Below are 72,089 nucleotides of genomic sequence, written 5' to 3'. Positions count from 1 at the left end.
GATTAATTGAGCATTTAAACATCAATAAATGAGATTTAAATGATAAAAATATATTTCTAACTTAAAGATAAAGATGAATTATTTATTTATTAATAATATCCAAAATTTATAGGTTTTATAGGTTATGGGTAGTTTTGGTGTTGAACATGTTGATTTTGGGTTTGGTTCATGAATTGGATTTAGGTTTGGGTAGTCAAGATAATAAGATTGGTGAAGATCCGGTTGGATCGGGAACATACTGATTCGTTCGATCCAGAATGTGTTAAGTGAGATACTGGATCGAGACTTAAGGGGGATAGGTCTAGTTTAACCCTAATCCAAATCCAAAATATGTATGATGGCTTGATTTACGAGAAGATATTTTGATACCAAATTGATGTAAATCGAGAGGGCTTGATTTACAAAAAACTATGTTATGCTGCTCCTACCGAAATTACACTATGAAATCAGGAACAATGAAAATTCAAGAAAAAGAATGCATAAAACTCAAGAAAATAATAATTCTCATTCACCAACCTTGAACACAGAAATCCAAATAACATATATTTAAAAGGAAACACGATAAACCTTACGTCTATTTTGGATCCAAAATGGATTTGTTGTATAATTAAAAATATCCAAAACTAGATATAACTCAAATAAAAACCATAACGTGAAACTAGATCCAAATGGATCTGTTGGACCCGGATGGTATGCTACTCTGCTCTTGCATCACCACCATTTTCAAATATTTCTCTCTCTGGCATGATCAACCACCCCCTCTATTTCTGTGAGAGGGGGCTGATTGACGCCCCCCCCCCCCCCCCCTTCTCATATTTTTATTCTGTTTTTCTCATGCTATACAAACAAGTTAAAAAAAATATTTGAAAAAGTCATCTTGTCAAAACTTTTTATAGGAAAAATTTTCTTTCTTCCAAACGTGCCCTTAGTTGAGAATCCAATATTAAACTATCATTTGAAAAAGATTTCAATTGGTCAGAATGGCAAAGATAAAATCATGAGAGTAGGCAAATATCTTGGCGTGCTCTTTCTCTCTCTCTCAACCAATGTTATTAAAATTGGTTGAGTAGGTGAATCGGTTTCTCAAAAAACTTCTAAATTGAATAGAACGGGTACTTTTTCACCGTTAGATGACACACATCATTTAAAAATAAAAAAGTATTTAAAATATTAAAAAAATTTAACTCACTTAAAATATTAAAAAACTTCAGTTGAAATGATAGGTGAATGGGCGGCCACCTTTGAATCGGCTAAGGACCAATTCATTTGGAATCGGCTAACAACATTGCTCTCAAGTAGGGGTGTATACAGGTCAGGTTTGGTTCATACCCAAAAGAAACCAGACCTGGCCCCGATTTTCGGGTATGGTATCGGTCCAGACTCGGGTCTAATCTGACCCACCACAAGAGAAACCTTACTCGGACCCAATAAGAACTACTTGAACCAGACCCGGGCCATACCCAGTAAAATAATGTTTTCTTAGCATTTTTACATTGAAAATTTGTGGGTCTTAATCGAAACTCGGGTTGGGCCCCAGTCTAGTATAAAATTTCACAAACTATACTTAGGTCCATGTATTAATCGGGTCTTCAGGTCTTAATCGGGTCTTCTTATTTATCACCATACCCAGACCCTATAGAGTTTGGTATGGGTCGGGTCTGGGTAAACTGGATGACACCCCTACTCTCAACTTAATAAAAATTGATGGACTGCAAAAATTCCACCCCTTGGGATTCTCATAGAATTTTTTTAGGAGAAGTGAAAAAGTCAAAAGGCTGTTGATCACATATTCTGTTAATTCTCAAAATAGACACCTTCTATCGCTAGAATCGGTAGAGGCTCACCACCTGTTCAAGGAGGGAGGGTGGTCATCTCTCTATAAATAAGGACACAATGGTGCTTCTATTCCACGCCCTGCTCCTAATTATCTGCCTGTTGCCTTATTCAAGCAGTAGACAGGCATGGCATCTAAGGCCTTCCACTTCCACATCCTCCTTGTTGCCCTACTCCTCATCTTCTCTCAAGTTATTGCAAAAGAACTTGAGATACAAGGTTGGTTTCTTCTGTTGTTTCTTTCATCTCTACATTTTATTGAGTGCATGTATGGTCATATTGTATATAACTAAATTACTGGTTATATTCCATCTCCATTGCACATCTCATTTGATGGCCTCACTGTGACATGCCCCAACTGAGATGTACCGCTCCCAAGTGAGATAGACGATGAGATTGAATATAGTGTAGACCTTAATTGCTCTTAAACTAAGTCCATTTTTCTATGAAATCTTAAAAAAAAAAGCCTATTTTTTATTACCAAGTTATCAAAACTCTCTTACAGCTTAGAAGCTGTGTGTATATATTGGTCTTGTAATCAATATACATCAATTCCTTACACTGCCCACAAGGGCTTCGCTCATCTGGCAGGGGTAACTTGTGAATGTCACCAAGTTGATGGGACGTCACAAGTTCGAAACCCACAGGTGGTGTCCCTTGCCATAAGGTTAAAGCTGGGTGGTGTGTGGGGGGGGGGGGGGCGCGGAGACCAACCAATGTGTTGTCGGTGATGGGGAGGGTTTTTTCCTTTGATTATATATTCAAAAAAAAAATCCTCATGAGTAGTCACAAATATCGCGATTTTATCATGATATTTTCAAGGGCCAAGTTTCGTCATCCTTGCTTTTTTTTTCAACTCTTTCAGACAAGGAGGACGCGGTCGTGAATGCCTTCGATGAGGCCGAAAGCACCCTGCATAACCAAGCCCAGTCTTCTGTTTTGAGTCATGGTAGGCATCTTGGATTGTTTGGGCGTGGAGGGTTTGGAAGAGGCAGCAGTTCATCTACACGTGGTTGCTTCCTCTGTTCACTCTCGCAATATAAACAGTGCTGCGGTTTCAGATGCTGCTCCCAAGAAGAGTTCAACTTGTATGCCAAGGGCCAACCCCTCCCTTAAGCATCCATGTGGTTTTCATGAAGCACATGGGCTTGATGCTTAAATAAACGCATGTTAATTAGCTAAGTGCACCCAGTTGTTTTGATGGGCAAGCTGGGGTGTAAAATGCTAAATTATGTGTGTTTCTTCTTCACTATTATATAATATAAAATCATTGTTTCCATTTTGATTTTTTGTTTCTTCTTTTTGCTTTTTGGTGTGGGCAAGCTGTACACAACACACCTTGAATCGTTTGGCCAACCAATGATTCAGGTGAATCTGTTGACACCGATTCTCATGAGTCATACCCATATCAATATTGGAGCATCAATTTTATGAGATCCAAGAATCTATTGGTGTTCAAGAAAATAAGATTCATAATCCAAATCCTAAACCCCTTAATCATGGAACCCTTAAACCCACTCAAGTCCATATTCAAAGATCCAAAAAAAATTGTCAACCAACATCGCATCTCAAAGACTATAGCTATTACATGGTTGCTCCCAAACTACAATCAACTAACATGAGAGAGAAGGTTCACAGCACAGATCATGAGTTATCCCAAGTCATATATTATGATCATTTTTTAAAACATCGATATTTTCTAAGTATCATTTTTCAACACTCAGAACCCAAAACATTTTCTCATAACATGAAGTTTCAATGTTAGCGTGATGATATGGCTTTAGAGATTAGGGCATTGAAATAGAACTATACTTGGTCGATTATGAATTTACGTGTAGACAAACACCCTATTTGTTGCAAATGGGCGTACAAAATTAAACATCACTATGATAGATCCATTAAGAGGTATAAAGTTCACCTAGTGGCAAAGGGTTACACTCGGATTGAAAGCGTGGATTATAATGAGACATTTTCCCCCATTGTTAAGTTGGTAACCATATAATGTTTGATAGCCATCGCAATAATAAAATTAACATCTATATCAAATAGACATCAACAATGTCTTTTTTCGTGGGGACCTAAATGAAGAGGTGTATATGAACTTACCATCAGGTTTTTCTATTCAAGGGGAGCGTAAAGTTTGCAGGTTTCATAAGTCATTATACGACCTCAAACAATCCTTTAAAAACTGATTTGCAAGTTGTCAACTCATCTACTTCAAGAACGATTCTCACAATCTCAAACTGATTATTAATTTTTTTTAAAAGCTATAAATAAGGCATACAATTGTTCTAGTTTACGTGAATGATATTATCATTGCAAGAAGTGATGTTGCATACATAGAACAACTTAAGTCCCATATCAATCAACAATTTCGATTGAAGGACTTTGGACAACTCAAATATTTCTTTGACATTAAAGTTGCAAGATCCAAAAGTGAAATTTTCATATTCCAACAAAAATATTCAATCGATATTCTACAGGATATGGGATATATTGGGGTAAAACTGTAAAACCCGAGATTTTTATTAGAAAATATTTCAAATTTTTCAATTTGGGCCTAGATCCACATTACGGATCCAGGACCCATAAAGGGGGTAATTAGGATTGATTTATTTGAAATCTTGATTTAAAGGGTAATAATAGATAAATGAAAATTTTTCTGATTTAAAATTTTAATTTAATTCGAGGATCCACAGTGGATCCATTTGGATCCACTTGTGAACCCATTTTGTTTTGGGGCCGGGTTGCGGGTCCCGGGTTCGGACCCGAGCCCCACCCCAACTAACAGCCCTTTTAAAACAGAAAGGGCAACCCGATAAGGGTTGCCCGATAAACCCTAACAGGAAAGGAAAGGGGGGAAGGGGGTGTTACGTAGGGCGTAACCGACCTCCCCCTCCCATCTCGGCGAGGAAGGAGGGGGCCTGGGGTCGATAAAAGGGGAGTGAAGAGAGGGTTATGCCCTCTTCACTCGGGCCCTCTCTTCCCCATCTTTCCCCATCTCTCTCGCTTGCTCGGTGCGCACACGTCGGAGGAAAGGAGGTCGCTGGAAAGCTGCGACAGCCATCAAAAGCCCTCCAACGAGCTCCTTGTCACGGCAGCAGCAAGGAGCAAACCCAGCCGACCGTGTCTTCGCGTCCCCAGCATCCGATCGCCGGAATACTCTTCAAAAGGTACGGTTCTTCTTCGAACCTGGGTGAGGAATCGAACAGGGGTTCGATTCCATACGTTGATTTGGGGGTTTTTCTTGATAAACCCTAAATACCCAAATCAAATTGATTTGGGGGTTTTCTTAATATGCCCTAAATATTGAAATCGGAAAACTGAAATCGTATATGCTTATGAAAACAATAATCATATATGCTTGAAAAAAAAATGTGTTGTTTCATGTTGCAGGCCAATAGTGCATTGGTAGGGGGCGACAGGCCCAGCCGACCCAGTCAGCTGGGTGCTGTGTTAGCAGGGTCCCAGCCGAACCAGTCGGCTGGGTGCTCTACTTCTTTTGGATTCGGGCCATAGCAGACCCAGTCGGCTGGGTGCTGGCCTGTGACTCGTATGATTCAAAAAAAAAAAAATATGTATGCGGTGTACGTTCAATCCATAGGGGCTGAGTTTATTTTTAATTTAGGTTGAAGGCTTAGATTAAGTTGCTGCATAAAAATTTGGGCATCACGAGCTCTTATGCAAGAATTGTTAGAGGTGCATTGTGCATGTTGTTCTATGAACATGATGGAGTTTCAACAGTAGTACATGGTTTATGCATCCTATTGATTAGATCAAAGCGTGTTTTCTGTATTTCACAAGCTTATTCTTTTCCTTATATTGCGTAGTTTAAATAACTGTTCCCTAGTGGTGTCCTGGAACAATTGCTTTTTGGCTATTACATTCATTTTAAAGGCTGAATCTACTATGCAAATGAAGTTGCGTTTGACAGTATGAAGTCGATGTGTTTTAAATAGTTCTCTGTGCTTTTTTAAAACTTAGCAGGATTAACTTCATTGCAATAATTTACTTATTATGGTAGACTGTCCTGAAGAAGTCCAACTTAGGTTGCCTTCTTGGGTTTTGACACCAGTATATCCTGAACCAGATATCCTTTAGTATAACTGGAACTCTGACCGAGAAAAATACCTGTTAGGTGCCCACCTTCCATGAGCTATTCTAGTGCTGAACAGAAAATAAAATCCCTGTTATAAAACTGTATGTGTGTGCGTGGGTTGTTTTGACGCAGAATTGGTGAGGATAAACAGCTTGAATATGTGTTGGTATACAGGCATTAAGCTAACTATGGTGGTTAAAGTTAGCGTTATCCATAATACTGATTTCATTCATGCATAATAGCTGAAAACATTGCTTATGCTTGAGACTGTTTATGTTCATGCAGCATATGTATATAGCTGGTTTGGTTAATCAGATTCATCATTTAAATTATGAGTGAGTCCCTATGAATGTACCTGTAATCATGGATTCTGAAAAATCAAATTTGCTCATGATAGTCGGTTCTTATATGGTTCCCACATGCTTTCCTTTTGGTATAGATCCTCAGCGGTATGCGAACAAAAATTTGATGAAAGCTTATGTTGTGTCAGCATAAACAGTGGATTTGGTTGGACGACCCAATCGGCTGGGATGGTTGACAGGCTCAGTCGATTGGACTGAATTGACTATTTAGTTAGGAGGATAGGGGTCCGGGATTAGTAAGCCCGACCACCTTCCCTAGCATGTGCAGAAATTTACATTTTGCCCGGTGAATATGTAAAATGTTATATTAGCATCTTATTGTACTGTTTGTGCAATCATGAATGTGATCATAGATCGGTTGTTGATATTTTTGTGAGCACGTATGCTTGATGAGAATGTGTAATGTATGTGCATACTGACACACTCAAAAGAGGTGTGCATTGGTGAACACTCATATGTGATGTATGTAACACACACATATTGAAATTTCATATGAATGAATTATGACATGCATATGTTTGAGTTTATTATTTCATATGTGCATATGCTTTTGGCACTTTGGCTTAGTGTTATAAATAAAACACTACTTTTGTTTTGTGATGTGATGCATTGATGGCCTGGTTGGACCATCATCGGCCTGGAGAGCCGTGGGTTTGGTGCTTTCACATAGGTTTTAAATACACCACTTTTACCACATAAGATGATTTGGCACATTACTACACTGTTCTAATGGTTTATATGGGCTGGAGTCCCGAAATGGGTCCCTGCAAGGAAGGATGCGGGGTTTTCACTTTACTTTTGCATATGTGTGGCAAACTTAAAGAAATGGACTTAATTAAAAATATTATAAGAACAGTGAATATACATTCTGGGATATCTCATCTGGAGTATGAGAATCTTAGTTATCCGGTCTTGGGGAGACTGTGAGGATACAAAAACTCCGTGTGCGTTGTTGTCCCTGAACCCGATATTGAGGTTCTTCTCCTGGCCACGGTTTTAGGGAGAGCCCGCCACTTTACCCGGGAGTGGTGTGTTAGTCACAGCTGTGAGTTTATGGCACCAAGGAAGTGGCACTTGTGGGTGTGGGGTGTCCCTTGTGTCCCCGACATTAGATATGGAGGTTTAATGTTCCGATGGATGGTGTTGTTTCCTGATATCGGTCGAGGGCTAAGTTGGTGTCACGGGCCTATTTCCTTCAATGGGCCAGCGCGGCGCGACGGTCCTTCCTTACCGCCGCAAGCCTACTCGTCAGCTCGCTTGCCGGTCGCGGAAGCTTATGATCAGAGTGCAAGAGAGCAAGAGAGAATAGAGGGAGAGAAGTTGCAATCACAAGAAGCAATCACAACGAGGGTGAACAAAAGAAAGCTCAACGCATTTAATTCATTCACAATTTTGCCCGCAGGCTATTACAGTTCAAGTATACGGGCTGCCCCTTCGGGGTATTAATTCACCTGAACCGGGCAGCTTACATCAGACTCAACAAAAGCAAAACAGACTCTAGCGCAACTGTACACTGTAAGTCGCAATGGAACATGCTCCCCCCTTCAAATCATGCGCCGTCCTCGGCGCCATCTGTTTCATGGTAAGCCCTGACTTCAGCCGGGTAGCGGCTGTTCATTCGAAATGCAGGCTCCCACGTTGGTTCCGCTGTTTCCTCCCACTGCACCAAGTATTTCTTCGCTTGTCCCAAGTAGTTGACCTTGTGACGAAGGATCTGACTGAGGTGTTTCTCGGCCCGTTGTGCTGCCGGGGCCCTCTGCATGATGGGAGCGCGTTGCGGCACATTGCATTTTGGGTCTCCATCATCTGGATGGAACTGCTTGAGGTTGCACACGTGGAACACCGGGTGCACCTTGAAGTCTGGGGGCAACTCCAGCTTATATGCCAGCTTGCCCACCTTCTTTGTGATGGTGAAGGGTCCCTCATACTTTCTGAGTAGTCCGCGGTGCCGCCCGCGGAAGATGCCTGTGCGACCAGGATATAACTTCACCAACACTTGGTCCCCAACTTGGAACCCTGCGGGCCGACGGTGTTTGTCCGCCCACTTCTTCATTCTCTTTGCCGCTTTGTGTAAGAATGCCTTCGCCAACTCATTCTGCTCGTGCCAGTCGCGAACAAACTGATAGGCGAAAGATGGCCTTCCTTTTTCTTGTGCGGCAAGAGTGTGCGGGGTCAGTGGCTGCTGCCCCGTGGCTATCTCAAACGGGCTGTGGCCTGAAGATTCGCTCTTCTGCAGATTATAACAAAACTGTGCCACATCAAGGAGCTTCACCCAATTTTTCTGATTGGCACTAACAAAGTGCCTAAGGTACTGCTCCAGTATCCCGTTGATGCGCTCTGTCTGCCCATCTGTCTGCGGATGGAAGCTTGTTGAAAACAGCAAATCAGAGCCAAGTAACCGAAATACTTCACGCCAGAACTTGCCCGTGAAGCGAGCATCGCGATCGCTCACAATGCTCTTTGGTATGCCCCAGTGCTTCACCACATGCTTTACGAACAACTCTGCAGTCTTCTCTGCAGGGCACTCCTTGGAAGCTGAGATGAAGGTGGCATACTTTGAGAAACGATCCACCACGACTAAAATAGAACTGAGGCCCTCTACCTTTGGCAGACTAACAATGAAGTCCATAGAGATGCTTTCCCAATGACGTTCTGGAATTGGTAGAGGCTCAAGGAGACCGGCAGCCTTCTGGTTTGTCCCCTTATCTTGCTGGCAGATGAGGCATGTCCGCACATACCCCTCAACATCGTCTCTCATCTGCGGCCAATAGTAGCCGCGCTCAAAGAGTGCTAAGGTCCACTCCTGACCAGGATGACCGGCCCATAGTGTATCATGGCACTCCTTGAGTAGCTCTCGGCGAAGGCTTCCCCACCGTGGTACAAAGATGCGTCCCCCTTTTGTTACCAGGAGGCCATCCTGTAGTCAAAATCGTCGAGTCTTCCCTGCCTGCGCCAGAGAAACAAGGTGTTGTGCGGTCGGATCCTGCTGTGTACCCTCGCGGATGCGAATCAGCAATGCACCCTCCAAATGCACTTCAGAAGGCTCTGCGCGCGCAGCAGCTAATTCAGCCCTACGGCTCAAAGCATCCGCCACAACATTGGTTTTTCCAACCTTGTACTCTAAGGCAAAGTCGAACTCAGCCAAAAACATCTGCCATCGAGCTTGCTTGGGCGTCAACTTCTTTTGCGTCTGAAAATAGCTCGTGGCCACATTGTCCGTCTTGACGAGGAACTCGGCACCCAAAAGGTAGTGCCGCCAGGTCCTGAGGCAATACACAATGGCAGTCATCTCACGTTCGTGCACTGTGTACCGCCTCTCTGCATTCTTCAGCTTACGACTCTCATATGCGATCGGATGCCCGTCTTGCATAATAACCCCGCCAATGGCAAAGTCTGAGGCATCAGTGTGGACTTCGAAGGGTCTCGAATGATCAGGCAGTCGCAGCACTGGCTCTCTCACTAAGGCTTTCTTCAAGCCCTCGAAGGCATCTTGGCACGCTCCTGTCCAGAGCCATACCTGATTCTTCTTCAACAAATCTGTGAGGGGCGCAGCAATGAGGGAATAACCTTCGATGAAACGCCGATAATAATTTGTCAAGCCGAGGAATGACCACAATTCTGGCACTTTGCTTGGCGGAACACATTCCTGGATGGCCCTTATCTTCTGCCCATCCATACGCAGCACATCACGCCCCACAACGTGGCCAAGGAAGTTGATCTCCTCCTGCCCGAAGAGACACTTCTCTCGTTTAACACAGAGGTCATTCTCCTTCAGCACCTGAAACACTGTTCGCAAGTGCCCGACATGTTCCTCCATGTTACTGCTGTAGATCACGATATCATCCAGATAGACTACCACAAACTTGTCTAAGTAAGGGTAGAAAATCTGGTTCATTAAAGTTGTGAACGTGGCTGGAGCATTTGTCAACCCGAATGGCATTACTAGAAATTCGTAAGCACCATAGCGGGTGACACAAGTTGTTTTCGGCTCATCACCTTCGGCAATCCTCACCTTCCAGTAACCCGATCGCAGATCTAGCTTGGAAAAGATACGGGCACTGCCTAGCTGATCGAACAAGTCTGCTATCAATGGCAATGGGTACTTGTTCTTCACCGTGACCTTGTTCAAGGCCCGGTAATCCACACATAACTGTTTAGAGCCATCATGTTTCATCTGAAAAAGGACCGGGGCACCAAATGGGGCTTTTGATGGACGAATAATGCCTGCGTCCAACATCTCGTCTAGCTGCCTGCGCAGCTCCTTCAACTCTGCTGGCCCCATACGGTATGGAACCATTGCGGGAGGCTTTGCTCCCGGGGTCAACTCAATCTTGTGGTCGACCTCGCGTCTTGGCGGAAGACGCTTTGGCAATTCCGGAGGCATCACCCCCCGAAACTCCTCCAATAGAGGGGCTAGGGTCGGCGGCACTGCTGCTTCTACCTTCCCTTCATTTGCACGCACTGCAACTAAGAATGTCTGCTCCCCATGCTTGACACCCTTCTTCAGTTGCATTGCTGATAACACTGAAGACTTGCCTTTCTGCGTAAGGCACTGCACTGTGTGGGACAGGTCTGATCCCATGATCGTCAACGTGTTAAACTTTGGCAGCATCATCACATTCTGGCTTCGCAGAAACTCCATACCCAGAATCACCTTGAAATCGTCCAGGGGCACCACAGAGAAGTTGGCTTTGCCGACCCAACTCCCCACTTGAGTAGCCACATCTCTTGCTTCACCAAGAATGGGCTTGGCCTCAGAGTTTACTGTTTTGATAGTCCTCTGCTTTGGCCCTGTTTTCAAGCCCAACCGCTCTGCCTCTTCCCGCAAGACAAAGTTGTGTGTGGCCCCGGAGTCTACCATTGCCGAAGTAGACTTTCCATTCATAATGACTTCTACGTACATAAGTTCCTTACTGACCTGCATGTTCTTAGCTGCGCAACTTCTAGCTGCGTTAATCGATCGCATGGCGCCCATCCTCGGTTGCATGGTCTCAGTGTCACTGCCTTCAGTATCGCTGCATTCTTCCTGTGCAGCATTGGCTTGCCCGTCGTCCTTTACAAGGCGCTTTGGGCATTGCCGGGCGATATGTCTATCACCACAGAACCAATATGTCACAACTGCACCCTTGTTGCTATTGTTATGCTTTGTGTAGTTCTGTTTCTTTTCGGATTGATGGCGTGTCGACGCCTCACCTTTATCGTTGCGCTGCTCATCCTTCTTGCCTCCGTGGTCAGGCTTCTTCCCAACTTTGGTTGATGGGGTGAAAGGTTTGCGCTGAGTATCAACTAACGTATGCATCTTCCAAAATACGGGGGTTGCTCCTTTCCACTTCGGACTGTGCCCATGGTTGAAGTCCCACAATAAACCAGTTGAGCATGTCGTCTTCTGGCATGTTAGGTATCTCCAGCATAAGCTTCTGGAACGTTCGGACATAGTCCTGCAACGAACCAGTATGTTTGAGTTCACGAACCATTCGGTAAGCCTGTCTCTGCGCATTTCTTGGCATGAAGTAGTTGTGCAACTCTACTTTGAAGTCGTCAAAGGTGTCTATCACACATTGACCCCTCTCCATGTCATTGCGCTTCCGCCTCCACCAAGCGATAGCATCACCATCAAGTAAGGCCGGTGCAGCCTTGATCCTCAGATCTTCAAGGGTCACATTTTGGATATCCAAGTAGTCTTCTACGTGGAACAAGAAGTTCTCAATGGCCTTGCTGTCGCGAGAACCATTGAATTTTGCGGGTCTAGGTACATCAATCCTTGATGGTCTCTCACCATTTCCGCCATTCAGGGTCACCGTTCGCTGCAATGTACGGTTCCTCAACTCAAGATCGGTCACTGTAGTCGTCAATGAAGTGACCTGCCCCATTAGTAAGTTCACCTGCTCTTGCAGGCTCGCCACCAGATCATTCAATCCATTGAATGATTCACATGCGCGTGAAATCGCTTTATCATGCGAAGTCACATCTTTCACCAACTTGTTAACAGTTGCAGCCAACTCTTCTTGGCCCCGAGGTGAACCCATCTCCTCAGCTTCGGCAACTGCCTTGCCTCTGGTGTTGCGCAAGTGTTGATAAGGCGCCACGATGTCTTACTCACAAATCGCAGCCTGTCGGCGTGTCTGTCGACACCGACTCCGGAGTCCCTTCCCCAGCACGAGAATGGGCTCTGGTACCACTTGTCACGGGCCTATTTCCTTCAATGGGCCAGCGCGGCGCGACGGTCCTTCCTTACCGCCGCAAGCCTACTCGTCAGCTCGCTTGCCGGTCGCGGAAGCTTATGATCAGAGTGCAAGAGAGCAAGAGAGAATAGAGGGAGAGAAGTTGCAATCACAAGAAGCAATCACAACGAGGGTGAACAAAAGAAAGCTCAACGCATTTAATTCATTCACAATTTTGCCCGCAGGCTATTACAGTTCAAGTATACGGGCTGCCCCTTCGGGGTATTAATTCACCTGAACCGGGCAGCTTACATCAGACTCAACAAAAGCAAAACAGACTCTAGCGCAACTGTACACTGTAAGTCGCAAGGGAACAGTTGGAACCCAGTAATAAAATATAAATTGTGTGTTAAGCTACCCTGGGAACCTACTTGACCTCGGGGTTTGTACCCGTTTGGTGTATCCGCGGGCCACGGTAATTAAAAAGATGAACTTAAAGATGTGTGCATTTAATAGGGCATGCATATGGAAAGATTGAACATAAATGAAAGATAACAGAAGAAATCATGCATTGCACATCATCATGCATTTTTCTGTTATGCATTAGATCATGCATGTTTAAATCATTCTTGATATCATGACATCATTTGGTGGTAGCATACGCTTTACTTTGTGAAATCATGCTGAAAGGTTGGTTATTTAGTTGTTGATATATGACATTGTTTACTGTTATTGATTGGTGAGTAAATGAAATCATTGGTAGTTATAGATATTTAAATGTTGCAAATTTTATATCTGCACTCACTCCAATCACTGCATAAAATCTTATCCATGTTCTTTCTCTCACCTGGTTTCTTTATAAGTAGCTGTGCTCAGAATTTCGGTTCTGACACCCTACTTTGTTGGTTTTTCACAGGAAATGGTGAACAGGGAAGTTGGACATGCATCTGGGGATGGATGAGTTATACTTGGGTTTGTCGGCTTCAGTAGAGGACTTAGTGGCTCTATCTTTTGTCTTTTAGTTCTTTTAATTTCTGAAATTGTTACTTTACTTTCAGTTGAAGAAAACCTTGTCTTTGAAATTTGCTTACTCATTAATAAAAGAGTTTTAGTTGGTTGATATGGATGATAATTGCAACTTCGTTTGTGGTGGATGGGCTATCCAATGGAAAGTGGAACTGTGAGGACCCCAGATCTCTGGGAAGGTTTTCGCAACTCTTAGAAGAAAAAAAAATTATTCCGCATTTTTAAAAGGGTCTGGATTGGGGTCGTTACAAAAACCAAGTCAATTTTTCATGAAACCATATATCAAACTTAATAATGAAGATGGAAATTTGTTCGAAGATCCCAGGTCGTATAGGCGCTTAGTGAGTCGGTTGTTATACCTGACTATAACCTGACCTGATATTGTATTTGTGGTCAACATTTTAAGACAGTTCAGTAGCAAGCCGTGATAGCCTCATATGGATGTTGCCATGAAGGTCTTTCGATATATCAAAAGTTCTCTAGAACAAGGGATTCTGATGTCATCCACCAGTAAGATTCAAGTCGTTGGTTACTGTGATTCAGATTGGGCCTCTTGCTCAATGACTCGTAGATCCACATTCGGTTATTGTGTCATAATTGGGGACAACCTTATTTCTTGGAAAACCAAAAAAAATCTATGGTGTCACGATCATCGATCGAAGCCGAATATCGATTCACGGCTCTAGCATGTTGTGAACTCACATAGATCAAATATATGTTGTTAGACTTTAAAATTGATCATTCCCAACCCATGACATTGCATTGTGACAACCAAGCAGCATTTCATATTGTCGCCAATCCAGTATATCATGAGCATACCAAACATATCGAGATTGATTGTTACCTCGTGCAGTAGAAGATTCAAAGCAGACTCATTTAAACACAATTTGTTCCCACGCATTCACAATATGCAGATTTTTTTACAAAGGCGCTTGGCACTGATCATTTCTCTTGTCTCAAAACCAAGTTGGGCGTACTCAACCCTCACGCTCCAATTTTGAGGGAGAGTAAAAGAAAGAAAATGTTGGTTAACATGTATATTTACCATGTGTTATCTTATCGTACCATTCTTGTTGTATTCGGTTACTAAAATCAAGAAAAAAATGATCAGCTGATATCAAGGACTAAAATCAAGGAAAAGAGGATCACACAATCAAGGAAAATGGTTGGCTGATATCACATGGTTACTCAAATCAAGGAAAGGAGGATTGGTTGGAATCAAGAAAAATTAACTAAAATCAAGGAAAATGGTTTTTCTTTTCAAGATAATTTGTAACAAGATATATGTATTGTTTTCTACTTTTTTTGATCAAGTGAGAATAAAATATTCAATCTCCCATATTCTTGACCCAACCTTTCTTTCACTTCAAGTCAATCCTAATACTTGATCTGATTTGATTGCCGCACTAAACATATGCAGGTGTGGTTGAAGTTTGCTTTCCAAGTTCGTTTATTGTTGAGTGATTTTTCTGTGTTGGACATGAGAAGTCCACTCTGTAATAGAAATTTGCCTAAGAATTTGAAAAATACAAATCGCTATATTGGCCTACCGATGCTCTGATTTTCACATTGAACACATGGAGCTTACTTTGATATCTTTACTGAACTCTTGGGTTGTTTTATTATTTTATTTATTGCAAATTTAACAGTCTCAAGGATTCCCATTGTGGGTAAGCAGGTTCAATGTTAGTTTGTTGCTCTTCTTATTAGTGGGTACATTTAACAGTTTCTGCAATCCCTATGTAATGAAAGCTTCATGAATGTTCAAAAGTTATGATGCCCATGACAGTTTCTGCAATTTTGTGCCAAAAAGCTACATGGTGAAAGTATGTTGTTGAACTTCATATATCCTTACTTTCTCAAGGAAATAAAAGGTTTCAGTTGTTTGTCTTGTACATTGTTTTATGGCATTGTGGTTATTTTGCTTCAATTTGCCTTATCTTTGAATTGCTTCTTATTCATGGCTGCGTGTCAATGGGTTTGCGTTTATGCAATTAAAAATGGATATAGTTCTTCCCTCTATTGACTTGAATATATCATACTTGATCGTATTTGATTTTTTATTGTTATAAGCTAGGAGGAAAATTTTTTCCTGCACAAACAAACAAGCAAAAAATTTCTGTTTCGTTTCCAGCCCATTTTTCTCGTACTACACAAACAAGCGAAAAACTTTCTTTTGAAAAACTTCTCATATAAAAAACTTTAGTAAGCAAAACTTGGTTTTCCTATGAAAGTTTTTATCACTTCCAAACATGCCCTTAATGGCTGTCATGTGAGAAAACCAACGGCATCCTATTCATTTTCTTCTTGGATTTTTGTGTTGAATCAGTTCGGTACTAAGGACGGATCTTGGCCTGAGTATAGAACACCATTGATTAGGGTTGTCAATGGGTCAGGACAAGGCACAAGTCCCCATGCATTTTCGTGGGCCCATAACCTCATGTTGGAAGACATGATTTTCTTTTAGCCAAGAAAGAAGCTCGTATTTCATTGGGAGCCCCTACTTTTCTGCAAAAACAAAGTCCGATGGGGGTGGGTCGGACTTCATTTCCATGGAAAGAACCTCCACATATGATGATGCACGGAGGCTCTTTCTTTGGCATACAAATGTACCTTTAATCGCTGCCATGTGAGAAACTGCATCCTAATTTTCTTCTCCACTAACTTTTCTCCTTGGATTTTTTCTGTTGAATAGGTTTCGTTCTAAGAACGGATCTTTAGGGTATGTTTGATGGCTTGTTCAGGATTGGACGAAATGAACAAAAAAATGAAACAGAACATTGATTTGGTTTGCTCCGTAACAACTATTTCAAGTCCAATGTTTGTTTGGACCGTACTCAAATGTTATGTTCTAAATGTTCGTTGTTTGATGATGATGTGACAAGAACTTGAACAATAATGGGTCGAATTACTTTGTTTTGGATCATATGACCTGATTCATCCACCATTTTACATGTTTTAACAAATTTATTATGGTTTTCCTTTGGTTCTGAAAACCCCCGCTCAATCAATGGAAAGAGAGATGCATTGCCGGGAAACCATACCTTCATGTGGCTTTCCTTTGGTTTCGAAAACCCTTGCTCAATCAGTGGAGAGAGAGACGCATCCAAGGTTGTTAAATGCGATGAGGCGAAGCGAGGCGTTGAGCCTGCGCTTCGCCTCTGAGGCGTACGCCTCAGGTACTGAGGCGTACGCCTCTCACAACTGGTATGAAAGTGAAGCGGTGGGAGGGGAGGCAGGGAGCGGTGGTGGAGCAGCTGGCCGGCACCTGGCGGTGGATCCACCGGCACTTGGGGTTAGCACAGCCGACAAATCGAGCGGAGGAGGAAGACTTGGGGATGAAGGAAGGCTTCAGTAGGTGGATCCACCGGCAATTTGCGCATCACAGCACGCCTCAGTACCTTGAGCGTGCGCCTCGCCTCTGAGGCGTACGCTTCAGGTACTGAGGCGTACGCCTCTCACAACACTGGACGCATCAACGATGCACCCATCAATATTTTTTTTCATCCCCTTCGTTCCTGTTTATTTTGTAACAAGGAGGGGGTGGATCGAAAATTACACTGCTTAATGAACACAGCGGACGTGTGAAATGTCATCCAACGTGTTCAATGTTTGTTAACTATCGGGTTCTTGACGTCTTTTTCATCACATGCGACGCACGGAACGAGCCATCAAACATACTCTTAGGGACTATGGAACACCATTGATTAGGGCTGTCAATGGGTCTGGTCAAGTCCGGGTTAGGGTTGACTTAGACCCGTTCATATAACTAATAATTGGGTCAAATTTTGTTAGGTCACTAAAATAGAATACCAAATCCGGACTCAAGTAATTTTAAATTATTTTTTATTAAAAGTATATAATAGTCAAAACGGGTTGAGTACCTGGCAAAAATCATGACCCAAACCCGGTACGAATATTGCTCGAGTCGGATTCAGGTCGATCCGAATATTAATCTCTTTAGCGTGTGGCAACTGACAAGAAAACCAAAAATGGCGCGGGAGGGAACGCGACCCGAGACCCGCGAGGAAACGCGCCTGTCTATCTTTTGATTAAAAAAATGAAAGAAAAGAAGGGGCACAGCATGTCTATCTCGCCAACGGCCACTTTCTTAAAATCAAGATCAACCGCCTCTCTCTCTCTCTTCATCTCTATAAATTTAAACGCTCTCAACACGGATCGAGAGGATCTCTCTCTCTCTCTCTGAGCACAATCTCTGCGCTTTAAGGAAGAATAGCCTTTCTCTCCAGCACTCTTTTTTCTGTTTTCCTTCCATTGGTTGCAGGAAATCGATCGATCCCAACACACCCCAACGTAAGAATCTCCTCTGCTTCGTGTGCTTTTTCGGAGCCTTTCTTTCTTTTTCCGAATTCCTTTTCTTCTTTTTTCCTGTGATGAATGATGGGTTTTTGCCCATTGTTCAATTTTCTTGAGGATTTTTTTGTTGGGTTTCTCTGTTATTTGGTAGTTGATTGTTCACTTCTGTTTTTTCTGCTTCCTTTTTGTATCTTTTCACCGTTTTTTTGCGGTTTTGATGGTTTTTTGTTTTCTTCTTCTTAAGGAGTTCGTCTCAGTATGTCTGCTTCGCACCCACCACGGCCCTCTATGCCTCTCAGAAGCATTCCTCAGGTACCTTTTTCTCCTTTCCCTTGTGTTTTTTTCTGTGATTTTGCTTTTTACTGATTGTTCCTTCTTTCCGGTTGCTGTGATGAATCAGTATGCCGAAAGGGTTCTTCTTGCCCCTGAGATTGAGGATGACTACTATCTGAATTTGCTCGACTAGAGCAGTACCATCATTGTTGCCATCGCTCCTGGGTGCAGCGTCCAACTCTGGGATGAAACCGATGAATCTTTTCGTTTGCATGCGACCATAGAAGAGGAGGACGGCCCTGTTATGAGTGTCGGTTGGGCATTAGATGGTAGGTATATCGCCATTGGATTGAACAATTCGAATGTTCAGCTCTGGGATGTCGATACCAACAAGCAGGTACTCTCCAGCCTCCAGATCACCTCCTTTTTTGGCACTGGTGTTTTCATAGATTATGATAAATCGGAACATTTGGTTTACTGCATTCACAACATCTAGTGAAGGTGAGATATTGCAACATTCCTGCAATACTCCAATATTCAGTAGGATCATTATATAACTCTTAGTCATTGACACTTAACTGTTGATGTACAGGAATGAGGCTTAAAATGGGATAGACAATCTTTCCTTTTATCAACTTCAACTCCCAAGAAGGATTTCAACCGGCCAAGATCCTTAGTCTTAAAATGTTTTGTTCAGTACTTTACTTTCTGAATATGTTTATTTGAGCTTCCTATAATAATGATGGCATCCACATATATAACCAAACAATCATGTATCCTTTACCTTTGTTAGTGAACAAAGGATCGATTGAAGATATGTAAAAACCATGTCTTTGTATTTTCAGAGAAAAACTCTTGAATCATGACCAAGAGGCTTGTTTTAGCTCATATATTGCCTTCTTAAGCTTGCACACATGCTTGATTGGATCACTTTCACTGTGTTCTCGTGGCTGCTCTATGTAGACTAATGCTTTCAAGTCACCATGTAAGAATGCATTTTTAACATCAAGTTGGTTTAGAGCCCAACCATGATCCACTGCTAGGGATAAGATGATACATTTCTTGAGTAAAGTCTTTTGCAACAAGTCAGGCCTTATACTTAGACTTTGGTGATCTTTTGGAGAAACGCATGCCAAATCAATGATGTGATAATCACACAATCTACGTGATGTGTTTCTTGTCTCCATGTTCTTTATTGTATGCTTCAGAGGCTTAAAATTCATCTTTGGTGTTTCAATGTGTTGCGTTTCTTAACGACCATTCTTGTGTTTTGCTTCTTGGTATTCTCAACTTGCCTGTATTTTGGTAGCTTCAAGTCATACTTTCTTCTGCTGTTGGATTTGTCAGATATAGTTTGTGTTTTAATATACTGAATCCCTTTCATTGTTTCTGTAGTTAAGTATTCTCAGAGGCGGTCATCAATCAAGAGTTGGCTCCCTTGCTTGGAATTCCCATAATTCTCACTACCGGTGGGAGGGATGATCTTGTAATCAACAATGATGCAAGGATTCAGTCTCACGTAGTTGAAATATACAGAGGGCACTAAAAGGAGGTCTGCGGATTAAAATGGTCAAGCTCAGGCCAACAGTTTGTTAGCGGAGGAAATGGTGACATTATTCATGTGTGGGATCCGGTGATGACATCCAATACGAGGGCTGCTTCTCGGTGCCTTCATAGACTCCATGGCCATGTTGTTGCAGTTAAGGCCTTGGCTCGGTGTCCATTCCAGAGCAATTTGCTCGCATCAGGCGGCGGTGGTGCAGATGGTCGTATTAAGTTTTGGGATACATGTAGTGGATGTTGCTTGAAGTCCATTGGCACTGGTTCCCAAGTTTCTTATCTTTTGTGGAGTATGAGTGATACAGAAATCTTAAGTTCCCATGGGTTGCCTCATAAAAAATTGATACTGTGGAAATATCCGTCCATGGTTGAGATGGCAGAACTAGCAGGTCATGCTTCTAGGGTTTTATCCATGGCCCAGGTCTATATGAAAAACAGAACTACAATAAGTTGATTTCTCATCACATACAATACCAAAACATTACATTGCTTCTTATTTGATTTTCTTTTTCTTCGGGGGCACATAGATGTACTGTTGCGTCTGTATCGGGGGATGAAACATTGAGATTTTAGAAAGTTTTCAATACTCAAGCACATAGCAAGCATATAAGCAGGGAAACAACTCCATCTACTGATTTCGGCTGCTCCAGGAAGTAACCCTGCAAGTCAACATGTTTTGTAAATTTTTGCAGTACGGTAAGTATTAGCCTTGTTTCGGGCTAACAGATAAGTTTCTAAGGTTTGTTAATTCTCTTGTTATTTTTGTTGTAAATTCAGTTGCTGCCGTTCTTACTTCTCATTGAACTAGGGTTATTTTTAAATTGATTGTTTTTTTTTAAAGAGGAAAATAAATTCTATTTCTATTTCAGATAGGAAAAATTAGTTATAGATCTTCAGCAAAATTGGTAGAAGGTGATGAGTTAAACTGATTGTTTATTGTTGAATGAGTTGTGCCTGCATGTCTTCACAGAGAGGGAATATCTTGATGAAACTGCAATTTTTCTAGATGTTGTTACCTTGCATTTGAAGTGTTACTAATGCTTTTCTTTACAGAAATATAGGATACACAGGGGTCATACTATGTATATGGTAGATGAAGCTGCAAAGGAACTGACAGCAGCATAGTGGAGCAATGTAGAGGAGCCCCTACTTTAAACTTGGTAGAACTACTGAGTTCTGACATTTGAAATTGATTTTCTAGCTTGTGAAAGCTGTTGTTAGTTTTGTTACATTCATTGGATGTGTGGGCAAAATTATACATTGGATGTGTAGCCTGCAAATTCTTTGTGTCATACTTCTGTTAGCTTATGTACACTTAGGCTTTGTGGTGAATATTTTTGAGCAATGATCTTATAACCGTCTCCAACCCACTCTTTTCCTGGGTGTAAATTCATGAAAAAGGGAAAGGAAAAGTAAAAGGGCCATTCACAATGGCGCCACTTTACACATGCATACAACAAATAAGAAAGATGTGTGTTCATGCTGATGTAATACCTTTCTGATGAATAAAAAGGGCACCAAGTTCTCAATTCACCCTCTTGTAGTACTTGGGCTGCATAGCTAGAGATGAGTTGACTGAGGCAGCCGGGAAGAGGGGTGCAGGATGCTCGTGTTAGCTGCAGCTTGGCTAGCTGTCCTGTATGTTGCAGCCTCTTTAATGTTCTCTGCTGTTGGGAGCGGCGGTGTAGCCAAATCACTCCATTGATAATGGAGTTGGCAGGCCCCACACCACGTTTCAACACCAATCACAAGCGGATGTTTTTGGCAATTTCATCCTTAACACCACATCTTGGCAAAACCACATCCCACTGAAAGGCTTCCAAACAGAGCCTAAATTGCTCATTGTTAATCTATCAATCAATGGTCCTTGAACGTCAGCCTAAAAAAAAAAGAGGAGAGATTAGGCAAGAATGAATAATTTCAATGATACTCACCTGAACAAGTCTCCAGCAGGTGAGAGTTGGACTTGACCCAAGTCTAAAACTGAAAAGCTGAAACTGGAAATGGACTTACACACCCTAAAGGAAATTGAAGGACTTACGCTTCTCAGGTCCTCAATTCTCAGACACTTGGCTTCCAAATGTTTGAGATCAATGGAGGACCCTTATCAATGATCAGAATTCTCGCATTGGTCTGAACTAACATTATTGCAACTGAATTGACAGCAGGCCAAACAGCTGAATCTCAATCATCAATTTTACTTCATAGCAAAATCTTTTTCACCGATCGGATTTAGATTCTGTTCTGCATCAGTGCATAACTATATTTTGCCCAGGCATGATGGCTTTACAAGCTTCCTGGCTGGAATTCAGCCAAAATTACTCACTGCAGTTCTACATTTCCTTCTAAGCTATCAATGTATATGCATGTTATGTCTCCTGAAACAGCATTTGATCTTTAGCAAAAATAAACTAAAACCACAAAGTTCAAGAGGCTTCCTGCTGAAAAGAGTAGGGTGTCCCTTGGCATGTTTCAATAATTTTTTCGTACATCCCTACACTGATAAATTATGACAATAATATCTTTTTAGAAACTGTGCGAATCAAAACTTTGTGAAGGGACACCCTATCATAGATCATAGAGAAACGCAGCCTTGGGCCCTTTATTTTGTCAGATAACAGAATATATTTATCTTTATGTGGTTTAAAACTAAAAGTCTAAATCTTTAAGTGTCAGTAACTAAAGATCAGTACAACTGTTCAGAAGCATACGGACATATATATATATATATATATAGTAGAAGGTAGCTGCATCCTCCCTTTCGTTCCTACTACGAGCGAACAAGGGGTTTCTAGGTTGTTGTTTTACCTTGCATATGCATTTGTCATGGTCAAATTGCTAGGAAAAGACAGACCGTGTTTTTTTTATAAAAACATGCCTTTTAAATCTTGTATATTTATAATATTTATAAATATTTTACATCATCAATTTTCAAACCTTGTTAAAAACCTACCTGCACTTGGAATCAAACGGTACAAGAGTTGATTCTTATAAAATCAAGTACATAGAACGCATCTACACGACCAGGTTTGAGAAAAACATGTAAAGAACCATTCAAAAGGCTCGTAGGGTGCAGTAGGTACTGATCTGTGTAGGCATCTCTCTCTCTCTCTCTCTCTCTCTCTCTATATATATATATATATATATATATAGAGAGAGAGAGAGAGAGATGGGAGTAACACTGGATGGCCTTGCTCGAAATCATAAAAAAACTTGATTTACACTGGATGGCCTTGCTCGAAATCATAAAAAAACTTGATTTAGCGCAGTTTTTGACCACTGCTAAAGACCCATGTTCTGCTCAGGCCTTTAGTGGCAGTCAAGACCCCCGCTAAACCACCTATTTGCATAAAAAAAGAGTGCCTCTGATCGTGTGCATGATCAGTGGCGCTCCTTCATCCATTGTAACAGTGGATGAAAAGCCGTCCACTGTTACTCCCATCCCTATATATATATATATATATATATATATATATATATATATATAGCGAGAGAGAGAGAGAGAGTCACTAGAATATGAACTAGAAATATGAGAATTACCGTGTGAGCCGAGCATTTTCAATGCTTTTGTTGCAAATCCAACCATGTAGATGTGTTCAGCATGGTGAATTTTCTAGGAATCAATTGTAGGATTATGTATTTTTGGTAAAATTTATGATTTTAAGTTTTTTTTTATTAGGGCAATCATTCACCCACAACACATCATATCCCATGAGCTGCGACAAGAAGAGCTTCTATCTTCATCTTCCTTCTACCCACCATTCACTCTCTCTCTCTCTGGTATGGTCAACCACCCCTTCTCTCTCCTATTTTTCTTACATTTCTATTTTGTTTTTCTCATGTTATACAAACAAGTGAAAATTTTTCATTTAAAAAAGTTATCATGTTAAAACTTTTATAGGCAAACTTTTCTTTTCCTAATTTCAATTGGTTGCAATGACAGAAAAAGTCTTGAGAGTAGGCAAATATATTGGTGCTCTATCTCTCTCTCAATCAATGTTGTTAACATCGGTTCAGTAGGTGAATCGGTTTCTCAAAAAAAAACTCTTAAATCAAATAGAATCGGTACTTTTTCACCATTAGATGACACACCTCACTAAAAAATAAAAAAGTTTTTAAAATATTAAAAAAAAATAACTCACTTAAAAAAATTAAAAACTTCAGTTGACATTTCAAATTGATGGTCTGTAAAAATTCCACCCTTGGATTCGCATAGCAGTTTTCTATGAGAAGTGAAAAAGTCAAAAAGGCTGTTGATCATATTCTGTTATTTCTCAAAATAGGCACCTTCTATCGCTAGAATCGGTTTATACCATTTGAAGCTCACCACCTGTTGAAGGAGGGAGGGTGGTCATTTCTCTATAAATAGGGACACAATGGTGCTTCTATTCCACACCCAACCAATTCTCTCCTTGTTGCCTTATCCAAGCAGTAGACAGGCATGGCATCTAAGGCGTTCCACTTCCCCATCCTCCTTGTTGCCCTATTCCTCATCTTCTCTCAAGTTGTTGCAAAAGAACTTGAGATACAAGGTTGGTTTCTTCTGTTGTTTCTTTCATCTCTACATTTTATTGAGTGCATGTATGGTCATATTGTATATAACTAAATTACTGGTTATATTTCATCTCCATTGCACATCTCATTTGATGGCCTCACTGTGACATGCCCCAAGTGAGATGTACGGCTCCCAAGTGAGATGGACTAATAGTGTAGACCTTAATTGCTCTTAAACTAAGTCCATTTTCTATGAAATCTTAAAAAAAAGAGCCTATTTTTTATTACCAAGTTATCAAAACTCTCTTACAGCTTAGAAGCTGTGTGTATATACTGATCTTGTAATCAATATACATCAATTCCTTACACGGCCCACAAGGGCTTCGCTCATCTGGCAGGGGTAACTTGTGAATGTCACCAAGTTGATGGGACAGTCACAAGTTCGAAACCCACAGGTATCGTCCCTTGCGATAAGGTTAAAGCTGGGTGGTGAGTGTGTATGTGTGTGTGTTGGGGGGGGGGGGAGAGAGAGAGAGAGAAGTGGAGACCAGCCAATGCGGTGATGGGGAGGGTTTTTTCCTTCGATTATATATTAAAAAAAAAATCCTGTCATGTACCTACTTACATGCATAGTCACAAATATCGTGATTTTATTTCAAGGGCCAAGTTTCGTCATCCTTGCTTTTTTTTCAACTCTTTCAGACAAGGAGGACGCGGTCGTGAACGCCTTCGAGGCCGAAAGCACCCTGCAGAACCAAGCCCAGTCTTCTGTTTTGAGTCATGGTAGGCATCTTGGATTGTTTGGAAGTGGATGGTTTGGAAGAGGCAGCGGTTCATCTAGACGTGGTTGCTCCCTCTGTTCTCTCTCGCAATATAAACAGTGCTGCGGTTTCAGATGCTGCTCCGAAGAAGAGTTCAACTTGTATGCCAAGGGCCAACCCCTCCCTTAAGCATCCATGTGGTTTTCACGAAGCACGTGGGCTTGATGCTTAAATAAACGCATGTTAAATAGCTAAGTGCACCCAGTTGTTTTGATGGGCAAGCTGGGGTGTGAAATGCTAAATTATGTGTGTTTCTTCTTCACTATTATATAATATAAAATCATTGTTTCAATTTTGATTTTTTCTTTTATCTTTTTGGTACGAGCAAGCTGTAGGACAACCCCGCAATATCTTCAAAAGTTCACTTTGGAAGTGCAAAACAATGTGCCTCTTTCAAGCTTCTAGAACTTTATAAGAAGCCCGCTTCTCACAATATGAAAACCAGTCACCGAAAGCTTCTTGCTGCATGTGAAGCTCATCTCACAAAAAGCTCACTTGGAAAGCGGGAAACTCCTCACTTCTTCGAAAAGGTGGAGAAGCATTGGGAAACCACTTCCAAAATATGGGAAACTCAAATCCCTTTTGGGGGAATTTAGCTTCCTCCTTATTTTCAGATTATATTCCCTTTGGCTTTCTTAATGTGAAGATCCCTCTCCCTGGTCATTTCTCATTCACTTCTCCCTAACTTTCTAAGTTTTTTATATTAAAAAATAAAGAAATTTTATACCAAGCATAAGTGTTGGTTTTATATAGTTTTATATTTGTGTTCATATCATTTTTTTTATTTGCTTTGGCTCACACTTTATATTGCTTTCTATGTGTTTCTTTTTCATTTTCAAAAAATGATTGTACTATCCTTGTATTTTGGTGTCTTTTTGCAAATACCAAGAAATGTGTTAAATTTCTTTGCATATCCAAAATCATTGATTTCGTATTTGTTTAAGACTATTTTACCCTTAGCATTTTATTTGTGCAGACCTACTGACCTTTGCATCAATATCTTGCGAACTTCCTAACCTTCGCACAAATATCTTGCAAACCTCCTCAATACTAGAATCTAACTAAGGAGAATTGCATGATATTATTTGTGGGTCTTAATCGAAACTCGAGTCGGTTTGGGTCTGGTATAAAATTTAACAAATTATACCCGGGTCCATGTATTAATCGAACATTCAGATTCGGACCCAGGTCTTAATCGGGTCTTATTATTTATCACCATACCCGGATGTGTAACACCCCAAATTTTATCAAGTTTTTTTATATTAAAACATTTGCAATAAAGATTGTTCTTGCTTTGAAATCCTTTTTTAATACAAGTTTTTGATCCAGGATCTAAAATGTGTAAGACAATTGCACACTTATGCAAAACATGAAGGTCATTTATTTCATAAAATATAACATAAACAAAATGTTTATCAATATTTACAAAAGTGAACAAAGTTCCCAAAACCACATAAGCAGTCCCAAGTTCACATCCATGAATGTCAAAGAGCTGCTTATGTGTCCTCCATTGCCATATCTGCCTACGGCTAAATACTTGAAAATAGTAATAATTGTAGTGTAAGACAAACCAAAGTCTCAATATAAACCAACTACTCACACAAATTTCACGAGATAGCAGAACAAGATCATATCTATTAAAAAAGATCACTATGCTTAAAAACTCTTTTCCCAAACAGAAAAAAAAAAATGATCCATAGCTCATCAAAAGTTATCCTTATAGAGAACTTTCATTCGAGAGAAGAAACTCAAAGGAGTTGACTCACCCTACCTCAGGGTCGACTCGAGGACTAAAAGAATACACAAAAGGCAGAACTCAAGAAGAGTTGACTCTTTCAACTCAAGGGTCGACCCTCAACTAAAAAGGATGAGTCGACTCAGATATATTCGAGAGTCGACTCTAAAAAGACTGACATAATATGCAACAAGAGGAGGAGTCGACTCTCCATTGCAAGGAGTTGACTCTTAATGCTGAACATAACACCAACAACTAAGAGGTGTCAACCCATCCAACTTAGGAGTTGATTCTCAGAATAGAACATAATATTAAGATCTAGGAGGAGTCAACTCTTCCCATTCAGAGGTCGACCCTTAGGTATGCCCTACCCCGAGCACACAAACTCATGTTGTGCCTGCTTATATGCATGAATATTTTATTAAATATTTTTATTTAGTTATTGGTATATTATATGTTATGCTTCACACATATTTATTAATTTAATTCTGCTTATCCAAATGGGCTCCACTCCCCTGACCACTTGGGCATTACCGGACCATTCAATGAGTGTTCATTCATCTATTTTATTTATAAAACCCATACAGTTATCTTAATAATTGCACTAGAGTCCATAACCCTTCGTCAAGGCATTCCTTTTTCTGGGACCCAGAGTCTGGGACCGTATCCATCTCCATGAAGTAGATGTAGTGCACTACTATGCATACTGCAACATTCCACCTCTGCCTCAAGTATCGAAGTCCAATGTTCACTTAGCCTTGTGGTGGAGAATAGAACTCTTAGATCCAATAACAAGAATTCTTCCCACGAGATTGGTGTGTATTTGTTCACATGTGACAAGCTTGCTCAAGCCAAAAAAAAGACCAAGCGAGCACAAAAATTGTCTAGTGTAGCTTGTTATTGACAATTAATTCATTAAGCATCACAAGTATCATCTTGGTACCATGGGTCAATACCCAAGCATGCTCTTATAACAGTATACCCCTAGGGTCATTACCCTAGGATTCCAACTGCATGTATACTTATCCATTTTTGTTTCTTGATATTACTAGTTTGAAAATACCCATAATTGGAATATGCAAGTTTTCACATCCCAATGCATCACATAACATAAAATATACATCAATGCACAAAATGGGTTCCAATTGGATCACCCATACTCACATCAGTGCCTCACTGACGTAAGTGGCTTCAAAAATAATAAATACAGGTATTGCAACTCATAATAAATTTTAGGCTAATACATCAAACCCCCAGCCTAACAACCCATATTTGAAGTCAAAATTTCAAGAAAAACACATTCAGGTGTCTCAGGAGTCGACTTTTATGTTTAGGGATCAACTCTTTTATAATAGGGGTCGATTGTTTTATAATAGGGGTCAACTCTTCTGTTACAAGGGTCAACTCTTCAATTACGGACAGAATACAGAGGTTTGACCCTCTACCCCCATAACCAACATAACCACTTGAAAAAGATTAAGAGTCAACCATTGATTTTCAAGGGTTGACCCTCAGGGTTAGAGACATGCAAAATGTAAAGGATTTGACTCCAAACTAATAGGAGTCGGCCTTTAACAGGCCAAATCGAAAATCTTCATTTCAAAACAAAACTTTGCAACCATTTTTCATGGATTTTCATTGTAAGATATGATATGAACATTTCTAACATGCATTCGAAAAAGAAAACATGGTCAAAACTACTAGTTTAGGTTGACTCTTTTATAATAGGGGTTGATTGTTTTATAATAGGGGTCAACTCTTCAATTACAGGCAAAATACAGAGGATCGACCCTCTACCCCCATAACCAACATAACCACTTGAAAAAGATTAAGAGTCGGCTCTTGATTTGCAAGGGTCGACCCTCATGGTTAGAGACATGCAAAATGTAAAGGAGTCAACTCCAAACTAGTAGGAGTCGACCTTTAACAGGACAAATAAAAAATCTTCATTTCAAAACAAAACTTTTCAACCATTTTTCATGGATTCTCATTGTAAAATATGATATGAACATTTTTAACATGCATTCGAAGAAGAAAACATGGTCAAAACTGCATTAAACCCCCATTCTCATTGAAACACACACAAGTAAGCTTTTGAAAACACTATTTTCTATTCATGGGTATGTGAAATTATGAAAAACTTAAACTAAAATATAGTTGAACAACTTTATACCATATTCAAACAAATATCATCTACATGCTTACACACCCCTAGAAATCATAGAGTAGGAAGATCACACTTTGTTGATACAAAAAACCAAAAAATCTGCCGACTAAGAGCTATCAATACCTTAAGTTCGAACTGCAACTCAAATGGGATGAGTGAGAGAATCAGGTGAGATTAGAGTGAGAGTGTAGTGTTAGTGAGGGAGATGAAGGAAAGTGAGAAGAGAAAGAAGATGAAAGAAAGGTTATGTGTAAATGGGGAAAATATGGTGGAGGCTAGATTTAAAAACAGCCCTCCTTAAATCTCATTAGTTCATGAGATTTAGGTGGCAATCCCATATCAGTCGGTGGAGGCTGAGTTATAAGATTTAATGATAGCTTCCCCTATCTAAAATTACCAAAATGCCCTCATAAATTTTTAATTCCAATGTTAACCTTTCTTAACCCATTTTACTCTTGTTTGCTAACTTATTTATAAAAATGTCATTGCCTACAAAACTAATATCTTTCAAGCAGTTACCTTTTATATCCCTTGACAATTTAATCCTCCTACTTTTTCAGAAAATTCTTATTTTGCCATTTGTCCATAAATTATGATTCTACCTTTGGATCTAATCGGATTCAATACATACCCTTTTTCAATGATTTTAGGGTCCAATTCTTGCAAAATCTAATATACGATAATATAAATTATGAATTATGCATAAAATTCACTTATATATATTAAAATATAGAAAAATATAGAGTTACAAAAAGTCTTGATTCATTCTATCCCACTAAAAAAAATTTGTTCTCAAAATTTGGTCATACATGGTCAACAAAAATATAGGGGTATCTTTCTTGCATATTGGCTTCGGGTTCTCAAGTGCACTTCTCAAAGTTGTGATGTTGTCATTTGATGTTGACCAATGGCACCACCTTGTTCCTCAACCCCTTCTCGAGACGGTTAACAATCTAAACTGGTTGTTTATCCATAGTTCAATCTTCTCGCACTTGGATATCCTCATATTGAATAATGTATGAAGGATCCTGGATGTACTTTATTAGCATTGTCTTGCTTCATACCAGGCTACCAAAATTTCCTCTCAAGGTCTCTGCACATCTTCGAACTCTCTTGATGGATGAAGTAGCTAGACCAATTTGCATCTACAAGCAATTCTTCCTTGAAAGCCTTATCATCATGAATCCACCACCTTCTCATAAATCTAATAATCCATTTATCATCACAAGTGAACTTAGATCTTGCCTTATGTGTATCCACCAAGTACTTATCATAATCGAGACTCACTTTTGTGATTGGGTGATTCTATCCAAAATCTTTGGCCTCGTAACTATGCTTGAACACTAAATATGTCCAAACTCTCTGACAATCGGTTGTCAATCTATAAAGTTCTTCACTAGAGCCCAACTCTGACCAATCAAATAGGAAACTGATACCTTCTTGCTCAAGGCATATGCAACCACGTTCACCTTTTTAAGGTGATACAAAATAGAAAAATCATAATCCTTTAAAAACTCTAACCACCTTCCTTGCCTTATATTCAACTCTTTCAGGAACAAGATATACTTGAGGCTCTTGTGGTCTGAAAATACTTTAAAGTTTTCTCTATATAAATAATGTCACCAAATCTTTAGAGCGAAGACAACTGCTGTTAATTCTAAATCATGTGTAGGATAATTTTGCTCATGAACTTTCAATTGCCTAAAGGCGTAAGCAATAAATCTTTTGTGATGCATCAACATACAACCCAAACCAGTGTCTGACGCGTCGCTATAAACAATGAAGCCTTATGAACCGCTCGAAAAGGCTAGCACTAGGGCTGAGGTCAATTTCTCCTTCAGCACCCGAAAACTCTCTTCACACTGGGGCATCCAAACATACTTAGCTCTCTTCCTTAAAAGTTTAGTCATCAGAGCCACAATCTTGAAAAAATCTTAAATGAATCGCCGATAGTATCTATAGAGTCCCAAAAAAAATTGAATCTGTGTAATATTCTTGGGTTGCTCCCATGTCATTACAGCTTCAACCTTGGTCGGGTCCACTTTTAACCATTACCAGAAATTACATGCCCCAAAAAAATGATGCAATCAAGCCAGAACTCACACTTTGAGAATTTTGCATAAAGCTTATGTTCTCTTAGTGTTTCTAATATAATTTGAAGATAGTGCACCTTATGTTGCTCCTCATTCTCAGAGTAAATCAAAATATCATCTATGAACACAATCACAAACAGATCTAGAAAACTTCTGAATATATGATTCATCAAATCCATAAAAGCAGTTGGAGCATTCATCAAACCAAATGGCATTACCAAACATTCATAATGCCCATAGTTGGTCCTAAAGGTTGTTTTTTGTACATCGTCAGCCTTGATACGCAGTTGATGGTAGCCAGACCTCAGATCAATCTTCGAGAACACTCTGACTGACTTCAACTGATCAAATAAGTCCTCAATCCTGGGTAGTGGATACTTGTTCTTAATTGTCACTCAATTCAATATACGGTAGTTGATACATATTCTCAACGATTCATCCCTCTTTTTCACAAACAATACTAGAGCTCCCCAGGGTGACACACTGGGTTTGATAAATCCTTGACCCATCAACTCCTGTATTTGTTTCTTCAACTCAGCCAGCTCTGTTGGGGCCATTCGATATGGTGCCTTAAAAATAGAATAGTTTTACGTACTAGGTTGATGACAAACTCTATCTCTATTGGGAGGCAAATCGGTCCTTTCTTTTGGGAATACATCTTTAAAATTGTGAACTACTTACAACTCTCTTATTACCATCAACTCACAATTCAATGTTGCAACACTTGGAAGGAATATCTGACTTTCCTATTAGTGTGACCTCCAGTTCAGAGATCAATCTTCTATCTATAGAAGAGCTTATCACACTAAACTCGATCAAAGTATGATCAGGTCTCTCTAATACGACCTTAATACTATGATATTTCAAACTCGTGAAATGTTTGTAAATTCAATCCATACCAAGGATAACGTTGTATCCTGACATCTATAAGAGAATAAGATTGGCTGGGAACATTTGTACCCATATTCGCTACCTCAATACTCAGAAGGTACAAAATACAATTTGACTTCACTTCCAAAGAAGTAACTACCTTGCAATACATGTCTAACTTCCTTGTCAGCAGATCGAGAAGTTTAGCAAAATCGAAGGACACGAAGTAATGAGTGGCACCAGAGTCAAATAATACACAAGCAGAAAAATCCACAATAGATAAAATACCTTAGATGGCCTTGGCCTTACTGCTTAGGCCTGCCTCCTCCGCGGTAGCCATGTATACTCGTCCAACTGGCCTCCTCTCTTGTGGGTTCTATGGAGGTGGTTGATGTTGTGGTTGTTGTTATTGGTGTTGTTGTCCCTGAAATTATGGAATTGTTATCCTATTCGAACACAACTTAATGAAGTGTCATATCTCTCTACATCCCAAGAAAGCGCCAGTCTCCACAGGGCACGGATGGCCACTATGTTATCTACAACACCTCAAGCAAACCTTGGTTGTGGTCTGCCTCTGTTTATGACCTTCTGACTGAGTATGTGGCCTCTTATATGGTCTTATTTTGCCTTTGTTTTTCAAGAATGGCCTCCTATCATCCCTACTTGATCCTAATGCCTCTTAGCACTTTTGGGATTTCCTCAAAGAAATTCAATCTTCCTCTATAATTGTGGTTGCTTTAATGTTTTTACTCAATATCTGGGGACCACGGGTCAACACCTTTGTTTTGAGACCATCAATAAATTTTTGCATGAATTTCATTACTCGAGTGCATTTGATCGTATAAACATTCGAACAATAGCGCTCAAGGTGTCGAAATTGACTAACATACTCTAACAGTGTTAACTCATTTTGTCGTAGCTCTAGAAATTCATGTATCTTATATTCTCGAACATGCACTGGGAAGAAGGCATTAAAAAATACCTCCTTGAAGTCTTCCAAATTGATTTCCGCAACTCCAGCGAACCTGACAACTCAGTTGGTCTCCCACCACCTCTCTGCATCCTTCTTGAGTTGGTATGACCTAAAGAGTGACTTCTTTTCTTTGAGAACATCTAAGATCTCAAAAATACGTTTGGTCTCTCTAACCCAATACTCTGCCTTCTCAGGGACTGACCTCCCTATGAATGCAAATGGACGTAAATCCATAAACTGCCAGTATGATACACCTTGCTTTTATGTATGTTATGTCTGAACGGTCTTAGTCAGTGTGTTAGATCTCCCATTATGAAGTCTCTCTGCTCATTCCATTGATGAGGCTAACGAGCCTTCCACTGATACCAGTGCAAAAATGTGTGAGACATCTATTGATTAAAAGAAAAAACTAAACATAAATCTTCAATTCAGCTAAATTTGCTAGCAATCAAGTCAACTCATACACTTAAACATTATGGGTTAATTATCTTAGGTCAATCATAAACCTTACTCACAGATGGTAGAACATGGAGCTTGGACTTCTAGACTGGTTTTGGACTTGCTCTGATAAAAAAATTGTAACACCATAAACCTTATCAAGTTTTTTTTATTAAAACATTTTTAATAAAATGCTCTTTTACCAATGCATCACAAAAGAATGTTCTTCATTTGAAATCCTTTTTTAATACAAGTTTCCAATCGAGGATCCAAAATATATAAGACGATTGCACACTTATGCAAAATATGAAGGTAATTCATTTCATAAAATATAACTTGAATAAAATATTTATTAATATTTACAAAAGTGAACAAAGTTCCCAAAAACTACATAAGCAGTCTCATATGCATGCCCACGAATGTCCAAGAGGTGCTCATATGTCCTTCATTTTCATATCTCCCTACTACTGAGTACCTAAAAAATAGTAATAATTGTGGGGTAAAACAAACCACAGTCTCAGTGTAAACCAACTACTCACACAAACGTCATGAGATAGTAGCATGAGACCAAGTCCATTCAAAAAGATCACTATGCTTAAAAACCCATTTCCCAGACAAAAAAAATTGATCCACAACTCATCAAAAGTGATCTTCTAAGAAAACTTTCATTTGATAGAAGAAACTCAAAGTTGTCGACTTACCCCACCTGAGGGTCGACTCGAGAACTAAAAGAACACACAAAAGGAATAACTCAAGAGGAGTTGACTCTTTCAACTCAAGGGTCGACCCTCAACTGACAAGGAAGAGTCGACTCAAATACATTCGGGAGTCGACTCTCAAAAAACGGACATAATATACAACAAAAGGAGGAGTCGGCTCTCCATTCCATAGAGTCAACTCTTAATGCTGAACATAACACCACAATCAACCAAGAGGTGTCGACCCATCTAACTCAGGGGCCAACTCTCATAGTAGAACATAATATAAAAACCTAGGAAGAGTCGACTCTTTTCATTCAGGGGTCGACCCTCAGGTATGCCATACACCGAGCACACAAACTCATGCCATGCTTGCTTATATTCATGAATATTTTATTAAATCTTTTTATTTAGTTACTATTGCATTACATATTATGCACCACACACATTTATTAATTTAATCTCACTTATCCAAAGAGGCACCACTCCCCTGGTCACTTGGGCATCATCGGATCATTCAATGGATGTTCATTCATCTATTTTATTTATAAAACCCATATTATTACCTTGATGCTTAGACTAGACTCCAGAACCCTTCAACACAGCATTCTTTTTCTGGAACCTAGAGTTTGGGACCTTATCATTCTCCCTAAAGTCGATGTAGTGCACTTCAAGGCATACTACAAAAGCTTTACCTCAGTCTCGAGTATCGGAGTCTAGTGTTCCCTAAGCCTTATGGTGAGAAACGGATCTCTTAGATCCAATAACAAGAATTTTTCTCATGAGGTTGATGCGTGCTTGTTCAATCTGACAAGCTAGCTCAAGCCAAAAAGAAGACCAATCGAGCATAGAAATCTTTCAGTATAGCTTGTTATTGACAATTAATTCATTATGTGTCATAAGTATCCCCTAGGGTTATTACCCTAGGATTCCAACTGCGTGCATACATATCTTTTTCTGTTTCTTGATATTACCAGTCTGAAAATACTCATAACTGAAATATGCAGGTTTTCACATCCCAATGCATCACACAACATGAAATATACATCAATGCACAAAATGGGTTCTAATTGGATTACTCATACTCACATTAATGCCTCACTAACGAAAGTAGCTCCAAAAAATACTAAATATAGGTATTGCAACTCAAACACAATAAACTTTAGGCATATATATCGAACCCTCAACCTAACATCCCATACATGAATTCAAAATTTCAAGAAAAATACATTCGAGTATCTTAGGAATCAAATCTTGTGTTCAGAGATCGATTTTCTGTATGTAAAAGTTGACTCTTTAATCCCAAGGGTCGACTTTTCTCTTATAAGGGTCGACAATTCAATTACAATGGTTGACTTTTTATAAAAAGAGTTGACTCATAAAATAGATGGGGTCGACCATCTACCCTTAGAAACAACATAACCACATGAAAAAGGTTATGGGTTAACCCTCGTGGTTAGAATAACATGCAAGTTGTAAAGAAGTCAACTCCAAACAAGTAGGAGTCGACCCTTAACAGGCCAAACCAAAAATCCTTATTTCAAAATAGAACTTTTCAATAATTTTTTATGAATTCTCATTCTAAAATATGATGTGAATATTTCTAACATGCATTCGAACAAGAAAACATGATCAAAATTGCATTAAACCCCATACTTATTGAAACACACACAAGTAAGCCTTTGAAAACACTATTTTCTAATACAACATTCATGGGTATGTAAAATTATGAAAAACTTAAACTTAAATATAGTTGAGCAACTTTATAGCATATTTAAACAAACATCATCTACATGCTTACATGCCTCTAGAGATCATGAAGTAGGAAGACCACACCTTGTTGACACAAAAAACCAGAAAATCTGCCAACTAAGAGCTATCAATACCTTAAGTTTGAACTACAACTTAAATGGGATGAGTGAGAGAATCAGAGTGAGAGTGTAGTACAGGTGAGGAAGACGAAGGAGAGTGAGAAGAGAAAGAAGATGAAAGAAAGGTTATGTGTAAATGGGGAAAATATGGTGGAGGATAGATTTTAAAAAAGCATGCCTTAAATCTGATGATTACATTAGATTTAGGTGGCAATCTCAAATCAGTCGGTGGGGGTTGAGTTATAAGTTTTAATGACAGCTTCCCCTACCTAAACTAATCAAAATACCTTTATAAATTTTTAATTCCAATGTTAATCTTTGTCAACCCATTTTACCCCTTTTGCTAACCTATTTACAAGAATGCCATTGCCTACAAAACCAATATCTTTCAAGCAATTACCTTATATATTCCTTGACAATTTAATCCTCCTCTTTTTTCAAAAATTCTAATTTTGCCATTTATTCATAAATTGTAATTTTGCCCCTAGATCCAATACAAACCCTTTTTCAACAATTTTAATGTCTAATTCTTGCAAAATCTAATATACTACAATATAAATTATGAATTATGCATAAAATTCACTTATATATATTAAAATATGAAAAATATCGAGTTACAAAAAGTCTGAATATTTTAGTTTGGCTCAGGTCAGGTCCGGGTAAACCTAGCCTTGTTGACACCCATAGGAACACCCCTATACGGTTGCAAACTTGTGACATTTCATCAACTTCATGAATTTCACAAGTCGTCCTTACTTAGATGAGGAGAGCCATTTCTTTGTAAATTTTTAAAGTTGAAATATTAGTACAAATTTCTAAAATTTCAAATATGAGCCAAACTTTTCTTGAAAACTGACAAATAGGGACCTCATGTCAACACCCATCATATTGGAAAACATAAGTTCTTTTTGGTTTCTTGTATTGTCCTTTGAAAACAGAAAAGTATTTATCATAAAAAAAAGTAAATAGTGTGAACTTTTAACTATGACGGTTACTGTTGTTATTTCACTTATGATTTAATCTGGGTTAAATGATAATAATAAATGCATACTCTTGTTTGATAGTTTTTCAAGAAAAGTTTGGTTCATATTTGAAATTTCAGAAAATTGTGGCTTATATTTAGAATTTTTGGAATTAGGGGCAAAAGATTGTCCCTTAAATGAAAATTTCTCTTATTTTTAAGATAAAAAGTTATTTTTACTTTTTAAAATAAATTTATAAAGTATTACTCATTAACCTTTAAAATTGGAAAAAATTTACCACATCCTTCAAGTTAATTATGTAATTTTACATTATTGATGTTTCTATTACTTTATTAGAGAGTTAATATAAAATTCTTAAACGTGTTTTCCTCTAATTAACCAAAACCTCATAATCTCAACATAAAATCCATTTTTCTCTTTTAGGGCATGTTTGTGTGTGCCATAAAAAGTGGGGATTTCGTAGAAATGCACGAGGCCCCATGCATTTATGTGGGCCCAACAACCTCATTCAAATGCAGAATTCTCTTTCAGCGAAGAAAGAAGCTCGTGTTTGAATGGGAGCCTCCCCACTTTTATGCGAAAATAAAGTCCTATGGGGTGGGTTGGACGATCGGACTTCATTGCGTGGAGGCCCTTTCTTTAACATACAAATGTGCAGACACGTGAGAAAATGAACGGCTTCTTAATTTTCTTCTCCACTCATTTTCTCCTAGGATCTTTGTGTTGATTTGGTTCGGTTCTAACGACGAATCTTGGCCCAACTATAGGACACCATTGATTAGGGTTGTCAATGGGTCAGGTCAGGTCGGGGTTAGGGTTGAAAGAGACCTATTATATAACTAATAACTGGGTTCAGATTTTGTTGGGTCACGAAAATAGAATACCAAACCCAGACTCAAGTAATTTTAAATTTTTTATTAAAAATATATAATTGTCATGACGGGTTGAGTATGACCCAAACCTGGCCCGAATATTGCTCTAGTCGGGTTCGGGTCGATCCGAATATTATTCTCTTTTGTGTGTGGCAACTGAGAAGAAAACCAAAAACGGCGCAGGAAGGAACTTGACCCAAGACCCGTGAAGAAACACGCTTATCGATCTTTTAATTCAAAAATAAGAAAGAAAAAAAGAAAGTGAATGGGAACAAATCCACCGACATGTCTATCTCACCAACTGCCACTTTTCCAAAATGAAGATCAATTCTCTCTCTCTCTCTCTCTCTCTCTCTCTCTCTCTCTCTCTCTCTCAGCACAATATCTGCGGTTTAGGGACAGCAGTGAACCGGGTGAAAATGGGGCCCCGCCTCGCCCCGTATGGATCGGGATGAAGGGCATGAAATGGGGATGGAGGCAGAGATGAAAGTCAAAATTCATCCCCATGCGGGGATGGACTTACACTTTCCCCCGCCCCGCCCCACCCCTCCCCATCCCTGCCATGCCACGCCCCTCCTCGCCTTGTCCATGTTAATAATATTACTAAAATACTTAAACCTAACTAATAAAATTACAAAAAAAAATACAATAATATATACTAACTTACTAACCCTAAATCGTGCAGCACCACGTTCTTTGGCCCTCAGCCCTCTCTCTCTCTGTCCACCATCGGCGACCATCATCGTCGGTGCCAGATTTATCCACCAATGGCGATGAAGGTTCTCCATCACCGTTGGTGACCATCATTGTCGGTCCTCTCTTCATCCACCATCGGTGCCAAACACCTCCATCGCACCCGTCTCCAAGAATAGGTTGGGATCATCCCTCTCTCTATCCACCGTAGCCGTTAGTTGATCAGGATCATCCTTTTACATAACGGTTCTAATACTTAGGGTTGTCGTAGCCTCATTTTATTCTCTTTTATTCTATGTTTTGATGGTTACTTGGCCAGGTTTTATTTCATTTATTGAATCCTCACTTTTGTCCTTTAGGAATGTGTGGTTTCTTTAAAATTCGTAGTCATTTTCGGTTTTATCTTTTAAAGACATGTAGTTTTTTTAAAATCTATACCCCTCTTTTGAAAATTGCTTGAATCATGAGTTTTGTCCTTTAGAGATGCATAGTTTGTTTGAAATCCATGTGCATCTCTTATCGATTATTGCCTAAAGCCTCTGATTTTGTCACTATGAATAGTTTGCTAGCCATCTGTTTTGGAAGATTTCAGAATGTGCCTGTATTATGTTTCTCATGGTAGCCACTAGTTTCAATTGAATTTTTGATCCATGGTTCATGAAAAATTGTCCTGTTTTTTTTGGCAGGCACTCCTCCAAACCAGCAGCGTCTTATTTTTACTGGGAAGCAGCTTGAAGATGGTTGCATCCTAGCTGACTACAATATTCAAAAAGGTAAGCACATTTGGTTTTGTATCTAGAGTATTTGTTATTGTCCTTGTTTTCCTGGTTGCCTTTGTTGACTTGTGTACTTGCATAATCAACATTGCATCTTGTTCTGAGGCTTTGCAGTGGGATTATAGAGCCTTCTTTGATGGCTTTGGCTAGAAAATACAATAAGGAAAAGAGGATATGCAAAAAGTAAGTTTTCCATTTGTTATTGTACCATTCAAAAATGTAGACAATGTATTGGGTTACTGTATGAAGACTACGAGCAACTGTGCAAGTTCACAAAATATTATACTATTGGATGGTAACGTCTATGTTGGAGTTCTTCATGATTTGTTAAAGAAGCCTGATGATGAATTTACAATGGTTTTAATCTTGTCTTGGAGCCGGTTTATTAAAGAAACCTAAGAAACAGAGTTCTTATTCATTTTTTTTCCATCTTCAAGGTTCAGAAAATGCAGTCTTTGATTTAATTTTTCATTTAATTAGATTTCAGTTTCTTCGTGTTGTAAATAAATATTTTTTTTTTTTAAGATGCACTAAAATTGTACAAAAACTTAATGGTCTATGATGCACTAAAATTGTAAAAAAATCACTAGCCAGCGCCGAGGATGGGGCAGGGCGGAGACGGGGATGGAAATAATTAGTTTGAGACGGGGCGGGGGTGGAGGTCCAAAGTCCCCCGCCACGGGGATGGACGGGGGTGGAGGTTAACTTTTTGAGATGGGGCGGGGGTGGAGACCTTGTCCCACGCCCCTGCCCCGCCCGGGTCCACTGCCATCCCTACTGCGGTTAAGGATTTTTTTTGTTGGGTTTCTCGGTTATTTGATAGTTGATTGTTCACTGTCTTTTCTGCTTCCTTTTTATTTTTGTTCTTCGTTTTTCACTGTTTTCATGGCTTTTTTTATTTTCTTTTTCTTAGGCAGTTCATCTCAGTATGTCTGCTTCGCACCCACCACGACCCTTTATGCCTCTCGGACGCATTCCTCAGATGCCTTTTTCTCCTCAATTTCTTTCTTATATATTGTATGATCCTGTTTTCTGTTATCGTGTTTTCGACCATCCTAGAACGATGGGTCTTCTTCTTCTTCTTTGTTCTTTTCCTTGTGCTTGTTTCTGTGGTTTTGCTTTTTACTGATAGTTCCTTCTTTCCGGTTGCTGTGATGATTCAGTATGCCGAAAGGGTTCTTCTTGCCCCTGAGATTGAGGATGACTGCTATCTGAATTTGCTCGACTGGAGTAGTACCAGCATTGTTGCCATCGCTCTCGGGTGCAGCGTCCATCTCTGGGATGCAACCTATGGATCTCTTCGTTTGCTTGCGACTATAGAAGAGGAAGACAGCCCTGTTATGAGCGTCGGTTGGGCGTCAGATGGTAGGCATATCGCCATTGGATTGAACAATTTGGATGTTCAGTTGTGTGATGTCGATACCAACAAGCAGGTAATCTCCAGCCTGCAGATCATTTCTTTTTTTTTTTGCATTGGTGTTTTCATATATTATGATATATGACTTAGGTAATCTTTTGGAGAAACGTACGCCAAATCAATGATGTGATAATCACGTAATCTACGAGTTGTGTTTCGTCTCCATGCTCTTTATTGTATGCTTCAGAGGCCTAAAGTGCATCTTTGGTGTTTCAATGTGCTGCGTTTCTTAATGACCATTCTTGTGTTTTGCTTCTTGGTATTCTCGACTTGCCTGTATTTTGGTAGCTTCAAGTCATACTTTCTTCTGCTGTTTGATTTGTCAGATATAGTTTTGTGTTAGTATATTGAATCTCTTTCATTGTTTCTGTTGTTAAGTACTCTGAGAGTCGGTCATCAATCAAGAGTTGGCTCCCTTGATTGGAATTCCCATATTCTCACTACCGGTGGGAGGGATGGTCTTGTAATCAATAATGATGCAAGGATTCAATCTCACATAGTTGAAATATACAGAGGACACCAGAAGGAGGTCTGCGGATTAAAATGGTCAAGCTCAGGCCAACACTTAGCTAGCGAAGGAAATGATGACATTATTCATTTGTGGGATCGGGCGATGCCGTTCAATACGAGGGCTGCTTCTCAGTGGCTTCACAGACTCCATGGCCATGTCGCTGCAGTTAAGGCCTTGGCTTGGTGTCCATTCCAGGGCAATGTGCTCTCATCAGGTGACGGTGGTTCAGATGGCTGTATTAAGTTTTGGGATACATGTAATGGTTGTTGCTTGAAGTCCATTGGCATTCGTTCCCAAGTTTCTGCACTTTTGTGGAGTATGAGTGATACAGAAATCTTAAGTTCTCATGGGTTGCCTCATAACAAATTGATACTGGAAATGGACTCTAACTCATTTCATGAAGAATTGAAGCAAAGAATTGGAGTCCTTGCCATTTCAATTTCAGGAATTAAGTTCCTGGTATTGAATTCCCCCCAATCTGTAACTGCGAACTCACCCTAAAGGAAATTGAAGGACTTACGTTTCTCTCAGGTCCTCAATTCTCAAACACTTGGCTTCCAAATGTTTGAGATCAATGGAGGACCCTTATCAATGATCAGAATTCTCACATTGATCTGAACAGCATTATTGCAACTGAATTGACAGTAGGCCAAACGGTTGAATCTCAATCATCAAATTTACTTCATAGATGTAAAGCCTGGGATTTTTGGACCCTTTTTAAAAAAAAGGAGGTTTATTTAATATTATACGAGCCACTGCATTGGGATTTGTGTTTTATATTGATGAATAAGTGTTTCTCATTGAAAACGGATTGAAAAACGATTGAAATTGGGTTTGGATAAGGCTCGTTTGGATTTAGAGGCATAGTCATTATTTCTGAAATTGTTTATGGCTTTTTGGGCAAGGTACGTGCTTCAAATTTTCAGAAATGGTGGAGGATTAAAAATATGTTGGTTTTAATGGGAGGTGGTAGTATGGTAAATACATTAACAAAAAAGGGCAAAAATGGTAGAGGGGTGAAATGGAAAATTAAATAGGCTACAAGGGTGATTTGGTAATTGTAATAGGGCAAGCTATCATGAAAAAGGACGCACCCATTTTTTATTTTGACAAGTGTTGAGGGGGATGTGATTAGGGGTTAAAGGATTTTATTAAACCTAAATCTCTTTTTCATTTACACATAACCCTCTCTCTTCTCCTCGTTCTTCTTATCATTTCTCTCACCAACCTGCTGTCCTTTTGATTTCACCCATACTCTCACAACCATCAAATTTTGGTTGAGGTAGAGAAGTTGCACCAGAAGATTCGGATTTGGGATCTCTCATTATAGGAATATTTGTCTCGTGGGTGTTTGATTTCTCACGGGTGAGAAGCTATTTTTGGTGGAAGACGTCTCTGTTGAACTTCGATAGAGTTGCAGTTTGAACTTGGGTGTTGATAGCTTGTAGTTGGTGGATTTTTCTGATTTTTCTTGCGAATAACAAGTGATCCTCTTACACTATGAAACTCTAAGGGCATGTAAGCATGTAGATAAAGTTTGGCATGTTTGAGATATGGTTTTGTGTATACATCATGAATGTTTCTGCTAAAAAAATTATGGTAAGCTATGAAGTCATTCAACTATGTTCAATTTGAGTTTTTTCGAAAATTTTACATGTTCATGATTGGTGTATGTTTAAAAAATGGGTTTTTTTAAAAGCATACATATGTGTTTTAAGTAGATCTGAGTTTTAAATGCCAAATGGTTTACCTCATGTCTATGACAAGAAATCACTTATTTTTGTTGAAAAGTTATTTTTTTATTTTGGGATTTTCAATTTGGCCCTGTTTAGAGTCAACTTTTGTTGGTCAGGAGTAGACCCTTTTATTGTCATGCCTCTGCTTTGTCCCTAAGAGTCGACCCTTGTTGATTAGGGTTGACTCACCTCAGTCTGATTAGGGTTGACTCACCTCAGTTTCAAAACTCTGTAATGGGTTTTGGAGACAAAGAGTTAACTCCGTGTATTCATAGAGTTGACTCAGAAACATGATGAGTTGAGTCCTAAACAGATGAGACGACTCTTGAGTATTGTTGAGTCAACTCATATTGTTTTATGAGTCGACCCTTACAGTGGAGAGATGACTAATGTTGTTTGGAGAGTCAAGTCTTGCAGTCGATTCATGTTGTTTGATGAGTCGACTCTTGAGTGGTCTGAGTCGACTCTAATGCTTGTAAGTGGGATTATTTTGATGTTTTGCATGCGGATTGATATGGTTGAGCTTGGAATTTGAGGGATCTAACCCAAGATGATGTGGTGTGGTCTGTGGGACCCTACTTGGTTGATGTTGGAGATTCTATGTATGGGTTTTACCTACGTATTTGGTATTTTTGGCTGAGGGTCGACTCATAAAGGTTAGGGCTTGACTCCTCTATATTGTAAATAGACTCTTGCAGGTTGCAAGTCGACTCCTGCAGTGGAGAGTTGATTCCTTTATGTGTTTTGGTTTTATTTGAGATTTGTTGATTCCTGGGATCAAGAGAGATGACTCTTGAGTTAACTGAATGTGTTTTTCTTGGTGATTTGCCTTTGAGTATGGTTGTTAAGCTTGGGATTCGATGAATCAAGCCTGAAATAACTGTGTATGGATAGGCAATATCAATAGTTATTATTTTTTAGCAATCTTTGTGCAATACGGAATGTGACTTCAGGTGGTCCAAGAGGAACCTATTTTGTGTATAGATGCATATTATATGTTATGTGATGCATTGGGATATGAGGTTTCATTATTCCAGTTATGAGGATTACAAAGATGGTAATAACAATAAGAAGAAAAGGGTATGTATACTTACAATTGCAATCATAATATCATGACCCTAGGGGTATCTCGTTACAAGAACATGTTTAGATGTCGATCTGTGGTACCGAGTGGGTATCTTAAGTTGTCCTTTATGTTGACCACCATTGTGTGTGCTATGTCTTAGCCCAGACCCAAGTACCGAAATGGTATTGTGTGGTATTTGTTATCCATACTTGTGTGTACATGGACTTTGGATGTTTGGTCCTTGTTGTTCGTGCCAGAGGGGTACTGTGAGTGTTTGCCTTGGGTGCCAGTACCTAGAGAATAAATTTGTTTTATTAGTTGTATATCATTTTCATGGTGGTAGTTGTGTCTTGGCCAAGATACTGGTACTGTGATGGTACGATACGTGAAGTGTTGGCTCAAGTTGTTTTAACTATTAGAGTATAATACAATGATACATGTTATGTTATAATTGTAAGCTTATGGCTATTGGTTTGCACCATCAGATATTAATGAGCCATCTTATCAAATGTGTTATACTCGTTGAGTTTTCTTACAGTTTGAGCAAACTTATCAAATATGTTATACTTGCTTGGTTTTCTTGTGGTTTTAGTCAGCTTGTCAGATGTATTATGCTCACCTGATTTTCTTATGGTGTGAGTCAACTTGTCAAATATGGTATGCTTGCTTGTTTTTCTTGTAGTTTGAGTCAACTTGTCATATGTGAACAATAGTGACAAATATTGCGAGATTTATGAAAATCTTGCGATAATATTGCAAGAAATTACCTGAAAGTTTAAAATGGCAATTTCTCGCAAGATTTTCAAAATATCATGAGATTTATGAAAAAAACATAAATACCATGATTTAAATGCGATATTTATGTTTTAAATGGCTATTTATCACAAAAAAATCATGTATTTTTATTTTTAAATAATTTTTATTAATCTTTTCTTATCAAAATTATTTTTTATATTTTTAGATTATTTTTTTTATTGTCAAGATTTTGTTGGAAAAAAATGCAAGATTTATGAATTTTTTTCAATTTCTCATGAGTTTTTGAAAAATGAGAAATTATCGATAAAAATGTTTGTCACTATGATGTGAACAATCACGAACCAACCTTGTTGAAGAATTTTTGGGACAATTGAGCAAGCTCATGTCATTTGGATCTAAGGGATTTGTCCCCCGCCATGGGGCTTAAGGAACACTAGACTTTGATACTCGAAGCGGAAGTAAAGATGTTACAGTATGCCTAGTAGTGCACTACGTTAACTTCAGGATGAGGGATAAGGTTCTAGACTCTCGGTGCTAGAGAGAGGGATGCCTTGACGAAGAATCTCGGACTCTAGTGCAAGCATCACGGTGACTATCCAAAATTTTATAAATGAAATGGATGAATGAACATCCCTTGAATGGCCTAGTGATGCCCAACTTTTCAGGAAGTAGTGTCCTGTTAGATGTAATCATGATCATAATAATAAATGTGTGTGAGCATAGCATGTAATGCAACAATAATTAAAGGAAAATATTTAATAAAATATGCATGCATGTAGGTAAACATGGCATGAGTTCATAGGCTTGGTGCATGGGCACCAGATGTAAAACTCAAAAAAAATCTGAAATATTTTAATAGGAAAATTTTGGTCATTATAAATTATTGAATACTGGCTTTTTTTACCTGTGTGTTTGAATTGATTTTTTCTAGCTTTAATTCTTAGTGCAGTTGACCTTATGGGTCATCCGGCAATTAAATCAACAATTTTGGATAATTTTGAATGGCGATTAAATTAGTTAATTAATTAAATTAATGGCTAATTAAATTGGTGTCTAACTGACAATGTTGGTGATTGAGTGGTTATGTACGATAATTAGGGTTTATTAGCTTTTGGTTGTTAGACATTTTGCATTTATTCACTAATTATGATTAAATAGTAATTTGTTTGCTAATTAACAAGTATAGAATATAAATTATGCTGAGGTATTAAGTGAATTTTTAATTTTGATTTATGAACATAATTATTTTAGAAATGTGAGCTAAGATGTAGATGATTAACAAAAAAAATATATTAATATCCTTCTGGGTTTGGACCCACATCGGTTTTTTGTTTTTGACCAAAACAGTTTGAGATCTAAATATATGAGCCATGGAATTTCAAATTTTGGTATAGAGGGTGGGGCCCACTTGATTGGGACATCCCCTCTCTTTTGTAGCACAAAAGCCTAAGCTTGTGTATGTTTCCAAGAATTTTTTAAAATAGACACACCAAGCGTTTCCTACCTTTTTGTCTTCCTTTCCTTTTATATACAACATTTGGAAAAGGAGAAGAGGGTCCTTGGGATAGAGTGAAGGAGCTTGTAGGGACTAAGCTCCACCCTCCATCTCCATGATTTAATCATGGCCACACATCTCTAAAACCCTCTCAAAACACTAATTTAAATCTATAAATAAGTGAAAAATGAAGAGAAGTTTGTTATATCTTCTCTTACTCTCTCTCTCTCTCCTCTCCACCAAATTCTACAAGGGTGCATTTGAGCTTGGAGTTGATATTCTTCCCTACTCTCAAAAGTGTAGAGTGAGGTATCAAGAGGGACTTCACCCTACACTAATTATAGAGAAGAGATTATTTAAGTTCTTTGATTCTTCGTAAGGTTCTATTGTTCAAAGAAAGGTAAGGAAAACCCACTCAATGTTCTTTTTGTACATTCTATGGCATTCATCACTCATGTTTGCATGCATTCTATAAATGCATGTAGGTATTATAGGGATATACAAAAAAAAATATCCATGGTATTGTTTTAAAAGCTTTCATTTAATAGATGAATCTCATGGTTGGTTTAACCATGTTTATGTTTTTTAAACTTTCTTTAGTATTCATAGTTGAATTTCATTCATGTTGATATTTTAATGGTAGAGTTTTAATTTTTAGGCTTGTTCATGGTTGAATCTCATTGATTTTGATATTTTAATGGTAGTGTTTCATTTTTTAGGCATGTTCACAATTGAATCTCATTCATTTTGATTTTTTAGGAAAGAGTTTTATATGTGAATAATATTCATGGTCAAATATAGTACTACGAACTTTTTTCAAAGGTAGTTTCCCATCTTTAACTTATGTTTAGGGATTTACCTTGTGGATCTTAAGTTTTTGTGCTTGTCATCCATATTTGACTCATGTTCATGTGTAGATCTCATTCATTTTAAGTTTCAATGGTAGGTTTACATTTTTAAGTCAACATTCATAGTTAGTTCTTAAGTGCTTGATTTTTCAATAATGATTGTCTATTTTTAAATCTATGACTTATAGTTAATCTTCAATTACTTTGTATTTTAATGGTAGTCTCTCATGTAGATGCATGTTGATACAAGTTAATCATCATGCATACACATGTATTAATTAAAAAAAAAATTATAGTGTATGTGAATATGCAATACACATATACCCAGATCCAAGGATGAACTAAGCATGGGTTTCAAATGTGGAACTGCATAATAAGTTCTAGGACCCAATGCTTAAGTAATGGACTAGTTCCAAAGAAAAAAAATACACATTTGATGCTTTCCTAAATGAATTTTTACACATTTTTGAATTAATAGACATGTATTTGGAAAAAATACTATTCAGTTTGGTATTTTCTTGAACTGAATTGTCTGAAAGTAAAATCTGTATGTCTCAATTTTGGATGGATAAAAATCTGAATTTTTACCCTATTATTCTACACATCTAGATGAAGATTTGGAACTACAAATGAGGTTCATTTGATGTGGGAATTAGGAGATATGATCTATACAATTTGCTTCAGAATTTCAGGCCTGACAAAAATTCTGAACAGATAGTAGTCTGATCTATGATTTTTAATTTTAGAAATCTGTAAAGAAGGTGTGCCAAAAACTTTTTTTGGTAACTGTTAACATATATGTAAGCTTATGAAAAAATTTTGGGGTTCATTACTTTTGGGATTTGGGCTGGATAGTTCATACAAAAATCAAATAGGAGTTGAGTTTCTACCGAATAGACCCAGTCCTTTTGCAAAAACAAGTATCAGTGTAGATTTTCTCTAGCCCTGTAGTCACAAAATTTTTCAGTGCTTTTTTTCTGGGCTGAAAGCATACAAATCCAAGAACAAATCTTAAAAATTCTATGATCATGGAAATACCTGTTTTAGCCTACGCAAAATCAGGTTTGGATTGTGAGTCCTAAAATCTGCAGAATATAGAATTAGAAAACCGTATGGGTTCCAGATTTTTCTTTGGATCATTGGATTTGAGTTTAAGCCTGTGATTTTACCAAGACTTAACTGACATATGTAGGGATACATAGAAAATTTTTGGAGTCTAATGTTTTTAATTTGAATTACTGATGAATGTTATATGAGGCAGTAGAATTCTACTGCAATTGTTTTGTAAAAAAAAACTCAGTTGTGGGTTTTTATAAAATACCATCCATATGTAATTATTTCAATTATAATTGTTATCTTAAAGCATGGATATCATCACAATGTATGCAGCATGTCAATGTATTTTTATATATGGTCATGTCATGAAAGATGTCATGTATGTAGCATGTTGATGAAATGATGCATGCAATTATTGTTATAAAAAATATCATGATATGATGTAAATGCATGCAATGAAATATTGTATAATCCAGATACATGAATTATAGCGACAATAAGATCGAATGTGAAGCATGTTATCATGAGGTTCCGTGATTGTTTAAGTAATGCTTGCACTATGATTTGCCTATATTGGAGTGTATGGTTTGAGAAACCTTTGTCGTATCAATAGATACATTTGTGTGGATGCTTTTAATGTTGAACTTGCTATATGTTTCATGTGAGCATTGTTTTATACATCATTAGCTCATGAGCGAGTTGGGGTCTATTAAGAACCTGTGCAGTGTCATGATAAGTAAATAAATTCACACTTAGATATAAGTCGCCTATGTTGGCAAAGTGCTCTAATGGGCTAAAATTGCCTAAGCATACGTGGAAATTGGTTGGGTATACATAGTGTTGTGATTGTACCCTAAGGGGGTACCTGGGCTTATGAGTTTTGTTTGGCCTCATGAAATGAGGTGCAAGATATGATAAATGTTAATTACACACTTAACCTTAATTCTGGGTTTTCGAGGATTCCCTGAAAAGGGTCTATGCTACTAGATTTTGGAATTCTGGGTATTTCCTGAAAGGGGTTTATGTTACCAGTTTTTCTCACAGATCTACTTAGAGAGGTAGATGGTACAACCTCGAGTAACATTGGGCATGTAGGTTCACCTGTGGTGCCACTTTGTTTTGGGAGAGAGGCATCACATTAGTCTTCAGTCACTCAAAGTTAGTAAGGTTAAGGTTTTCAATGTGTCCTAGGTGACTACCTCATCTACTATATTAGTGTTAGATGCATCCACTTTTAGTTGTGGTTGCCATTACGTAATTTCTCTTGGCCATAAGCTGTCCATTTGGAACCCCTAATCAAGTTGACTATTCAAGAAAATAATACATACCCGAAGTAACATTGTTGATTCAGTGAGGACTCGAGTACTATGAGTCAAGTAATTAAGATAAAACAAAATTTTATTTATATAGTTGAGAATTGTTATCATTCGTTGATATTTTATCTTGTGTAAATTGTATCACGGATAGTTATTTGATGAATTGTAATATTTATGTATAATGATGCACTATTATCATATTATGGATAAGTTGTTCAATAAACATGTTTATATGAATGCTTTAGAATATACATGCTTTGTGTGGTATTGCATCTTACCAGCTCGAAAGAGACTGACCCCGTTTTTGGGGAATGTAGGTGAGGAATGTTGATAGAGCAATGGTGTTATGCAGGACCAAGGCTGGTGAACCATGATACTATTAGTAGTCATTCTTAGGGTTATTTTGGGGTTCCAATATGTTAGGAACCATTTTGATAATATACATTGATGAAAAATTTTGTTGTTAAATTAATTATAATTTTATTTTGATAGATGAATATTAATATTAAATGTATGAAATCACTTAGTTTTGGACCATAATCCAAGTCCTAAGGAGAAATGGATTTAGTCCTGTGTAGTTATATTTTTATTATAACCTGCCAGAAATTGTTTACTCGTATTCAAATATTTCTTCTATTTTGAAAGGTTTATATTTATAAAAAAAAAAACCTAAATTTTGAAGTTGGAAGTTTTGGGGTGTTACACCTTAGGGTCGACTTGTCCTAAGTTGGGAAGTCGATACCTCGAAGTTTTTTCTCGTGTGTGTGGTGGTTGCTCGGATCGAATGTCGACACCTTTGTGAGAGGTTGATTCTCAGTATTTTTTGTTTGGCAGGAGGGTTGACCTATGAGTTAGGTGATCCTTCTTCTATTCAGTTGGTGGTTCTGTTGGGTCGAGGGTCGACTCTCGAGTTGAGAAAGTAGACTCCTCTTTATATTAGTTAGTGGTTCAGTTAGACTGAGGGTTGACTTTTAAATTGGGAGGGTTGATTCTTGTTTTATGATATATTATGTTATGTTCTGAAGGTCAACTCCTGAATTAAGAGAGTTGACTCATCTTTGGTTTTAGCATTATATTATGCTTTGAGAGTCGACCCATGAGTTTGGTTTGTCGATTTTCCTTTATTTATGCTTGGTATTATGTTCTACTCTGAAAGTCGGTCCCTATGTTGGGTAAGTTGACTCATCTTCATTTGGATTTGATGTTTTGTTCTAAGAGTTGATACCTGAGTTGGGTGGGTTGACTCCTCTTAGTTTATGTTGAGTATTATATTCTAAAGTTAAGGTGTCACCCATGTGTTGGGTGAGTTGAATTATTAGTTGTTTATGATGAATGATTTTATTGAGTTGAGAGTCAACCCCTAGGTTAGGAGAGTTGATTCCTCTTTTAGTTATGGATAATATGTCTGATTTTGAGAGTCGACTCCTCCTTATTCTTTTATAATCAATTCGTTCAATTGAGGGTTGACTCCTTTTGAGTCTCTTTTCCAATGTGAGTTCTCCTCAAGGTCGACACTTGATGAGTTGAGAGTTGACTCTTTCTGTTTTGGGAAATGAATTTTTGATAAATTGACTTTTCGAACTTACTTGATCTCTTGCTACTACCTCGTGATGTTTGTGTTAAGTAATTTGATTACACTAAGACAGTGGTTTGTCGCACCCCACTACTTGAATTATTCTTCAGGTGATATTTTAATGGAATGGATCGGCGAGAAGCATTAAAATCGACGAACTTTTTGACGTGGACCTAGGACTACTTCTGTAGGTTTTAGAACTTTGTACATGGATGTAAATAATGATAAATATTGTGTATAAGATACATTTTGTGCAATGAATGACTCAAGTTTTGCATAAGTGTGCAAATTATCTTGTGAATTTTGGATCCTAGTTTGGGAACTCATGTTTCGAAAAAGGGTTTTAAAACGTTTAAGTCTTCTGCCGTCTTGGCCTTTCGAAAAAGGGAATTTCAAAATAGTGTTTATAAAAGAAAAAAATTTGGGGGCTTACAATATCCAAATCTTTTTCACCGATCGGATTTAGATTATGTTCTGCATCAGTGCATAACTGTATTTTGCCCAAGCATGATGGCTTTACAAGCTTACTGGCTGGAATTCAGCCAAAGTTATTCACTGCGGTTCTACATTTCATTCTAAGCTATCAATGTATGCGCATGGCATCTGTCTTCTGAGCATTTTATCTTTAGCAAAAATAAACTAAAACCACAAAGTTCATGAGGCTTCCTGCTGAAAAGAGTATGGTGTTCCTTGGCATGTTTCAATAATTCTTTCGTACATCCCTAAACTCATAAATTAGGACAATAATATCTTATTAGAAACAGTGCGAATCAAAACTTTGTGAAGGGACACCCTATCATAGATCATAGAGAAACATAGCCTTGGGCCCTTTATTTTGGCACATTACAGCTTAACAAAATTATATTCATCTTTATGTGGTTTAAAAGTCTAAATCTTTAAGTGTCACTAACCAAATTCAGTACAACTGTGAAGAAACACACACACACACACATATATATATATATATATAGTAGAAGGTAGCTGCATATTCCCTTCCCTGCCAACTATGAAAGACCAAGGGGTTTTTAGGTTGTTTTTTACCTTGCATATGCATTTGATTGTCAAATTGCTAGCAAAAGACACATAGATTGTGTTTTTTTTATAAGAACATGCCTTTTAAACCTTGTATATTTATAATATTTATAAATATTTTACATCATCAATTTTCAAACCTCGTTAAAAACCTACCCATGTTGGAATCAAATGGTACAAGAGTTGATTCTTATAAAATCAAGTGCATAGAATGCATCTACACGACCAGGCTTGAGACAAACATGAAAAAGAACCCTTCAAAAGGCTCGTAAGCTGGAGTAGGTACTAATTAGTGTAGGGAGCTATATATAGAGAGAGAGTAATGGGTAGGTGCAAAAATGATACGTGCTAAATGTGTTTTTTAGGGGGTTTTATTTTATTTTTAAATGCCGACTGTACAGATGTGATCTATCTACTTGATTTTATAGGGATCAACTCTGGAAGAGTTCGATTCTAACACATGGGTGGGTTTTTATAAGGTTTGAAAAATCAACGTCCAAAATCTTTATAATTTTTTGAGGCTACAAGTATCATATTTTCATCAAAAATACATGATTCATATGTGAATTCCTCGCAACACATTTATGGGGTTGAAAATGTTAAAAAAATACCTAAAGATCTGAAAAACCTATTTAGCAGGTATCAAGTTAGCTAGTACCCGTTTCTATATATAAATATATATTTATAGAGAGAGGAAGATGGGAGTAAGACCGGATGGCCTTTCATCAAACAATCATCGAACGCTCCTTGCGCATCTGGTTTTGCTCAAAATTATTTTAAAAAACAGGATTTAGCAGCAGTCAAGACTGCCGCTAAATCACCTATTTACATAAAAAAAAAGACTGCATCTAATCCTGTGGATGATCAGCGGATGGAAAACCATCCACTTACTCCCATCTCTCTCTCTCTCTCTCTCTCTCTCTCTATATATATATATATATATGGAGAGAGAGAGAGAGAGAGAGAGTCACTGGAATATGAACTAGAAATATGAGAACTACCATGTGAGCTGACCATTTTCAGTGCTTTTGTTGCAAATCCAACTATGTAGATGTGTTCGGCATGGTGAATTTTCTAGGAATCTATTTTAGGATGATTTTTGGATACTTGAATAATTATGAATATTATGAGTGCTTAATTTTAAAGTATCTCATTTATGCATCATAATTGAATGATTCAAGAATTGATCCTTATAAAAACTGACAACTTTTCCAACCATTCTAAACGAGAGAATTTTTTTTATTAAAAAAACTTTTTTATTAAGGCAATTATTCACCCACAAAACATCTCATCTCATCTCATGGGCTGCAACAAGAAGAGCTTCTTCTATCTTCATCTTCCTTTTACCCGCCTCTCTCTCTCTCTCTCTCTCTCTCTGGTATGGTCAACCACCCCTCTATTTCTTTGAGAGGGGGCTGATCGACCCCCTTCTCTTTCTCTCATATTTTTCTCACATTTTTATTCTGTTTTTCTCATGCTATACAAACAGGTGAAAATTTTTCAGTTAGAAAAGTTGTCATGTTAAAACTTTTTATAGGCAAAATTTTCTTTTCCTATGAATTTTTTTTTTGCTTCCAAAGGTGCTCTTAATTGAGAACCCAATATTAAACCCATCATTCTAAAAAGATTTCAATAGGTTGCAATGACAAAGAAAAAGTCTCGACGGCCTGTCTAGCAGCCAAGGCCTCACCCCACTATGCCAACCCCCCTTGGAGCTTTAAACTAACATACTTAATTTTAATAAAACTGCATATGAGAAAAATTACCTTGAACCAAATTCTATGGCAAAAAAAATGCTTACTATGCTAATGATTGATTTTCTTCTTCACTTAAAAGACAGCTTACTAATAAAAGAAGGTTTGCAGAGTATTTGTAACGCGTGATTCATAAAAGATTTCACATAATATGCAGCGCTGCTGCATGGTGGGCCTACAATAAGAATGTGGTGCTCATCTCGAGAAATGTTGGGATGGATGGTCATCAACAGTTGAACAGCATGCATGATAAGCACGCAGCGCTACGTTATAAAAAATGATCTTTTCATAAAATACTAAAAATTGGTGAAATTTATTGTGATACTATTTTTCTTTTAAGGCAAGATGGGGTTAGCCAGGCCCCTACCAGTTATACAACTGCACCATTGGGTTTTGAACCTGCAACTTCCCAACACAGGGTGACGTGCACTAGCTGCTCCTACCAGACAACCGGAGCCCACGTTGGTATTGTGATACTATTTGGTAAAACAAAAGAAAGTTAAAATTTTACAGATAAAGGAATGCGAAATTCAGGTGGTTATAAATTAAATCTTACTAAGTATACCATCCTATATAACTTCGAATAGTAAATATGGAACGTATGTATAAAAGAAGAAGAGGAAACTAGTTTGTCCAAAACAGATATTTCAGATTGTCACGTAATACTTTTTATTTTGGAGAGAGACAGACAGAGATTTCAGATTGTCACGTAATACTTTTTATTTTGGAGAAGAATATACACATGCCCAAACAAATATATACTGAAATTCTCAAAACATATATCAAAAATGTCATTTTAAAGAAAACATAAAAAAATCAAATTTTTAGCGTTATGTTAGCTACCCCTTTCATGTTACTTAGAATAAGATAAGATTAGTATTAACATGGTAAAAGCATCTTATTCGTAGGACTCTTTATAGTTATCGATACTTGGTAAGGTTCGTGACGACGACTCTCGGTCCCACAGCTTTCGGCAGCTCTCTCTCTCTCCTCCTTCCTTTTTGTTGGGCGACACATGACACGCTCAATGCCCCACAGAGGGACCGATCGACTGGATGAAAGCAGCAAAAAGATCCCAACTTTCACCAAAAAAGGCCAAACTTTTCTTCCTTGCTCAGGAAGGAGTCTCGATTCAAAAGCAAAGAGAAGAAGCCAATAAATAATCATCCCCAGAGGGATTGCTACGTCAACGCCCCAAGAAGAAGAAGACGAAACGAGACCACCCAACTCTGTTGGTCACCGGCATAAGAAAGACTTGCTGAAACGGCGAACAACCAGGACCTATAACTCACTACATCGAAACAAGAATCGAAAACCCATCACCATAATCTGTTTTACTCGCAACCATGAGCAGCTCCGACTCGAAGGTGGAGACCATCTCCAGGCTGGCGCAGTGGAAGGTGGATTGCTTCTCTCCTTTCAACTACAGGCGCTCCGACGCCTTCAAGGTCGGCCTCTGGAACTGGTACGCCCCTACCATCCTTCTTCTTTCGAGATTTTTTCTCTTCCTTTTCCCTTACTCCTGTTTTTCCTGTGTTTGGTTAAATGGTTGGTTGGTGTTTGGTTTGTTGGTTGATGGTGTTGGGAATGGGAAGGAAAAAGGCAAATTCTGCATCTTCAGAAGCTGATTTTTTTATGCAATCGATGTGGTTCTCTGTTTCTGTAATCCAGGCATTTGGCGATCGAGAGGAATCGGAGTATATGCATCCGTTTGTTCCCGGAACCGGGCAGAAAAGAGCCGCCTCCCGTTGCAAGTTTCTTTCTCCGGGTGTCGATGCCCGGGGTCAATCGACGCTCTTATCTCACTCCAGGTACTCTTTTCTTGCTTCTTTGTGGTGTTATCTTCTTTGTCAAGTGTAAGTCTGCTGATTAATGCGCATTCAACCAACGAACAGTCTTTCGAGATCTGCATTCTGTTCCTAATTGCTTTCGTTATCTGTTCTTGGTTTTAAAATCTCTAAATGTGATCAACACAACACATCCTTTTTATGTCGATGATTTTTTGTTTTGCGGCTCACTGAGTTCTCTATTTTGATTAACTGGCAATCGTCTATAGAATGACAGGGGCTGATAGGTATTTCTTATTGATAGTTCCACATATCATCAGTTAGTTTGTTTGCGGGATCTTGTTTCGGTGAAGAACTAGCGTGAAGCATAATTCATTCTTTAAGTAAATCTTGGTAACCGATGGTCTATTGCTGTTTGTGATTTTTTAAAGGCTATTGTTTTTTTCTCCGACCCTACTTAGTTTGGTACCAGCTCAGTTTCTAGTCATTATTTAAGCTTCAGTGTTTGTGGAATTCTGATAGCTAGCATCCAAAAACCCATGCACTAGCTTGATAATTGCTGATGGAACTAAAGAAATTATAAAATGTAATTTTTCACTCTAGATGTTCATACTCAGGCAAGCAGATGGATCTGATCCTTCATTAGTTGAGGTAGCGGCTATGTCACATGGGTGCGGGTGCGGGTGCGGGTGCGGGGATTCGGCACTTCCAAAAAAACCGGGTACGGGGGTGCGGCAGGGGCAAAAATGTACATATATGTATATATATATATACCGTAGGTTCCCCCAACGCGGGTCAGGGGTCCAGTTTTTTTTTGCTGGTATTTGTTTGAAGACTTGTTACCCACGTTCTGCTTGTTGTGTACTTTGGCGCAACGGGACAAAATTGATGAACCGAAAGGATTGGCAGTCTGATCGACCTAGCCTGCTGCGTTCTGCTGACTGTCATGATTCAATCATGTCTGAAACTCCCTGGTCTTTCACGAAAAAAAAATATTAGCAAAGGTTTGATGTGGTTTGTTGGAGAGAGTCTTCACGAGGCCTACAGCTCCATCGCCACTGCCTAGGGTTCTTCAAATTTCATTTTATATACAGTTGCACACAGATGACAGCTAAAAGAAATTTATTGGATTTGACATGTGGAAAAGAGAGGTCTACACAAGGCTACGGCTAGAGCACCCATCTCGTCAGGAGAAAAGTGAATACTAATAGCCACCAAGGCTACCACCACTATTATCATTTATTATGGAGAGAGAAAATCCTTGACGAAGAAGGATCTGGATCATTGAAGCCTTGAAGGATAAAGACTTCAAAAGGCTCTTGAATTTTGGTTTTAATTTTTGAGGAAGATGGATCATCATTTCCAAGTTAACAGTATGTTTTCCAACGCTGCGAATTAATTGTTTGGAGGCAGGAATAGCATGGGATGCCAACAAAGCTCGTCAGATGTTGTGGACACAAGTGCCCCTTTATAAAACAAGAGCAACAGCAAGCAGCTGTCAGCAGTTTTTTTTTTTTAATTTTGCAGCCCATTTCGTAGGGCATTTTTTTTTTTTTTAAAATCCAAAAAAATGGACCGAAATGACCCTGGGTGCGGTCAACGCACCCAGGATCGGGTTGACCGCACCCGGTGCCGCACCTGCACCCGCGTCGAGTCGCGTCGACGTGGGTGCGGCACCCTGCTAGCCGAATCCCTGTGACATAGGGTAGCGGAAATGAGTACCTATGTCATAACGGATACGGATGCAGGGGAACATGATGCAGATAAACTTGATACGACACAATAATTCTGAAAAATTAGGACACTGGACACAACTGCTATACTTGTTAACCTAAAGCAATAAAACATGATTATTATCTCAACTACAAGCTTTTGAACATCAATTCTAGATCACTATAATTAAAACCATCAAATAATAAAACTAGTTGAAATGTAATGTAATTGATGACAAATTTAGGACCAAAAAAAAAGAAAACAAGTGAATACAAGATAGGTAATCAAGATGATAAAAGGAAATAGATAAAGTTGATGGCATAATGTTGATTGTGTCCAAAACTTGTTTAATTGTGCCCATGAAGTGCCTTGGTGTGTCCAAGTGTCATGTTGTGTCAACACAGGATACACATGTTAAGGGAAGTGCTTGTGTGACATAGACAAGTAGGAAGTAGAAAAGGTAAGCAGATCTGCCCTGCCCTCTTAGCCTAGAGGGATTAGCTATATATGACTGAGAATCATTGAGGAAGTCATATTTGAAATTATGTGAAATAGGGTTAAGTTGATGGGGTTAAGAAGATAACATTTAACAAATGAAGATTATAGTTGATAACTTGATAACTATATCATCCTATTAGAAATGTTTACATCACTTCCTTAAGAGAATAATACATTTAGCAAAAGTACAAAACATTCAAAAATAATTTTATAAGCTTACTTTGGATGACAAACTTGAAATAACCATATGTGCTCCATGTTGACACACTAATATATAACTTATTATACTAAATGCTACCACAACTATGTGAATATATGCTAATGATCGGAATCAGGATTGGCAATCACTTTCACTTTCTGCTTTCTGGGAGTCAGTATTCCTACTTGCTCTAAGCGCTTCCAGTAACTGTGGTCTTCCCTGCATTTTTCATTTGGAAGACAGCTAGGCTTTCCTAGTTGATAGTGCAAAGAGCTTAAGTCAAGGACAAGAGAGGTGAGAATGATTTTGATCAAGAATCCTAGAAGTGTTAGAACAAAAATTTTCAATTTGTCTGGTTTCCTAAAGTTGGTATGCAATTTAGGGGTTCCATATAGGCGAATCTTGGATGTATGCCAAGAACCCTTTGCATTCTTAGGTTTATCCTAAGGTGGAAGCGAATAATTGCCTAAAAAAAGAAAAAGTAGAATCTATCATGCCTCCATGCTGCAAAATTACAGAGAGAAGCTTATCTGATCTTTTAGAGCTATTCTGTATTGTTAACAGCAATTTTTGATGAAAATATTGATATGATGCATGAGACATGAGTCCTAAATCAGCACTAGGATTTAAGTCTTGGTTCAAACATTTCCCAGTATAATTTGGTTGTAGAGGTCACATCTCCCTTATATAATGTTGGACTTGGGCGATTCTTTAATCATTGAAAATCTAGCACTTGGGGCTACATTTTCTCCTCTTATGCTAAGGTGTTATTTGGCCTATTTTTGGGTTAAAATGGATGATAGTTGTTGGTTACAGAATACCAGGATAAACTTGAAATTTTCATTATTTGATAGAAAATTTGTTGTTTTGATTTTAGGCTAGATTGGCCAAATTTATATGTTGTGTGTGCGTCAGTGGCTTGGTTCTTAGTATCGTACTATCTGATAGAAAGTCAGAGTAGCAGTATTATCTACTTAAAAGCACCATAAAGGTGTGTGTTTTCACTTATTTTTTTATAGGAAATTTACTCTAGATCGACTTCTTCAATATAAAAATTGTGGGCCATTGATTTTTAATTGTTATTAGAAAATATTATAAAAAATGTCCATGGAAATTGCATTTTTGGGGTCTGATCCATGTCTTGAGAAAACCAATGGGTCTGCTACATAGCATGGTACTATCATTGCACCCTCCATGACCCCATGCGGATGACACAAGGCAAAACCTAGGTTTATGGCTATATATATATATATATAGAGAGAGAGAGAGATGGGTAGGTGCCTGATGCTTTTTTGTGCCTACCGAGCTTTGGAAAGATTGTTTCTATTTTTTCTAAAATCTGACCATACAGATGTGATCTACATGCTTGATTTTGTGGGATTCGACTTTTGGATTGTCTGATTCCAACACCAAGTTAAGCTTTTATAAGATTCAGAATCAACGGTCCACAATTTAAAAAATTATTTAATGCTTAAAAATATATTTTTTCTCAAAAAAAACATGATCCAAGTGTGATTTTTTAGCAAATCGATCATGCAAAATACATCTGTAGGGTCAGATTTTTGAAAAACAACCTGAAAACCCCTATCCAAGCTCGGTAGGCACGCGGTAGGCACAAAAAGCATCAGCCACCTACCCATTTCTGTATATATATAAATATATATATGTGAGAAATGTGTTCAAACCAGTCTCCTGTAGACCATCCGTCGTAGTTGATTAAACAGTCCACAGTGTTTTTATTTCAAAAAGGAGCTGAAAGTCATGAGCCCAAAAAAAATCCCACCATTTGTCATTTCTTTGTACGAGGAGCTCCCTGACATACAACATTTACAAGGACATCTCTCTCTCTCTCTCTCTCTCTCTCTCTCTCTCTCTCTCTCTCTCTCTCTCTCTTCCCTGTTGAGGGAAACTTCGTCGATCCCTCTCTCCTTCCTCTATTGCCGACCCAGGGTTATCGGAAGTGCCATAGGACACGGGGAAGCGTGTTTCCCCGAAACGCGTTTCAGAAGCACGAAACGTGCTGGAAAGCGCAAAAAAAACTTGGGATGCACGCTTCCCATTTAGGGAAAGCTCGCTTCCCCTTCTTTTTTTCATTTTTTTTGTTTTTCATTTTTGTTTTTCTTTCTTTTTTCGCTTCTCCTTTGCTTCTTAGGTCGCTTCCGATTCGCTTTTCTTCTTGCTTCTGAGACGATTCCTGATTCGCTTCTAAGTCGTCTCGTGCTTCTTGCTTCCTTAAATTTTGGAAGTGTCTCGCTTTCCACTTTCCCGACTGGCAACTCTGTGCCGACCTCTACTTGTGCACAACCACCACCAGTATTAGTTGCCCTGTGCCTCATCACCACTCCACCCCGTGTCCCCTAGGTCTACTGCAACCACCACCACAGTACCACTGCTATTGCCGGTCCCTCCCCCCCCCCCCCCCCCTTGAAGCTTGCTCTTACTCTTTCTGGCTGGGGTCCACTCTACCCTCTGCTGCTAATGGCCTGCTCATTTTGGCACCCTGCAACACCACCACCTCCAGATACTTGCTACTTCACCAGTTGCCCCTGCCTGAGCATTGTTCCATCATCTACTTTTGAATGCATTTCTCCTTCCCTTCTTTGCATCGGGTGATCCCCCTTACCAAACCACTAGCTGATCGACACCATGGGACCCCTGCCTATGCACAATCCCTACCATCGATGCTCGTACTCCTCTGGTCTCCATTTTGTGCAACCACCATCACCACAAAATGCCTGTGCAAAAGCCCCACCACCTGAGCATCGCTGCCCATTGCCTGAGTGCTCTACTCCTCTAGGCATTGTGCACAACCATGACTAAGTTGTCGCTAGTCCACTGGCCACCACGGAAGTCCTGATGGAAAATTCAGTATGAAGTTAAAAATGCCAAGAAACTTGTGCAAGTCCGTAAATTATTACACCAAAAAATTTATGTAGATCTAAACTGCATGATTTCCTTGGACTATGATGTGGGTTTGGTTTTCCTTTTCGTTTCTTAGGGTTTCTTGTGTTTTTTAGTTTTCCTTTTTGTGTAATTTTAGTTTTTGCTGCCTCATCTGGGAAATTACAAAAAAAAAAATCTTAGAACTTCAATTCCTTGAGTAAATAACAGAACTATGTCATAAAATATGAAGTTTTTATGTGAAATTGTGTGCAGTGTTAAGGTATGTTTGGCAATTGTTCTTCCTCTTGTTATACGTGTTTTCTTCTTTGAATTGATCGCAAATATCTTAATTTGCTTTCCCTTATTGTTTGTTTGGGTGCTTTAATCTGTTTGTTTTGGTTTCTTTTCAATAACTTAGCAGAGACCCTTTGGACCTGTGGATAATTGATGGAAAAAAAATTAATTTACGGCTATTAATGATAATATTTCTGTTATATATTAGTTCCTTGATCATACTAAAGAGATGGGTAAACAAGCTGAACAAACCGTAAAGAGGGCGTTCAAGCTCAGATCACTTTTGCAACGGGCCTAGCTGAGCTCAAGTTCATGGCAAACTAGAGTTAAACGAGTCAAGTTCGGGCTTGCTTGTTTACAAAAAATATTCTTTTCAAAGTTGGAAATATAAAAATTTGGCCTTCTAAACCATGTAGCATACTTTTCAGTTTTATCTTTGGCTCATCTTCCAACAAAATATGTTTTCCATGATACCTGAGACAGACATCATGAATGTATGAGACCATCTAGGATAGTTGGTTTCATCCAGTTTGACCGATAATCCATACGAAAAGGGGTTTGCAAAGGCTTTATAATCAGCCACTGTTTCAGACTTCATATCCGACTTCTGTATTTCAGCCATGGGATAAAATAATGGGTTTGTTCCAAAACGCAGGTACAACCACACACATACACAACCTGTTGAAAGTCCAGATCTGATGCACACCAACAACCAACTATGAAACCAACTATATCAGTTTTTTTTTTAATTTCACTAATGAAATCTGAGATACACGACCATCGACTGTAATACAACGACTAGTTAGATCCAAACCTTGCAAATATAACTTTTGAATGAAACTTTACCTAAACCATTCACCTCAACAAAGGACTGCGACAGGCTGCATACCACGACCACACACCCAACCGAAGTTGTAGGCTTGCTCGACGTCCACTCGACCACCATTGACACGATCTGAAATCAGATCCAAAACAGTTGGATCACCATATGGGGGACGAGATCCAGACTCTAGTTGGGTCGGTCGTTTGATAAACAAAAACTTTTCTCTGCTCCTACCACGCACAACTAACTCAGCTTCCACACGTACACCAGTCGTTATGGACATTGCCAATGATCACCATCCGATCTGCGTTTCTCCTGGAGAAGAAAGACGTCAGATCAGACTTTGTACATGTTGGCTTCAGATCTGGGTTTCTGTTGTACACGCCCGACCCAAGGAGGAAGACGTCAGATCAGATCAGACGTTGTACACGCTGGAACCGATCCACAAGTGGGTCGATTAAGTCAGATGCCCAGAACAACGTCCGGCTCTGATACCATGTTGAAGATGACTAGGGCTTTACACAAATCAGAAAAGAGAAAGAGGGAGAGAGAGAATCGTATATCTTCTTTATAATTAGGTTTAATCTCACTTAAATAGAGAGATTAGACACACCTTATTTACAATAATGCCCCTATCGCATATGAGTAGTTACTAAACTACTCATGTGCGACGACTACTTCTTAACAAGTATAAGCAAGTAAATTTAAGGAAGAGGTTGAGGATAGAAACAGCCTTTTAGTGATGGTATTTTTTATGTATCTGACAATCCGTAAAACGACACTCATATGCACAGTTGTAGTTACGTGCTAAAACTGGCTATCAGAGTGAACAACATGTGCAATGTCTAGTCTGGTAATAGTCAGATATGTGAGAAAACCAATAAGTTGTTTGTAGGGTGTGGGATCTTCTAAAAGAACTCCATCCTCCAGTCTTAATTTAGCATTGATCACTTCAGGAGTCTTCACCTTCTTGTCATCTAAAATCACAGATTTGGAACATATATCTACAGCATGCAGCAAGCTTCATTTGCGAAAGTATATAACCTCTTGGAGAGTATGCAACTTTAATGCCTAAGAAATATCTTAGGAATCTTAAATCAGACATATCAAAGTTATCTTTTAACATATTTTTAACATTGCAAATACTAAGTTGATCATTTCCTGTAATAATCATATCATCAACATACAGTAAAAGCACAATGATACTAGATCTTGCATTTTTAACAAAGAGAGCAGTGTCAGTGTAGCATGAGTGAAAGCTTAGATTAATCATGACATTATTAAATCTATCATACCAAGCCTTGGGAGCTTGCTTAAGACCATATAATACTTTTAAGAGTTTGACCTTGTCCGACATTATATCCTGGCGGAGGATCTATATAAACTTCTTCATTTAGTTTTTCATTAAGGAAGACATTTTTAACATCTAATTGATATATAGGTCATTTTTTTGTTGATGCTATAACTATTAATGTTTTAATACTAGTCATTCTAGCTACGGGGGCAAAGGTTTCCTCATAGTCAATACCATATTCTTGTGAATATACCTTAGCTATTAATCTTGTCTTATATCGTTCTAAGGAACTGTCACTTTTAGTCTTAACTTTAAAAACCCACCGACATCCAATAGGTTTTTTGTTTGACGGAAGATCGACTATTTTTTAAGTGTTAGCCCTTTTGAGAGCATCTAGTTCTATTTTCATGGCTTCAATTCAATGTAGAACATTTTTTGCTTGATTATAATGGGTTGGTTCATGATATGAGTGGAAAGTTATGAGACAAGGCCTATAGTTGGGTGTAAGTGATTCATATGACACAAACCTATTGGGTGGAATGAATTCTCTAGTAGATCGCCTAAGAGGGGTTTCTTTCGAAGATTCATTAATTTGAGAAAAAAAATTCAAAGCACTAATAGGTCTTTCTTGTTCACGCCAGGTCTAAACATGGAGATCTTTGACAATGATATCACCATTAGTTGGTGATGTTTCAATATTCGATACATCATGTGTATCATCTATTACTTTAAAATGATTCAAGGAATCATCATGCATATTTTCCATTGGAGCAAGATCATATAAAAACATATAGTCAATTTCATTATATTTGTCTAGGTTTTCAAATTCATTCTCATCTTCTAAAAGGTTTTGAAAGATATAGTTTATTGTTTTTGTAATCAAAACACTTATAGCCTTTTTTATTCTTGTCATAACCAAGAAAAACACATTCAATTGCCTTTTGAGTCAACTTATCTCTTTTATGTAAAAGAACAAGGCATTTGCAACAAAAAACACGAAGGCAATTGAAATCGGGTGTTATTTTAAAAAGTTTATCATAAGAAGAGATATTCTTTAAATTTGAAAATGGTATTTGATTGATCAAATAAGTGAAAGTTAAGACGGCTTCGACCCAAAAAAAATTAGGAATATTTTTATAAATAATCCTAAATTTTGGAGTAGTTCGGAACGCGAGGGATAAGGTATATAAGGAGGTTTATGATAAGTTGGATACCAAAGAGGGCGAGAAGGATATTTATAGGCTTGCAAAGATGAGAGATAGGAAATCGAGGGATCTGGGTATGGTTAAATGTATCAAAGATGAAACGCAAAGGGTTTTAGTCAAAGATGAGGAGATTAAGGAGAGATGGAAAGATTATTTTGATAAGCTATTTAATGAAAGGCATGCTCAGGATCTTGGAGACTTGTCCATTCCTTTTCATGAGATGAATCGTGACTTCATGCGCAAGATTCAAAAGAAAGAAATTGCAGAGGCTTTGAAGAAAATGAAATCAAGAAGGGCAGTTGGCCCAGATGGTATACCTATCGAGGCTTGGAAATGCTTGGGAGAGAAAGGTTTAGAATGGTTGACAAATCTTTTTAACAAGATTTGGCGAACAAATAAGATGCCTAATGAGTGGAGGAAGAGTACTTTGGTGCCTCTATATAAGAATAAAGGTGATATACAAGATTGCACAAACTATCGTGGTATAAAACTCATGAGTCATACTATGAAACTTTGGAAGAGGGTGATTGAGTCTAGGTTGAGGAAGGTTGTCATGATATCGGAAAATCAATTTGGTTTTATGCCTGGAAGATCAACTATGAAAGCTATACATCTTCTTAGACAACTTATTGAGAGAAATAGAGAGAGGAACAAAGATTTGCATATGGTTTTTATTGATTTGGAGAAGGCATACGATAGAGTTCCTAGGGACGTTCTCTGGTGGACAATGATGAAGAAAGGTGTTTCTCTTAAGTACATTAGTATAATTAAAGATATGTATGAAGGAGTAGTAACCAATGTCCGCACTTGTGGAGGGGTAACAACCAATTTTCCTATAACGGTTGGGTTACATCATGGATCTGCTTTAAGCCCTTTCGTATTTGCTATATTGATGGATGAGCTTACGAGATCAATTCAAGAAAATGTGTCGTGGTGTATGTTGTTTGCTGATGATATTGTTTTGATTGATGAGTCTAGAGTTGGGGTTAATGCTAAGTTAGACTTATGGAGACAGACATTGGAAGCAAGAGGTTTTAAGTTGAGTAAGAGTAAGACAGAATACATGGAATGTCGGTTTAGTAAGCAACGAAATAGTGATGGGAGTGTAGTGAAGCTTGGTGAGCAAGAAATACCGGTGGATGATTGTTTCAAATATTTGGGATCTATCATTCAAAAGTATGGAGAAATTGATGGAGATGTAAATCATAGGATAAAGGTTGGGTGGATGAAATGGAAAAGTGCAACTGGAGTGTTGTGCGATCGTAGAATACCATTGCGGTTGAAGGGAAAGTTTTATAGGACGACTATTAGGTCCGCTTTAATATATGGTACGGAATGTTGGGCTGCCAAGAGACATCATATTCAAAAAATGAGTGTAGCTGAGATGTGTATGCTTAGATGGATGTGTGGAAATACAATAAAAGATAAGATTCGGAACGAGGAGATACGTAAGAAGGTAGGCGTTGCACCCATTGAAAATAAGATGAGAGAGAATCGTTTACGGTGGTTTGGACATATTCGGCGAAGGCCTAATGATGCTCCAGTTAGAAGGATGGAGAAATGGGAAAATATATTAGTTAAAAGAGGTCGGGGTAGGCCTAGGAAGACATGGATGGAGGTGATAGGAAAGGATATGAATGCTTTGAACCTCACCCAGGACATGGCATTGGATAGAAATGATTGGAGGAGAAGGATTCATGTGGAAGACCCAAAATGATTTTCTTTTTTGGTTCATATCGCCGACCCCAATTGTTTTGGGATGAAGGCGTAGTTGTTGTTGTTGTTGTATTTTTAAAAATAAGCTATGTTCTAGCGGTTTCTATAATATGCCTATGTTTTATCTTCGCCAATCTATTTTGTTGTGGAGTTTTAGGACATGATCTTTGATGGAAAATTCCATTTTGCTTTAAATAATTTTGAAATTCATTAGATAAGTATTCTCCTCCGGAATCGGATCTAAGAATGGATATGTTACTTTGAAATTGATTCTGAATTTTCATACAAATTTCTTTAAAAGAAGAAAAAACTTTCTATTTAAGATTAAGAAAATAAATCCATATATATCTAGTATAGTCATCAATGAAAGTTACGTAGTATGAGTAACCACCTTTAGATATAACCGGAGATGGACCCCAAACATCCTATTGCACCAATTCAAAAGGTCTTGTCGAGAGAAAGGTTCTAGTTGAAAATGAAATAGACTTCATTTTTCCAAAAAAACAATCTTTGCAATTTATATTTTTTTCTTTACAAAATTTGTTTCCAAAAGAAAAAAGATACATTTTAGAGTAACTTGGATGCCCAAGTCTTTTATGCCAAGTTTTAATATTTTTATCTTGGACATAAGTACAAAAAGAGTTTGTAGGAACAGTCAAATGATCCATATAGTAGAGGTGTCCCTTCCTATGGCATTACCCAATCCGCTTCTCGGACTGGAGATCTTGCACAAAGCAACCATTAGATGAGAAAGATATTTCACATCCATAGTCGGCAATTTGGGAAACCGAAAAAAGGTTTAGGTTTAGTTTTGTAACCACTCTTAATTTTTAGAACAAAAAAAGTTTAGGAGTTTTTAGAATCTAGTGTTCCTAAACCTTTTATTTTTAGAAAAGTTCCATCGACCGTAGAAACACAAGACATTTTTGAATTGGTGTACACATCGGTTAAAGCATTTTCATGAGGAGCCATATGAAAGGATGCTCTAGAATATAAAATCCAAGAATATCTAATGGATGGTGAAGTAGAGAATGGTTGCACCCGATGTAGAGGAGGTAGCCTTGAGAATTTATTGAAGAGCCATGGATATTTGTCCAAGAGTGTCTTTGAGATCTCCGCTCTTGCCTTCATCTCCTTTTTTGGTGGTGGATTCTTCAACGGAAGCTACCTTGGGTTTGAAGGTTATACTTAATTTTGGACAAGCGGGTTTAATATGACATACAATCATTTTTCTACCTCCATTATAGTTTCCTTGTTTTTCAAAATGAGGTGGCTTGTAGGTTTTAATATTGTTGTCGGGTTTTGATACGTCCAGCACTTCATCTATACTTTTACTCATGTCAAGCCTAGTTTCTTCTTGAGTAATTTCGGCAATGGCATCCTCCAAAGGAGGAAGAGTGGATCTATGAAGGAGTGAAGACCTTACTTGTTCAAATTCGGGACGAAGCCCAAACAAAAATTGAAACAATCTTTCTTGCTCCATTTGTTTTTGTCTAAGTTCAACATCCTCCATAGCCACCTATTTAGGCTCTAAAAGAGCCAACTCATCCCATAGTGGATTTAAGGCACTATAGTAATCTTGAATGTTTAAATCACCTTGTTTGGTGGTTCTAACTTTTTCTTGCAAGAACTATGCTCTTGCAAGATCTTTTTGAGTATGCATACCCTTCATAAAAAACCAAGCTTTATTAGCTCGGCAAAATTTAGCTATATTTGCACATACCTTGAGTTCAACGTTATTCATGTACCAAGCAAGGATTTTTGCGTGATTGCTCTCCCAATCTTTCACCTTCTTTTGATGATCTTCAATTTCTTTGAGGCGAGCATCTCCCTCAAGAGCTTTTTCTTGACCTCCTTCGATCTTGGTGAGTTTTAATTTAGGTTCTGAAATAGAACTCATTACATAACCCCAAAGTTTCTTACCTTTGAGATTATTCTCCATCGCGGATGCCCACATCATGTAGTTCTTTCCATTGAGCTTGAAGGATAGGTCGATTTTGGATTTCATCGTGTCAATGTGTGATAGAAAGAATGGAGAGGAATGTCACACAACTTTCAAGGATATAAAGAATGCTTAATGCATTCACAATGTGTGATAGAAAGAATGGAGAAGAATGTCACACAACTTTCAAGGATATAAAGAATGCTTAATGCATTCACAATGTCGTACAATAGACAAGTACAAGAGAGAGATATAAGAGAGAAGTCTGCTATGGATCTATACAAACAAGCCTTCAAGAAGGCAACAACTAAAAATAATAATGCTCTTATTGAAATGGAGCTCAAGAGCTTAAAGAATACATGGGGAAAGACCCCTATTTATACAAGTGAGGAGGGGCCAAAAAGGAGAGCCATTGGGAGCTCCCCATAGGGACGTTGGGAGGCCCCAACGGTCATAAATATGACTGTTGGGGTCCCAACGTCCTTATGTGGGACCCCCAGTGGTAGCTAAAAAGAAATAAAAGGAAAAAGAAAAAAATGATAAATTAAAACAGGTATTTGACAAGAAATAGTTGTTTCTAAAACAACTATGTAAAAAGATGAAAATACCCCTATCAGGTATTTCACATATATATATATATATATATATATATGTGTGTGTGTGTGTGTATGTGTGTGTGTGTGATTACATATATTTTAACGTGTAAAACAAAACCCTAAGCCCCTTTCGGTTTTGTGTTTTCATGGGTTTTTTCAAAAATGTTCATTTTGCCCTTATTAAATGTTTTCTTTAAACTTTTTGTTCTTCACGTGTTAATTTTTTTTTTAAAAAAGGGCAAACTTGTCTATCGCTTTTTTTTACGTGTTAAGCGTCCGAAACGCGTCCCCCTTTAAAGGGGTGCGCATTTTCCTTTGAAGGGAAACGTGTTTCCCTTTAAAGGGGGGGACGTGTACCCCTTTAAAGGGGGTTGCGCTTCCTAAATTGAACATGTGCTTCCCCACGAGTTTCGGAAGCGCCGCGTTTCGCGCTTCCGAAGCACGCTTCCCCTACTCCATAGGCGTTTCTGGTAACTCTGGTTCAACCGCTCCAAAACAGGAGTTAGTTGAATGCATTTCTTATATATAGATAGGGAAGGGGGACCATCCAAGGCCTCAACAGTACAAACCGTTCAGCTCAATCTGCACTGCTCAATTGGGTGGTCCACATTGAATTGGACCTCTCTCTCTCTCCAACAAACCCACCCCTCATCCCCACCTCCACCAGCCGACCACAGGCGGTGGCATCCCCTTCTCGCCCCCTCCTGCCACCCTTCTGTCTCCAACCCCCCCCCCCCTGCAGCCTTTTTTTTGTGCTTATTCCTCTGTATAGTACATCACCACCCTAACCTGTCTTCCTCTACCTCTGCTGGTTGGCTGCCGAATGAACTGACCACCGGTGGCAGTCATCCTCTTTCCACCTCTCCCTTCTGCCTTCCTAACTGGCTGTTGGTGTCGGGTTTTTCCCCCTATTTTTTTGTTTGAGGGTGGCTGGCCTCCCAAGATGACACTGGTAGGCCACGGTGTAAGATGAGCTGCCGAGAATCTATTTGCTGCCAATATTTGCATTTATTTTCAAAATGCCATGTCTCAGTAAATTCTCATATGAAGATGGCCATTAGCTGATGGTTTCAAGTTTTAAACATGTTATGCTATAATCTTGCTGGGACAGCTTACATTGACCTGAAACTGGTTTGTGTCATTATATTTTTGTTGATTGATGAGGATATTCTACATGCAAGTGTAGGAAAGTTAACCTTTTTCTTTCCTTTTTTTTTAATGTTGCATATCTAGGCATACTTTTGCATTTGGAATCTTTATTTGTTGCAGGTGTGCAACTTTTTTTTACAATATGTGGTAGATCGATATTTTAAGTTAAATTGGATTCATTTTGATTAAAAGGAAATATAATGTGCTGCAATTTCATGTTGCATGTTTTACAGATTATTCCATGTTCAAAGTTCAAACTGGACCACAAGTGGTATTTGTTGATTACAAGGCTCCAATCAATTGGAACTTATAGATGTCTCTTGAATGAAAATTCCTGACTGCTTTTACAGTTTCCGAAACTCCTGATGTTGATTCCTAAAAACAAGGAAGTTTAGACTCCTATGCTTCTATTCACCAATACAATTTTTCATGAACAAAGTCCATTTTAGCATTGTGGCTATGTTTAAGAAAGCTGTTGCAAGTATTGGATGCCATTGATTTGCATTCTTGCAGTTATCGAAGACAAATTGTTCCGAACTGGTGAAGACTATTTATGGCCCATTGATACTGCGATGTATGGGAGATACACCATCGATGTTGAATTTTTGGAACTCAAGATTTCTCAAACTGTGAGGACCTTTGCTCATTTACTAGATTAGCGAAACCACAAATCCATTCTTACTGTAAATAATGTCTTCTCAGTTACATAAAGAAATTGAAACTGCCTTCTTGCACTTGCCTGTTCACACTCACAGGGTGGTGAGGCTACTTCAGTATGGTCTGTAGAAGGATCAATGCAGACTGTTTTGAATAAAAGCACTCTCCGCTGTTTGTCACGAATGCTTCACGAAGGAATTCATGCTGATGTAACCATCAACACATCGAACGGCATTCTTAAAGCACATAAGGCTGTCTTATCAGCAAGCACTCCAGTTTTTGAGAGCATGTTTCTGCACAACTTGAAAGAGAAAGAATCTTCTGTAATAGACATAGATGACATGTCTGTGGAATCGTGCTCGGCCTTCCTTAGTTACATGTACGGGGTGATCAAACAGAGTGAGTTTTTGAAGCACCGGTTGCAGTTACTAGCTGCTGCTGACAAATATGACATAATCGATCTTAAGGAGTCTTGCGAAGAGAGCTTATTGGAGGACATAAATTCATCCAACGTTCTTGGGCGACTGAATGATGCTTGGCTCTACCATCTCAGTAAGCTTAAGAAGGGGTGCATGACATTTTTGTTCGAGTTTGGAAAGATTTATGATTTAAAAGATGAGATCGAATCATTTTTCAAGTATGCAGACAGGGAGTTAATGATCGAAATGTTTCAGGAGGGTTTAAACGTCTGGAGAAGTGATTGATATTAAATTTGTAATCTACTGTTGGCTGTTGGTTTACTGAGAAAACCATCTTTAAATGTACAGGCTTTAATCCATTAGAAGAAAGATCTGTTATTAAGCTACTTAGTTGTACTCCTGTAAAGCAATTTCATGTGATTGAAATCTGTAGGGCCAGGTCGTCTTGGTACATTCAACATGGCATACACATGCATGCCAGCCGTATTATGGTATTCTCATTTGCATGTTTTGCATATAAGGTTGCCGAAGGAATACAGATCTCGGCCTAAAATCAATTATTTGAGCCTCCTTTTTCTTCACACATGCATAGTTATCTTTTTTGAAAAGCCACTCGCTTCTTCACTAAGCTCACTTCCTGTGAACAGAAAGCTTGCTTTTTTCAATACTATACTTCTCATGTTAGAATATTTGTATTTTTTTTTTCTTAAATTAGGTCTTCAATTATAAAATCTGCATATACAATTGGTGTGTACCTTTTTGCTTGCTTTGGTTCCCACTTATAGCTTCTTTGTGCTCCCTAATTACTTCATGCTTCATGCATTAAGGGGATGTTTGTTTAAATCTGGTGAGATTCATTCTCTCACTTACCCAAATGAGAGTGATTCTCACCGGCTCCATTCTCTCGCATCAAAGGAAAAGTGAGAAAGGAATATGAGTGTAGTTTTCTCATTTCTGCCAAAAATGGAATCGCATGGGTGCCCTGGTGATTTTGAATCAGACGGTCGTTTCTAGCAGGGCAATGCAAACATGCCCTAGTTCAGGTGGTGAGGCTAGGGTTATCATTTCACTTTGTGTGCATTGCCCTTTTTTGGTTTATATTTATTGATGGTGGTTAAAACCATAGTTACCAGGAAAAAAAAATAATAAAAATTGTCTTTTCAATCATCTTTCAATCAAAAATTGTGTGATAAGCAACCTCACTGGATCACTTAATGGGCCTGCCCCCTGCTAGGTAAA

At 38.5% G+C, this 72,089-nt stretch overlaps 2 protein-coding genes and 1 pseudogene across 2 annotated transcripts; all 3 read left to right on the top strand.

Annotated features, from left to right (window-relative positions):
• Positions 1-1,961: 1,961 nt before the first annotated feature.
• LOC149847289 (cell division cycle 20.2, cofactor of APC complex-like) lies at positions 1,962-20,204 on the top strand (annotated as a pseudogene).
• Positions 20,205-24,072: 3,868 nt separating this feature from the next.
• On the top strand, positions 24,073-41,544 carry LOC149847288 (cell division cycle 20.2, cofactor of APC complex-like). Its single transcript, XM_089993858.1, has 6 exons — positions 24,073-24,163; positions 24,828-24,908; positions 39,026-39,112; positions 39,339-39,495; positions 40,248-40,544; positions 40,902-41,544. The coding sequence occupies exons 1-6, from the start codon at positions 24,073-24,075 to the stop codon at positions 41,542-41,544; spliced, it is 1,356 nt and encodes a 451-aa protein (XP_089849984.1).
• A 13,303-nt stretch (positions 41,545-54,847) lies between these two features.
• On the top strand, positions 54,848-71,256 carry LOC149847287 (BTB/POZ domain-containing protein). Its single transcript, XM_089996910.1, has 4 exons — positions 54,848-55,140; positions 55,347-55,486; positions 70,288-70,403; positions 70,530-71,256. Exons 1-4 carry the CDS (start codon positions 55,022-55,024, stop codon positions 71,133-71,135), a joined length of 981 nt encoding a protein of 326 aa, XP_089853036.1. The 5' UTR covers positions 54,848-55,021; the 3' UTR covers positions 71,136-71,256.
• Positions 71,257-72,089: the final 833 nt, after the last annotated feature.

Source organism: Nuphar pumila, chromosome 2 (genome assembly GCF_984573655.1).
Source record: "Nuphar pumila chromosome 2, dmNupPumi1.hap1.1, whole genome shotgun sequence".
Taxonomy (NCBI): domain Eukaryota; kingdom Viridiplantae; phylum Streptophyta; class Magnoliopsida; order Nymphaeales; family Nymphaeaceae; genus Nuphar; species Nuphar pumila.
Note: the sequence above shows the minus strand (reverse complement) of the source record. Positions and strands in the feature narration are given on the sequence as shown.

Coding starts and splice junctions, on each gene's coding strand:
- LOC149847287 (XM_089996910.1), top strand. CDS start 55,022: ATGAGCAGCTCCGACTCGAAGGTGGAGACCATCTCCAGGCTGGCGCAG. Junction 55,141..55,346: donor AAGGTCGGCCTCTGGAACTG/GTACGCCCCTAC, acceptor TCTGTAATCCAG/GCATTTGGCGATCGAGAGGA. Junction 55,487..70,287: donor ACGCTCTTATCTCACTCCAG/GTACTCTTTTCT, acceptor GCATTCTTGCAG/TTATCGAAGACAAATTGTTC.
- LOC149847288 (XM_089993858.1), top strand. CDS start 24,073: ATGGCATCTAAGGCGTTCCACTTCCCCATCCTCCTTGTTGCCCTATTC. Junction 24,164..24,827: donor AAAAGAACTTGAGATACAAG/GTTGGTTTCTTC, acceptor CAACTCTTTCAG/ACAAGGAGGACGCGGTCGTG. Junction 40,545..40,901: donor TGTGATGTCGATACCAACAA/GCAGGTAATCTC, acceptor TTCATTGTTTCT/GTTGTTAAGTACTCTGAGAG.